Raw genomic sequence first — 58891 nt, forward strand, 5'->3', positions numbered from 1 at the left:
ATACCATGTGACACTACTTAAACACTGTGGCACCCCTAGCCACTTCCTTATGGCCTTCATAAACTGTCAATGGCCACCTAATACAAGGCAGTAAGCCAAACTGCAGACACCAAAATTTCAAATTCCCTGGCAAACACGATCTATCAATGCTATTAACAGCCTTCACCAGTTCAGCTTTTAGTCCAACAGCTGTTCGGTATTGATGGGCTCTGCACTATACAATTTATGTAAACTTCACTGGTCTCTCCAGTACTGTAGCAATCATTTCTCCTTCCATCAAAAATTTTCTAAGAATTTGTACATCCAGACATTATACCCATTTCTAATCACTGCTTTGATGTAACAAATTCCCCTGTACTAAAGCAAAACTGTATTTTCTCAAAGTATGCTTTAACTAGCCTATTAACCTTATCTGGCACCTGGAAAAATTCAAAAGCTTTCTACATGTGTTTATGTGGCACTGAGCCAAATGCATTAGCTAAATCTACTACTAAAGTTACTAGATTCACACTGTAATATACCATGAAAAATTGTTTATTGTACTATGATAATTTGTTTATTACCAGTATTGATAAAATGCAACCCAAGGGGGGATGCGACTCTCTTGCATGTTTTCCTTTCGTCATGGACTGCCTTTAAGACATGGATGGCATCACACACAGCAAAGAACATGGAAAAGAAAAGCAAGACTGATAAGACCAATCTCGATCCATGGAAAATAATTTTTTAATGTTATTTATTACTTTGGATATTACAAAAACAAACAACTTTTTGTGACTTTTCAACGACAGACAACCCCTCTTTTCACACTTTTATTTGACCTTTATGAGTCATTGTAACTGATTGCAATCTTAGTCGCAAAATACACTCATCTTCTCTCAAAACATGTTACATTAAAAATACTCATGAAGCCAGTTTAGGTAGTTAAGTAGTGTTTCACAACAGGAATTAATTATTGTTACATTTTCCCCACATCAATTTACCCTGTTTTCCCATAAGTATGTTTTATTTGTTTTCACAAAATGCAAAGGAATGTGGCTTAACCGTGGGTGGGAAGTTGCCACTAAACTAATGCTATGTGTTCTTATGTGTTCTAAAATTTCATATTGCTACATTTTGTTACCTGTTTGCACGTTGACACGTCAGTAAGGTTTTGATAGAACTGGTGGGGGTGTGTTGTAGTGTGTTGTGGGGGTTAATGGCGTTATAGGCTGTAGCTGATCTGTGATTCATATGATTTGACGTGTGTTAATCGGTGTGTTAATGTGTGAATAATTCCGAAACCTTAACTACAACAGTGTTGAACACAGTTTTACAGCCACTGGGACTGTTTAAAATAATTCCCTAAACCTTGACACAGAATTACAGTGAAAAGATGCATACAACATATTTATGCGTCATGTAAAGAGAGTATGTGAAAAAACCTGTTACGTTATGTAGGCATAAAGTGCCATGAGACCCATATTAGATGGATTGTTCAGTTTTGATAAAAGTAAAATTACACAAACCCAAATATTTTTGACTAACCAAGATGTGATACCAGTTTTAACAGAAACCTGCCAATTATTTTTCAGCTATCACCCACAAATTTAAAACTTGCCCCACTCAGAATCATGAACAAAAACTGGGAGAGTAAATGAGCAAATGTACAGAGATCAACATTCTTCCTGACAACCTTGTTGGTTGATGATGCCACACCAGAGAAAGAGAGCAGGCTTACCTCCAAAATGATGGGGAGAAAAAGAACATAGACAAGGTATTCAAGAATGGAAAATACAATCTCACTCCGGAGAAAAGTAGTAGTCAGGGAGCCGGTTCTTGTCTGTTGTGAAGAAGTCTCTTTTTTGGGAGAGTATGTAAATGTTAATTTAGATTTACTTGTGTGATATTAAGTGCAAATTTAACACTTTGGATAGTGGAATGTAATATTCAATCAATACTGTAAATGTGTTCTTCGTTTTGTCTCTCTATCTTTCTCTCTCTTTCTGTCTTCTTCTCTAACGCCTCTTCAGGTTTTAGCTGAGTGCCAAAGAGATCTCCTGTATGGATCTGAAAAAAAAAATCCTCCTTTACAACATCTCTTGATACACATATAGCCATACTAATCAAAATGTACAGTGTACAGACCAGAGACAAGATAATAATTCTTAGACAATTTGATGATCAGGTGATTATGGGTAGATGTAATTCAGTATAGTTAGACCTGGAATATCTTTATGAACAAAACTGTTAATAAAACATTGTTTGCAGATTATACTGAAAATAAATACACGATTATAAAAGGCTATACATAATTTGTAAAAATATTCATTAAATATCCAACAATGCTGGACACAAGCTCTTCAGGATCTGAGGTGAATATCCTTGGTTTACAGTAAACAGTTGTTGTTTACTTCTAGCTATTAAACAACAGAGTTGTACTGTTATTCTGTAGTTGTGCACTTAATATATGATTCTCTTCCATCTTGTAAACAACAGACACAGAAGGTCTACAGCTCTAAGGGGACTGCCACTGAATGTAAGGGAGTGTGAACCAGTATTAATAACCTGCCTGGTGAGTTTTCAGACATATTTGATAGTTTTTAGGTAGTATAAACCCACAGGACTGAATTTTGGATGACGCAAAAATGAATGATTCCTTTTATATTCCTTTAGCCTTTTAGACTTAACAACTAAATATAACTTCAAATAAATCATTTTCTGAGGCTGTCTTTGACTTAGTGTTAGGGTTATTCCACTTCCACTGTGCTAAGGCAAGAGCTGCTGTTGTTAGAACTGGGTTTGGGCCTGCAGTTGGGGAATGGGCCTGCATAGATTCTTGTTACCACTTCATTGGTCTCACAATGTACTTTCTTAACAAAGCTCCAAACACATAATGTCATTCTCAGTTTCATCGTGAATTGGTTTTCCAGATGCTGTTACATGACAACAAGTTAGGGAATTTATACTAGAAAAAATGGTCGAAACCAAAGGTAATGTAAGATACGTGGTGATATAGTAATTACATTTGTGTATATTATTTATAAACAAATAGAGTACTGTTTCTTAAAAACTTTATTTTAACCAATCTGGCAACCCAGTGCCGTCTACGCTGACTGAACAAACCCGTTTTAATAAAAGTCTTCGTCGTGGCTTGAATTAAAATTTAAAACAGGCTTTAATCGCTATTAAACAATCACAGTACTTCTGAAATTAAATGTTAATCCACAGATTGCTGAACTGCTTAGAAACCATTCAGCTATAAACTCGAAACACGGTTCTTGTTTGAATTTTCCGTTCCACCTTAAGAGCCATTGCAGTTGCGGCGTTATTTAAGGTGCAAGGGAAAATTTGATCAGAGGTGGCTGAACAATGGCTGCTGGCTACAACTGGCTCCTGGTGCTATGCTCTGTGTTTCTGTGTAATCTCGTTAAAACATGTTTACCGTCTATCTCCTCGTTTGTAAGTACAATAATTAAATGAAGGGTTTGAGGTTAAATGTCTCTCGTGAACGCTGACAGATGAAATCTGCGCGGTTCGATAGAGAAATGCTCATTCATAGCGGAGTCAATGGGTTCAGAAACCGGGCTCAGAACTGCAGGGTTCTGTTCCGCTGCAGCTGGCATTATCGCTTTATCCACAGAACCGGCTTCTTTATTCTATACATTTACACGTAAACAGACACTGACAAAAAATCAGCTAACGGCTATCTGGGGGTTCAATTACGACCTGGCTTACTATGGCAACAAAATCAAATCTGGCAACTTCTGTAGTATACGTTGTTTGGGAAAGATGTATTGACAATAGTTGCTTTGGCAAGACTGTTAGACACTGAGCCGATCAGATTCTGTGTGGTGTGTGTAGCGTGTGATGTATCTGATTTAATGTGTGAGGTTTAGGTGATTGTGTTTGTGGTGGGTGTCTGTGAGGTGTGTCTGTTTCTATGAGATGTCAGAGGGTCTTTTTGCGATTATATGTAATGTGTGAGCCGTGCTCTTAAAATCGGACAGGCTTCTTCGGAGTAGTAATATATGTATTATCTTGATGACCCTTACTTTGCTACCGCGGTCACGCCATCTGCACTTCGCGATAACGCAGCCATCTACACTAGGATTTCTTGTGCGCGTCTACATCACGGTTTACGGTAGAACGTGTGCGAGCGAGAGGGGGGACTCGCAGAAAAGAGCAGATATTGAACATTCATAAGAAATTAATTTAAAACATAATTCAATACAGTTAATATTAAAAACAGGCCTGATTGGCTAAAAGAACGGGTTTTTACCAGAAAATCTCACTGTTGTATTGAAAAACATGTCCTCAGGTACACAGGGTATAATATTTATGTGCATTTACTGTGAGAATTAGAAGTAATAGGCTTGAAAAAAAACTTCAAAAAACCCTATGGATATTAAATTCCATAAAATGGTTAAATCAAACTGTTACCAGACCACTCCACTGCATTCTTGAAGAGCATGTTCTCAGGTACTCATGTTATAATTTTCATACATTTTTACTGTAGGAATATGAAGTAATATTATTTGATGATGTTTAATTTACATATATGGACAATTCTGATTTCTATTAAAGGGTTAAATCAAACTGTTACCAAACCACTCCACAGCAGCCTTGAAGAACATGTTCTCAGGTACCCAGAGAATAATTTTTATACATTTTTACTGTAGGAATTTGGAGTAATATTATTTCAAATCTCATAAAAAAGTATGTTGAATTTACATATATGGCAAATTTTGAGTGCTATTAAAGGGTTAAATCAAACTGTTACCAGACCACTCCACTGCAGTCTTGAAGAGCATGTTCTCAGGTACCCAGGGTATAATTGTACATACATTTTTACTGTAGGAATTTGGAGTAAGAGCATTTCAAAATTCAGTAAAACATTTTAATTTGCCAATATTGCATAATTCTGAGAGCTATTGAAGAGTTAAATCAAACTGTTACCAGACCATTCCACTGCAGCCTTGAATAACATGTTCTAGAGTATCCAGATTATCATGTTCATACATTTTTACTGTAAGAATGTGGAGTAATAGCATTACAAACTTCATTAGAATAACAACACAATTCCACAAATTGCAGAATGCTGAAGGCCGTTAAATGGTTTGGTAACAGTTTGATTTAACCCTTTAATAGCTCTCAAAAATTTGCAATATTTGTAAATTAAACAGCATATTTATGAGTTTGAAATGATATTACTCCAAATTCCTACAGTAAAAATGTATGACAATTATTCTCTGGGTACTCTAGAACATGTTCTTCAAGGCTGCTGTGGAGTGGTTTGGTAACAGTTTGATTTAACCCTTTAATAGAAATCAAAATTGTCCATATATGTAAATTAAACATCATCAAATAATATTACTTCATATTCCTACAGTAAAAATGTATGAAAATTATACCATGAGTACCTGAGAACATGCTCTTCAAGAATGCAGTGGAGTGGTCTGGTAACAGTTTGATTTAACCATTTTATGGAATTTAATATCCATAGGGTTTTTTGAAGTTTTTTTTCAAGCCTATTACTTCTAATTCTCACAGTAAATGCACATAAATATTATACCCTGTGTACCTGAGGACATGTTTTTCAATACAACAGTGAGATTTTCTGGTAAAAACCCGTTCTTTTAGCCAATCAGGCCTGTTTTTAATATTAACTGTATTGAATTATGTTTTAAATTAATTTCTTATGAATGTTCAATATCTGCGCTTTTCTGCGAGTCCCCCCTCTCGCTCGCACACGTTCTACCGTAAACCGTGATGTAGACGCGCACAAGAAATCCTAGTGTAGATGGCTGCGTTTTTGCGAAGTGCAGATGGCGTGACCGCGGTTACTTTGCTTGAGTTTTAACACAAAAAGTTTCATTTCTTTAGACCTCATTATATTAGTTTGTGTAATTTATTTTATGGCAGAGAACGACTGGTAAAAATAAACTGTAATATAGCCGAGTAGGTCTGTGCCATGTCAGATTGTTTGTGATGTGAGTAGCGTGTGATGTGTCTGACAGTCTGTGAGGTATTTTGGTTTCTGTGTGAAGTGTGTAATGATAGGATATATGTGTGTGATGTTAGTAATGTGTGAGCAACACTCTTAAAATCAGGCTCCTTCAGATTAGTAATATATATAATATCTTGATCTAAATGCCCCTATATCTTCTGGTCTCTTCTGCACTTTAAAATTATTGGTGTATAATACAACAAAAACTATACACTCCATCCTCTGTACTTAATCTCCCCAACTAGTGTATCTTCAGTATCTTCTCTCACCTGCCTTTGCTACTTTGCCACTACTGCAGTATAAATGCTGCAACCTGTATGAAATAGTATTTTATTTTAATTTTTGTACTGCTGTGAAATTTTGTAAATCTATGTGCACTGTGAGCTACAGTAACCTGAACCAAATTCCTTTTATGTGTGAGCATACATGGCCAATAAAACTTGATTTTGATTAATTTGCTTGTGTTTTAGTGCATATAGTTTATGCTGATCCACCTACGTAGACGGATTGAAATGTTGCAGCAACAATTCAGCAACAATGGCCTTCACTGGAGCATCACTTGAAGCCCATTGGGATTAGTAACAGTAGAAAGTACCAACAGTACAAAGTACCAGTAGTTGAGCAAGTTTCATTTCTTTAGACCTTATTATTTTTGTTTGTGTAATTTATTCATGGCAGAGAAAGATTGGCACAATAAACTGTAATATAGCCGAGTAGGTCTGTGCAGTGTCAGATTGTTTGTGATGTGTGTCTGACAGTCTGTGAGGTGTGTCAGTGTCTGTGTGATGTGTGTACTCTCAGAGGGTCTGTGTGTGATATTAGTAATGTGTGAGCAGTGCTCTTAAATTTGGACAGGCTACTATAGAGTAGTTATATATATTCTGATCTAAATGCCCCTTAATTTGCTTGAGTTTTATCACAAATTGTTTATACAGATCCACCTACGTAGACTGATTGACATGTTGAAGGAACAATTCTGCAACATTGGCCTTCACTGTAGCATCAGTTGAGGCCCATTGGCTTAGTAATAGGAGAAAGTACCAACAATAGAAAGTAGCAATAGTAGACCAAGTTTCACTTTTAGACCTTATTTTCTGTGTACACAAATATCTTTCCTCTACTTCGCAGAAATTCGTTTTTCACGTGTGGTCTTGGAATGCATCTCCCATGAAAAACGAATTTCTGAAACGTAGAGGAAAGATTTTTTTATGTATTTAACGCGTATTTGGACTTTTAAAACCCTCCCTTTGCATTAAACAGTCATTCTATAATGTTTTTCAGTTGGAACTACGTGTGATATCCTACCAGTTTCTTTAATAGAGTAATACCTAAGCTGTGATTTAGCGTAAGTAAATTTCACTCGGATGTGGAAAGATGCTATTCATCTTTCACGGTTTTCCTAGATTTTCCCTCAATATCTGCGATATAGCGGCCCCTTGAAAAATCCCGCGAAGTAGCGAATCCGCGAAAGATGAACCCGTAAATTAGCAAGGAATCACTGTAATTCATTTTATGGCAGAGAAAGGTTAGTAAAATGAACTGTAATACATTTTGAATAATAAAATAACTTTTTTCATAAGCATGCCAAAATTATGCCCAATGGACTGGTAAGAGATCAAACAATCTTTCATATAAAAAAATTAATTAATGTTGTAGCTAATGTTGTCACAATACAAAATTATGACTTTCGATACGATACCTGCCTAAATATCTCGATACAGATACTGAAACGATACCATTGTAAAGATCCTAAAACATTAGGAAATGTAATGTACTTTATCTACAAGCTGAGGGTGGCCGGCAAAATCTCTATCTGTTAAGTGTGACGTCACACGTGACGTTTCGCCATTTCTGGGTCCAATCTCGTCTTTGGCCCCATGTCATACATTCATAAGATGCGTTTACTGTTTGAATAAAGCCGGATGCCTCAATCAATTATGTGACATCAGTTCAGCAGTTCAGAAAAAGGAATACATTTAGCATAAAAGTAAGCAAATGTGACTTTGGCAGCACTTTTTGCACATTAGTTGCACATTCGATTTGCCGTCCAGACAGACTGTGCGGTTCCGTCTCTGGAGCAGACGAGCCACTTCGAGGGAGCTGGGTCTCCAGCGGTGCTGGCACACACCGCCCCCTGTGGTACTCATTGGAAATACCACTCTAATTTAAAAAAACTCCTTCTGGTTAAAGTACGGGTACTAAATATATGGGGTATTGTACCGGTTTTAATGCAGGTAGGTGTCGCAGTCACACAGCTCCAGGGGCCTGGAGGTTGTGGGTTCGATTCCCGCTCCGGGTGACTGTCTGTGAGGAGTTGGTGTGTTCTCCCCGTGTCCGCGTGGGTTTCCTCCGGGTGCTCCGGTTTCCTCCCACAGTCCAAAAACACACGTTGCAGGTGGATTGGCGACTCGAAAGTGTCCGTAGGTGTGAATGTGTGTGTGTCTGTGTTGCCCTGTGAAGGACTGGCGTCCCCTCCAGGGTGTATTCCCGCCTTGCGCCCAATGATTCCAGGTAGGCTCTGGACCCTCCGCGACCCTAAATTGGATAAGCGGTTACAGATAATGGATGGATGGATTTCATTTGACTACAAGCGATTTAATAATTATTGCATAGTCTGCTGAACAGTTATAGGCATTCTGTTTAGAAATGCAAATTAATGTAAACCAGTATCTGTATATTCACCTAACATGAGCATATGTGGTATCATTACACTTCTAAGGACCTGAACTTTAACAATTATCAATAAAATGTTGGACTTTCATTACTGTGTGGCTACCAAACCTCTTCCAATAACGGGTGGAGCATGAATTCCACACATCACACAAATACAGCTGTAACTCAGACATGCTTTCCCCAAAAACTCCAAAGCTTCACATACATGACTAATATGAGGATCAGATGACATGATAATTTGATTAATTCAGAAAACACACTTAAAAATTAAGTGGAAAGAAGTAAAATACACCTTAAAACTAATATATATGTTAATGTCAAATATACTGTTTTTCTATTAATTGATTGTGGCAGTGGAGATAAACCGTTCTTATATAATATAAAGCACTATTATATGTTTTTGAGTAAGTGTGAACATATCTTACACCAATCGAACGGGCAGACTCTCAGGATCACAAGGATACTCTAAAATGTAGCACTAAGTAATTAAAGCTAAAATAATATATTCCAAATTTCAGGTTTCTTCCTCACCAAAAACAAAACCGTGGCGTCTCGAAACCTGAAGAGCCCACAAGCAGCTCACACACAAAGTTAACATAGCAGCGCTTACGTTAGGTTGTCACCTTCAAAAGGAGTCCAAATTTGAGTCTCTCCATCAGACCGCTCATGAGTAATTCTCATGTTTGTGTTAAGTGAACTGGGTAAAAAACAAAAAACAAAAAAAAAGTACACATTTTTTTAAAAGATACAACATGATGCCCATGGTGCTTCACATAGCGTAGACTCTTGGCTTTCCAACGACATGTCAATCAAGTCTGTAGACGAATAAGGGGCAGAGTTATGGCGATGCGCGCCCAAGGAGGAGGGACAGACATTCAGGGGAATGCATACGTTTTCAGCGAACAGACCCAGACACCGCGAGAGACAACTCAAATGGTTCTATTTGGCAGCCACAAGATCCACAAACAATAATCAGGTCAATAAACATGTTTTGAAAGCTTAGATTTGCCCACTGAGGGCATTTAAATGTAAGAGGGGGTGTGTGGAATAAACTTTTTATAAACGTTTAGCATTTACAGCGCTCCCTATATGAATTTTAGCTCCATTTTTGACGTGCTACCTCAAAATCATGTCAATAAGTAGAAAATGATATTTGAACACATTTGAGTAAAGTATTAAATTGTTATAGATGTTTAAGTAAAACATACGATAAGCCGAAGAGGTTCATTTGCATATGGTGGCCATTTTAAATAAAAATTCAACAGGTTTTTATTTTTTATAATTATTAAGCTCTCCTCCGGACTCCTGTGAACATTTTAACACTAAGCTCAAGGGAATTGGAAAAAAATCCACAGACTAGTTTGCAAAAGTAGGTTTTGCAAATCAGCTCAAAATCAAAGTGGGTGGAGCTTAATTTTGACTAATTCAGGGGAAAAAAGATTTTGTCTCTACACCTCATGGTGTAGGAGATATGGACCAAAAGGCATTTTGCTTCACTATAACGCCACTATAACGGCAGCCTTCACTGCTTGAAGGTGTTTGGAAATGTTCCCGAGGTTAGTGAAGAATTGATTACATGAGTGGCTGCGGACACAATGGACGGGGATATGGTTTGCAGTACGGTGGTAGGAATGGGATCCAGTGGACAGAATGTAGGACGGCCACCTCTAAGAAGATTTGATACCTCGTCTTCTGTGAGAGGAGTGAATGAAGGGAAGGAAGCAGTAGGTTTAGGAGGATTCGAAGGGTCAGAAAACCGGCTGCTGATTGCAACAAATTTGCTGGTGAAGAAGTCAGCAAATGCGTCAGCAGTGCGGTTGGTTGCAGGGGGTGGAGGGTTCAGTAGAGACTTGAAGGTTGAAAACAGCTTCCGGGTGTCAGTAGCGTTGTTGATTTTGTTTTGGTAGAATTTCTTTTTTGCAATGGTGACATTTGTTGAGAAGGCTGAGAGCAGGGATTGTAGTTGTGTCAGGTGTGATGGGTCTTTGGTTTTTCGTCATCTCCTCTCAGCAGCTCTAAGGTTAGTTCGCATTGATCGAAAGGAGTCAGTAAGCCACGGATGGGGCTGCATGGGTCTTGCGGGTCTGGTAGTCAGAGGGCCCAGGTGATCCAAGCAGGAGCTCAGTGTTGTGCGGAGTGACTCTGTGGCGTCATTGACCTCAAGAGATGAGAAGGTGCTGGGGGGTTGGAAAGCAGAAGTCACACGGGCAGAGAAGTGGGTGGGAGATTGTGCCGGAAGGGGACAGGGGGAGCGGACACAGTGGGTTGCTGAGGGATACAAGCATTTAGCTGAATAAAGTAATGGTCAGAGAGATGTAGAGGAGTAACATTTACAGAGTTAATTAAGCAGTGTTTGGTGAGAATGAGATCAAGTGCATTACCTGCTTTGTGAGTTGAAGGGGTGCATACCTGCTGTAGCTCAAAGGAGTGGGTCAGAGAGAAGAAATCAGCAGCGGCCAGAAAGTCTAGGTGGGTGTTCATGTCACAGAGAATGAGCATGGGACAGTCATGTTCAGGGATGGAAGAAAGCAGGGTGTCTTGTTCTTCTAGGAAATCGCCCAGTTGCTCTGGGGGACGATATACAACAACCACATACATTTTTACTGGTGCAGTCATCAGGATGGCATGGTATTTGAAGGAGCTGTACGAGACTGATGATTTGATCTGGGTATATTTCCATGTGTTGGAAATCAACAGCCCCGTACCATCACCTCGTTTACCAGGCCGTGGGGTATGTGAGAATCTGTAGTTGATGGAGAGAGCAGTGGGGGTAGCGCTGGTTTCTGGTTTGATCCAAGTCTCAGTGGATGTCAGGCTTGGATGTCTAGCGAAAGATGGTTTGCATAGGCGGAGATGAAGTCTGCTTTGTTTACCGCAGACTGACAGTTCCATAGACCTATTGAGAAGGAATTGGTAATGGGTGGGGATGTGTGATATAGAGAGCGAAGGTTATCGAGGTTGCGTTTCCGTCTGTAGAAGTAAAAGCACCTGCAAGTTCCAGAGAGAGCAGAGATGGGGTAGAGACACATTGTGCAAAGAGAAAAATTAGGCTTTGTTTGTTTGTTTGGTGGCCACGCTTGGGGGACACGATTGGGAGACAAGTTATGTCTTTACCCCAGAAAGGCTGAACACAAAGGCTGACGCTTCAGAGGGATCACTCTTTTTGTAATGGAGATCTCACACAGCTGTTCTGTGTTGGTGATTGATTGTCCCGGCTGAGACCGCCCACTGACAGTTTGGTAGAGGACAAAAGGCCTGAGGGAGTGGTCACAGCTGAAACTCCCTCGAGCTCATTGTTTCCCTAATTGAGTCAGTAGTGGTACTTAACACCTTTAGAATGGGTTTCAGTTGAGACTTACAGTCAGGTGACTGGAGCCACAACACAGGAAGTCCACAAGCTCAGTTAAGTTGGTAAATAAATACAGAATGCACAAGCATGCACTTACTCAGGTTTTTCCTTAAATCCCCTGCATTGTTGTAGTGCATGTGGTTTGTTATGCACAGGACACCATTTGTCTGGTCCATTGGTGGGTGTAGCTGTTATGTTTTGTTCACTGAGACAATTCTGCGATTATTGTGATTCTCTCCAAACCTGTCCTTTTTTCTCCATTGATGGATAGTGACTGGATATTGAAGCTTGGGTCATTGTGTGCCTTTGCTTGTGTTTGAATAAACTGCAGAAAGACAGTAAATGGGGGGGGGGGGGGGGGGGGGATTTACTTTAAATTCCTGCTTGTAGAGTAAGCCTTCCATCATCCATCTGTCCTGTAGTCCATACGGCAGCTTTTCCACTATTGGACCAATGCCCCTTGCTGTATCACGATAGGACAGTCCATGCAAGTATCCCTTTTCTTTAAAACTAATGTAGGAGCCAGAAGAAATACAGAATATATGAAGTAAAGAGGGGTTTCTTTAAAGTCATGTTAAACCAAGCATCTAGGAATTTATCAATTCATAGGATTCAGAATATAAGTCAAATGTTTTAGAGTACTGATTATTTGAAGTTGCATGGTCATATTTTTGTTCCAAGTGAGGGCACAGTTATCAGTGTTTCCTGAAGTTTTGTTCTTAATATAAGCTTTTTGAAGGATTTCTCACATGTTCCTTTTTAAACTTTTATTTGAAGTCCCAGTGTTTGGTTGTAATATCCATTCCATATTGAACGTAGTAAAAGACATTTTTAAAGTTGAAATTCCATGGTTTGACTTGATCAGTAAGACAGGCTATCTTGATAAGTCTTAGATAACAATGGTGAGTATGGTAGCCTGCAGACGCTTTGTCTCCCTCTGCTGATGAGATTATCTCAAGGTGTGAAAGAGGAGCTCTGTTTCTCTTGTCATGAATTTTAATTACAAAGGTGCTGACTGCAAGGTTGGGATAGCTAGGCCTGTTCCAAAATCTTCTTTGATTTTTAGAGAAACCGGACAGACCCGCTAACAAAGGCGTAACCAACAATCACCAAATAAAAAAAGGCGTTTTTAATTTTTTATTTATTTTTTTAAATATATATATTTTTTTATAAAAGCTGTCTAGAGTCCTCCAGAAAGACGCAGCACAGGAAATGGAGATGCGAACTGAAATCCAGAACATGAGGCTGGAATTGTCTACCATCAACATGATGGACGAGTTTGCCCGGTATGCCAGGTTGGAGCGCAAGATCAACAAAACCACAGACAAGTTAAAGACCCATGGTATGATGGAGTTTTATTGAATTCATTACACAGCAGTCTCTGAGCACATCTGAAATGGGATGATGGGGAAAATAATTCCCTAAATAAAAATTCTGCTAGGAAATTATTTGGTACCAATTTGGAATAAGACCACTTATTAAGGTATATAAATATTTTACAGTCTGTTTATTAATGGTTATTGTTATTCTCATCTTTTTATATATTTTTATTATTATCATTATTATTATTATTATTATTATTATTAGGGCGGCACGGTGGCACAGCAGGTAGTGTCACACAGCTCCAGGTGCCTGGAGGTTGTGGGTTCGATTCCCGCTCCTGGTGACTGTCTGTGAGGAGTTGGTATGTTTTCCCTGTGTCTGCGTGGGTTTCCTCCGGGTGCTCCGGTTTCCTCCCACTGTCCAAAAACACATGTTGGTAGGTGGATTGGCGAGTCAAAAGTGTCCGTAGGTGTGAGTGTGTGAGTGAATGTGTGTGTCTCTGTCTGTGTGTGTGTCTGTCTGTGTGTGTGTGTGTGTGTGTCTGTGTTGCCCTGTGAAGGACTGGCGCCCCCTCCAGGGTGTATTCCCGCCTTGCGCACAATGATTCCAGGTAGGCTCTGGACCCACCGCGACCCTGAACTGGATAAGTGGTTACAGATAATGAATGAATGAATTATTATTATTATTTATGATTATTATTATTCTCCAGGTTTCTGCAGTTAATACAGCCCGAACCGCTTAATGTATAGACTCCATTCTAACTGAGTTTCAAAGCTTTCAGCTCTGAGAGGTGTGCTGTGTATTTTTGGAGTTGATCTGATTTGTTGTATTTAATATAATTGTGTTTAAAGATAAAAAAGTCCCCCATTAAAATGAAAGGACGGAATATTCAGATTCAAATCTTAACTGCCATCTATGATGTAACAAGTCACTCTCTGACTGCCACTGAGTCTCACAAACACAGCACACATGCACGGCCCCTCTCCTCTCTCACAGACACACATTCACCTCTCCCAATACACTCACTTATCCCCCACCCCCAAACACACATACACAGGCAGAAACAATCACAGACACACATACACTGATCAACCATAACATACTGACCACCTTATCGTTTCTACACTCCCTGCCTCCTCTCTCAGCTCCACTGGCCTGACAGAAGAACTTTGTAGTTCTACAATTTCAACCCGTAGTCCATCTATTGCTCTGCAAACTTTGTTAGCCCATTTTCCCCTTGTTTTTCAATGGTCAGGACCCCCAGAGGACCACCACAGTGCAGGCATGATTTGGGTGGTGGATCATTCTCAGCGCTGAGATCATTGACATGGTGGTGTGTTAGTGTGTGTTGTGCTGGTACAAGTGAATCAGACACAAACTCTTCCAGCTCTTATCAAGCACAATTTATTTCAAATCTATGCACTAAAAACTATGGATTTTCAAATCCGATGATGTCACAGTCACTCCCAAACTGCCACTGAGTCTCATAGACACAGCACACATGCACGGCACAGCCCCTCTCCTCTCTCACTAACACACAAATCAAATCAAATCAAATTTTTTTGTATAGCGCTTTTTAGAACTGATGTTGTCACAAAGCAGCTTCACAGAATTCCAGTAAGACAAAGATTTCACATGAAATGTAAAAAACATTTCATGTCAACAAACACACTTACCTCTCTCCACACACACACACACACACACACACTCAGGCAGAAACAGACACACACACATACACTGATCATATTATGACCATCTCCTTGTTTCTACACTCACTGTCGCCTCTCTCAGCTTCACAGACTAAAAAGTAGAACTTTGTAGTTCTACAATTACAAAGTGTAGTCCATCTTTTCCAGAAACACTCACAGTTACACACACTCACACCCACAGTAACAGACACACATTGACACACACGCACATATTTTCAGCTCTTTTCTATGGTTTTACTTTTGTACCACAATTCTGCCTGCGGGCGGATATTTTGAGCGAGCAAGGAAGTTTCTGTGCGCGTGAGCGGCGGATATCTTGAGTGAGCAAGGTTTCTGCATGCATGCATGGATATCTTAAGAGAGCAAGAAGCTTTCTGCGCACTTAACCATAACCTCCCACTCGCCCCCTGATAGCAAGGAGACAGCGGACCACTGTTGGCCCACTGAGGGCAAAGTTCGAGGTCCACTAGTGTTTTACACAGCGTTTTCTGGGCGGACCGCTGGTGATTAAACAGAATTTTAGACAAAATGCCACATTTTGTAGTACTTTTCCATTCAGAGTTCGACTTACATTTTTTCCTTCATTAGTTTCTTTTGTTATCCTTTATAAATAAGATTAGTAAATAATTTTCATCCAGCACAGTGTCAACATTTTCATCATTTAATCATTTTATATCAGGCATATACCCATTATTATATCGCTCATAGTTGTTGGTAATATTCGTATTAGTTTGTTTTCCAGAATAAAAGTTTCTGTGAATGTAAAATCTGTTTGAGGAGATTAAAAATTCCTGTACAGGACAGTAATCTGAGTGGTCTGATGGTGGACCAGCAGTGGTCTACAGTCAGTGGTGTGCCAGGATTTTTGTGCCAGAAGACCTATATATGCTCGCTGACTGGGGGCTGGAGACCAGTTAATAGGTGGTTTCCGGCCCCCCAGTCAGCGAGCATATATCGTATGTCCCTCCCACTTGGCAGTCAAGCCTTCCAATCAGAAATTACATTTGTCATTTGCTGTTTCTTATTGGGTGAAACTGAGGTACTTTGTAATGGCTGTAAGTGTAGAGCGAGCGTGCAGGTCACAGACATCGCACAAGCGGCAATATCCCTGCGCAGTAGCCTTCTTACTCGCTCAAGATATCCACGAGCATGCGCAGAATTGTGGCACAAAAATAAGACCATACTTTTAAAGCATTACATATTTCATACTGTCACACCCTTGTCTCGTCAGGTTTGTTTTCTCTGTCTCAGCACATGGCCTTGTTTTGTTGTCGTTCATGCCCCGCCTTTGTTCCGCCTCCTTGTCTTTACCCTCGTTATCCATTTCAGGTGTTTCTCGTTTGTTGTTGTATTTAAGTCCCCTTCCCTCACTTCCTGGTGTCGTTCATTGTTCTTTGTATTGTTCTTGGTATGTTTTCAGCCCATGTTATTCTCGTGTTGTTTCAAGTGCTCTATTTGTTAGTATTCCTAGTCATGTTGTTTCTGGTTCTCGTTCTTTGTCTTGTTCTTTCCTCGCTTCGTGTTTGCCCTTAAGTTCATTTGTGTTTGTTTAGTATATTTCATGTAAATAAAGTCTGTGTTATTAGCGTTTGCGTCCGCCTCCGTCAGTCCGCCCCTCGTCCCTAACAGAATGAACAACCCACTTCAGGACGCAGCTAGCACAAAGACTTTGTTTGAAAGGGCAGTGGAGTGGAGTAGCCGGCTCCAGCTCATGCCTGGCGAGGTTCCTTATCCTCTACTGGAGGAGTTGACTCGTGTATCGAGTAACTGCGCCAGTGCGAGTCGAAGGAGTCGGCGAAGGAAGCGTGCTGGAGTCTCCTCCTCGCTGGTGGATTACCCCCTCAGGTCCGGGGAAATTTTTGAGTGGGGTTAAGGGTAGGGGCTGTTAGCCTCCGACCCCAGGACAGCGGAGGTGAGGCTAACAGGGGTGCACCTCTGGGGGATCTCATGAGTGCACCCGTCAAGCCCCCTAAACCCTCTACAGCTCCAGCACAAGCCCGGCGAGCAGCACAAGCCCCTGCCTCCGTGGACGTCGTCGCTGCAGGGCCTCCTGCCTCCGTGGACGTCGTCGCTGCAGGGTCTCCTGCCTCCGTGGACGTTGTCGCTGCAGGGTTCCCTGCCTCCGTGGACGACGTCGCTGCAGGGCCTCCTGCCTCCGTGGACGGCGTCGCTGCAGGGCCTCCTGCCTCCGTGGACGTCGTCGCTGCAGGGCCTCCTGCCTCCGTGGACGTCGTCGCTGCAGGGCCTCCTGCCTCCATGGACGTCGTCGCTGCAGGGTCCCCTGCCTCCGTGGACGACGTTGCTGCAGGGCCTCCTGTTTCCATGGACATCGTTGCAAGGGCCCCAGCTCCCAAGCACCTCTCTGCACTCCCTCCTGACCTCCAAGAGAAGCTTGAAAGCCTCTTGGCAAGTCCGGAGGTCTCCATGAAGGCGGCCACACAGGCCGCTCCTGTCCCCGAGAAGGCGGCTTCCACGGCCGCTCCTGTCCTTGTGAAAGCGGCGCCTCCAGCCGCTTTTGTCCTCGTGAAAGCGGCGCAGCCAGCCGCTCCTGTCCTTGTGAAAGCGGCGCAGCCAGCCGCTCCTGTCCTCGTGAAAGCGGCGCAGCCAGCCGCTCCTGTCCTCGTGAAAGCGGCTCCCCCAGCCGCTCCAGTCCCTGTGAAGGCGGCTCCCCCAGCCGCTCCAGTCCCTGTGAAGGCGGCTCCACCAGCCGCTCCAGTCCCCGAGAAGGCGGCTCCCCCAGCCGCTCCAGTCCCCGAGAAGGCGGCTTCCTCAGCCGCTCCAGCCCCAGAGAAGGCAGCTCCCCCGGCCACTCCAGCCCCAGAGAAGGCGGCTTCCTCAGCCGCACATGCCCCAGAGAGGGCGGCTTCCTCAGCCGCACATGCCCCAGAGAAGGTGGTTTCTACGGCCGTTTCTGCCCCCGTGACTGTGGCTACGGCCGTTTCTGCTCCCGTGACTGTGGCCCCGGCCGCTCTTGGTCGTGTCTATGGGACGGCCCCAAGGACTTCGGGGCCGATCCCCAGAACTGTGCCCAGGCTGGTTCCTCGGACTTCTCCTCAGACGTTTGCCAGTTCTGGGCACCCCCATGTTGTTTTGGTTCCCCTGTCTGTCCCTGTCCTAGTTCCTGTCTCTCTCCTTGTCCCTGTACCTGTGTCTGCTTTTGTTTCGATTCCTGTCCCTGTCACAGTGTTCGTGTCCGTCCCGGTAAACGTCATGGTCCTTGTTCCCCTGCCAAGTCCAGTCCAGTCCCCTGTTAGCCCTGTCCAGTCGCCACTTAAACCCTCTGTCTGGCCTCATGTCCAGTCCCCTGTTCACTCCCAGTATCCATCCTCAGTCTCAGCACCTGTCCAGTCTATGTTTCAGTCCCCTGTCTCCGCTCCTGTTCTGCAGCAGTCCCCGTTTCAACCCTCTATCCTGTCTCAAGTCCCGTCTCCTGTCCATTCTCGTCGTCTGTCCTGTCTCCCGTCCAGTCTCATGTAAACTCTCCCGTTCAGTCTAGTCCTTTCCAGTCCCAGGTCCCATCCCATTAGTTCAGTCTTCTGTCCCCGCTCAAGTTCTGTCTCCAGTCCATTCTCTTCGTTTCAGTGCTTTGCCACCCGTCTTTAGTTCTTTCGTGTCTCTGTTTCTAGATTCTTCACCGGTTTCTCCCCTTTGTCAGTCTTCTGTTCTGTCCAAATTCTAGTCTCTTGTCTCCAGCCCCACGGTTCCTTGTCTTAGTCTCTTGTTTTCCGTGCTCCATCCTGCGGCAGCTTCTGGGGGGTCTAGGTTACGCGCCCCGGGAGTTGCGCGTTCAGGAGGGGGCATCTGTCACGCCCTTGTCTCGTCAGGTTTGTTTTCTCTGTCTCAGCACATGGCCTTGTTTTGTTGTCGTTCATGCCCCGCCTTTGTTCCGCCTCTTTACCCTCGTTATCCGTTTCAGGTGTTTCTCGTTTGTTGTTGTATTTAAGTCCCCTTGCCTCACTTCCTGGTGTCATTCATTGTTCTTTGTATTGTTCTTGGTATATTTTCAGCCCATGTTATTCTCATGTTGTTTCAAGTGCTCTATTTGTTAGTATTCCTAGTCATGTTGTTTCTGGTTCTCGTTCTTTGTCTTGTTCTTTCCTCGCTTCGTGTTTGCCCTTAAGTTCGTTTGTGTTTGTTTAGTATATTTCGTGTAAATAAAGTCTGTGTTATTAGCGTTTGCGTCCGCCTCCGTCAGTCCGCCCCTCATCCCTAACACATACATAACACAGACAGGGCAAAGGTGTTCTGTTGTTTGCCAAATAGTGAACCGTCATCCATCTACAGGTAAACCTCAGATCTTGCCCAATACTGATCTTACATTGTCTTCTGCATCAGTCGACATGTTGGCTTCATCACATATTTGTTAATAGGTTTAACCATTTAATGAATTACGCATCAGCAGAGTGTCTTTATTCATTAATGAGAATGTGGTGTACCTTAACATGTGAAATGACTCCCATTCTCAGGTCTGAGCTTATTGATATATTGAGTAAGTTCTCTGACAGTTTCTGTATTACACAAAAACTACGTCACTGTCACACTTCCTATTTCTGTGTTACAAATGAATATTAATGACTTTTAAAGTGTTTACAATCTAATGTATAACTATGTAATAAACAGGCTTTTAAACCATTTATAAAACTTTGTAAGTGTAGTCTTACATTAAAGCGGTACCAATTATTCATATAAATCTGTAATAACACCAGATAACATCTAAAAATATTAAGACTGTTCAGTTTGTTGGTTGTAAATAGAAGAGTGAGTTTTGTGTTCGCTGATGTAGGTTTTTTGTAAAGCTTCAGATGAAAAACACATCAGAGTCTTGTATCAGCTCATTTTACAAATTGTCTATTGTTTATAGAAGTTTTTGTCTGAAATCTTTTGAGCCAAAGGCTGTGAGAATGAAGGAGAATCATGTCTTTGTCTTTTTCTTTGCAGTGAAGTCGAGAACTGCTCAACAGGCTAAAATGAAATGGGTTGTTAACATTGTTTTCTACATTCTTCAGGTAAGTCCTAAATGTGAATTTATTCTGTTGTTTATTCAAAATTTTGTAATAATTAATTTGGGATATGCTGTGGTCTACCACTGGGTAAATGCACGCCGCTGGATGCAGCTCAAATTTAAAGTTAGGGTAGATTATAATCAGACTGGTGTCACGCCTACATCCCAGGACTCCAATTCCCAGAATGCACCCGTCAGTCACATGACTACCGACCGGTCTCCCTCGCCTGAATTCTAATTACACACACCTGTTAGTTTCCCTATTTATACCCCTTTCATTGAACTGTTCACTGCCGAGTATTGCTTTGGTTCACCCCAACATACAACGGGTTCTTTTGTAATCAGTCTGACGATTTCTTGTTGCCTACTTCCTGCCTGTTTTCCCGGTTTACGTCTCCTGCCTTGTCCCTTTTGGTACTGTTTGTATGCTTCGGTTTTTGAACTCTGCCTGTTTTTGACTACGGTTTTCGCTTGTCCTCTGAGGTACTGTTTGCTCCCTGTTTTGAACCTTGCTTGCCTTGTGATTACTCTTTTGGATAACATCATTAAAAAACTATCTACTGTGTTCCGCGATTGTCAGCTTTCTGTTCAGTCCTGACAACTGGGTGTTTCACACAACACGACTGTTTTTGTTGATCTTTATAGAGTGTAGCGTAGTAACAGTATTTGAGTTGTTTACGTTTAATGGTGATTATCACTTATAATAATAATAATAATTATTATTATTTAATTGAATGACAAAATTATTAACAATTTAATAGAGATGGAAATACTGTCAATGTGTCACGCCCTCGTCATGTCTGTTTTGTCCGGCCATGTGCTGAGAGCGAGCACATGGCTATGTTTGTTGTTGTTTCCTGTCTCCGCCTTTGTTCCGCCTCCTCATCTGTGTCATTTGTTACCCTGCCCCCTTGTTATCTGTCTCAGGTGCGTCTCGTCTGTGATTTGTATTTAAGTCCCCTTCCTGCACTTCCTGTTTGTTGGTCATTCGTTCTTTGTACGGTGTCAAGTCTGTCGTGTTCTCAAGTCTGTCGTGTTCTCAAGTCTGTCTGTCTCTGCTAGTTCGTCCGTTATTGTTTTCCATGTTGTCGTTGTATTTCCACTGTCGTTTCGTGATTTAGTCTGTCTGTCCCGTTTGCCTGTTTAGCTCCCCGTGTCCCGTTTAGCCTGCTTGGCTCCCCGTTTCTGTTCTTTCTGTTAAAGTCTCTTTGTTTTGTTATTATTGTAAAATAAAGTTTATCGGTGCTTTAGCGTGTGCATCCGCTCCGTCAGTCCGCCCCTCATGCCTGACACAACGCTAGGTGAGTTCTCAGGATTTTCAGACTCTTAAGGAACAAACTCCACACACTGTATTATTTCAAATAATGGAAATGCTTTATTAAAAGGAATGATAACAGGTTGATAAACATAGCACAATCATCAAAATATCACGGAATCAACGCATGTGAAACCAGTTCGAATTTAATAGTTGGCTAGGCTATATGACTTGTGAATAATGTGTTGCTAAATGATTTAATTAGGGTATGATTTTATCAATTCGACATCAGCTCTGAAGATGAGGAATTTGCTTAATTTTTTTCACGATTCAACCACTCGATGGGTACAGCAGTTCTTTTGAGGTGATTGGAGAGAGGTCCAGCCTGGCTCCGGCAGTTCTTTTTTGTTGGAGCGTTGAAGCTGGGTTTCGTGGGAGGTTGAGGCGTAGGCGTTGTCACTTGCGAGTCAGGCTGCTTCAGGCGCCCTCAGAGCGTGGTGACGTCAGTTGAAGGATTTCCTCTGGCTCGCTGTCCTGAGTGAGAGTCTCCTTCCAGATGGATTGGGCTACAAACAACGAACACAAATGAGAAAAGAAAAGATTACTGACAATTAATCGACCGTTTACTCTTTTAGTTTCTGTATTGCACTGCTAACTGACACAAGGCGTCCCCTGTAAGTTGCATGAAGGTCTTTTTCTTTAAGAGTCTTTTTGGAAGAGTCGGCTTGTCAGCGTAGACGAGAAGAGAAAAAGTACAAGAGAAAATGCGAAGAAGGATAATGCGAAAAAGTCAAGAGAGTTCAAGAAGAGTATGAGACCTCCCAAATGAGTGTGACCGCGCCACCTATGAAAAAGGGAGCTGCGAAAAATTGTTCATTTTTCGCAGCTCCCTTTTTCATGGTTGGCGCGGTCACGCTCATTTGGGAGGTCTCCGTTCTCTGACTGGTTCCTGGGTCTGGAGTTCACGTGACTGTCTCCAGTTTCACCTCTCCGAAATTTCACATTTTCTGGACGGATACATAACCTTAATTGAATAAAAATGCTTCATACATACTTGAATATAGCATAATGAGTATACTGGAGTATTTTTATCAAATATATATATATAGTATATTATCAACTGTTCTAGATCTCGGAGATTAATTCATTTTTCTAAATTGAGACAGGAATTTTTCCTCGTGATTAAAACAGTAATTCACATCACTTGGTTAGTTAGTAGACAATCACCTGAGAATAACAGAGGATAACATTAATAACACATTGCATAATGCGTGTTTTAGTAACAAAGAAATATAATCGTCCGAGATGATTTGTTAGGAGGAGAGAGGGCGATTTCGCAAATGTCCACTTGGGGGCACTGTTGGTCCATGCTGTTTGTCTGGTTTGAACTCGTGTTGGAGGTCACCATTGGCAGTCCTGGGCCATCTGTTGATTTGGATAAGATAAGGGTGCCAGTCGATGCTGATGGTAATAAAGCTGGGATTCTTTAATCCTGGTCTCTAAGGCTTTGGTTGATCTTTTAGGCTTAATGGGGTCATAAACTTGGGGTTTCCACTTTACTGTCCAGAAGAAGAAGGGGGAGTAGTCATCTGGTGTCGTAAGTTTGAAGATGACCCCTCCCTGTCATCCTGGGGGTCACTGAAAAGTGTTCTGCTTAGCCTTTGCTATCAGATATAGGTGTGTGCGTGAGTTTGTGTGTGGAATGCAGTTCTTATCCACTTCTGGAGTGGAGAGGCAGAGTCTTAATTTTTCATTTCTTGATCTGGGTCCATACTCCACTACAAGAGACTGGAACACTACACGACTACACACTACACGACTGGGGATAACACACTACACAACCCCAAAATCCCCTAGGAGACACAGATAAATACGGACATTCAACGCTGCTATTTGTGTATATGCACAAAGCTATACACAAAAAAAAATGGATGGGTACCCACATAGTTCCACCTTAAATGGGGCAGAAATATTAGCGGTAGCTGGGGTGCTGCATCATTTAAGGTGGAATTTAAATTTAGAATAAAATTGGAATAAAGGCTGTAACAGTGTGCTTTGTGGGCACTATGTTCTCCTACAGGTAATACTCATTATTTGGGGAAGTGCTTCCAGCTCTATGTAATGTTTTGTAGTTTTTCATGGTTTTACAGTTTAATCTGTCCTCCACCTTCTGTGCTCTATTGTCATTGCCTGCTGAAGGGACTTGTTCAGAGTTGATTTTGTCGTGTTTACACTACGCAGCTACCTCCAAAGAAATTTTTTTTTAATTAGTCTAAAAGTCGTGTAATGTAAACCCAGCATGCCAAAGAACACTGACTGTATTCAAGCAACAAAGAAACACACTAACACATGTCAGCACTAACACATGACAAATCGTGGCAAATATCCTCATGACGGTATAAAAAGCTGTTCAGTCAGGCTTAGTAAGATTATGCCTTCCTACGTGTACTTGTTACTCCATTGTGGATATTTTTTTTGTTCATGGCTCTGAAATTAAATAAAAATATTATATCTTATTATATCTTATTAGCGATACAGAAAACTGCTTTAACAAAATAAAATATGTAGCAATATAAATATCTCAATTTATAGGCACTTATCTAGTAGTTAAGATATATAGAGTTGTCATCGGTACTCTGTATCAGCACATAATTCAACATGAAATATCGGTATCAGTATCGGAAGGGAAAAAATGGTATCGGTGCATCCCTACTCGCCACACTTTACGTGAACTTTAGTTTATTTCTTTATTGAGTGACAGTATGAAAAAAAGCAGATGAATGATAATGACCTGAGTGTGCTTTTATTTTCTATGCTGTATTACTGCAGTAAACTCTGAGTGATCTGTCTGAGCTTTACATTAATGCTGACACTTTCCCTTTCCAGGCAGCTCTTATGGTGTCTCTGATTTGGAAATATTACGCCGATCCAGTCACTGTGCTGCCTAGTAAGTGGATTTCTCCCCTGGAGAGACTGGTGGCCTTTCCTTCCGGAGTCACAGGTAAAGAGATCCCGAAGATGAATCAGAGTTCAGGTCTCACCTTGTATCTCAGCGGAGAACTGAACACATCAGCACAGATATCATACTTTAAATACACACACACACACACAAACACATAGATATAACATTTAGAAACTGAAACTAAATACTGTTAAATCTACCTGGATTAAAGTGTGTATGTGATTATAGAATTGTGTACAAGCCATATATTAACAAATGCTTGAAATTTAGTTAATCGTTTTTATAAAAATGTAAAATTCTATAGATCTCTTATTTAATACACACAGGTCAATAGGTCACAGTGCTTAATTTGTGCTTGGTCACTCAGCGCCACCACAGCTATGTTTAAATTAACATTTTATCTTATGTTATTTTATTATTGAGCCAGGGTTTGCAGCTCACTTTTTCGTGCTAGACATCAATTCTGGTATTAAGTGCTTTTCTCTGTCTATGCGTGGTTATACTGGTTTAAGTAATACCAAAGTTACAATTTATTATTGTAGTAACATGGTCTAGTGTGTGTTATGAGCGATATATATGGGTTTTATCATGTAGTCAGCATTTTATTCGATGACACATTCCTCATGCTCAACATTGAGGTAGTGTATGTGTTTATCAGCTGAAGCCTGAGAGCCGACAGATTTGAATATCCCTCCGCTCAGAAGCTGTGTGTGTGTGTGTGAGAGAGAGGGGTAGAGAAATGTGCATGTGTGTTTGTCTGCGAGAGAGAGAGACAGGGAGTGAGTGTGTTAGCAGAAGCCCCATGTGTGTGTGAGACTTCATTTCATGAAAGTACTGTAAACGTGAATTACACTCAGCAGCAGGTAGGGGCAGCTCAGGAGACAAATCCATTAGATTTTCAGTTATTAACAAATCTTTAATAAGTAGTAAAATTTTCAAGGTCATTCTTGTTGTTTCATGTACCACCAGTGGTACGCGTACCACAGTTTGAGAACCACTGTAATAAACTATCAATCATCTGCTGTGTTTTTCAGTAACTGACTGTAACTGAATGCCATTTTAAGCTGGTGTCATGTTTGTGTTTCTGTAGGTGGAGTTGGAATAACGTGTTGGCTGGTTGTCTGCAACAAAGTGGTGGCCATTGGTCTTCATTCCATCAGCTAATTCCCATTTGAAAAATGTCTGTCTCACAGAGAACGCACCTCTTTGTTTTAATGCAGTCGCTGCTCTCGGATCAGTGGAACATCTCAGGGAAGTGTGAATTGAGTTGGAAGTTATGGCACATTTCGGCATCTGTGTTTTTTCCTAAAATGTTAAACAGAAAGTGTGTGTTAAAATATTCAGAAGTTTGTTTTCATTTAGAAGATCATGATAACACAGAAAATGTGACTCGAGCAGCGATGTCTAGGCTTTAACTGATGGTCAGTAAACTGTGGGACACCAGTGAGGAGTAGAGGAGTGTTTATTCTTTTTGTTATTTGATGGGATGTAAATCTGCAGAGAGTCAATCTTGCTCTCTTTTCTCATGTAAATCAGTTTTAGTTGTTTTTGTTTGTGGTTTCATGGTGATAAATAAAATTCTGTAACAGACACTGAAAATGTTGCACTGTGCTGAGGTAGGTTGTTCACGTGTGTGTGTTTATGTGTGTGTGTGTATGTGTGTGTCGATATAATGCATGAGCTTACTGTATTTAATCAGTTGACGCCTGTTTCAGAAATATGAAATTGCTTGCTGCTTTACAAGTATATACGAGCTAATGATGTAACAGTGTGTGAGAGATGTCCAGTTCATTCTCAGTAAACACAAATGAAAGGAAAGACAGTGTGAGTATATTCAAAAATATTCCTAATAGATCAACAATAATCTCTGTAGCTGGATGTTCATGATTCTTTGACCTGGTCTCGGTCTTTGAGTCAGGATTAATACAGGACTAATACCAGTATAAACTAGCGAGGGCCCATGGTGTTACACATCACACTCTTCTTGTTTATTACTACTGGAAAATTAAATGAATGCTGTGAAAAATTTGTGTGTGTAAAATTTAAATGAAACAAAATGATGCCAGGACCACCACACCCCTACTCTGGAAATTGTGAGTGGAGAGCCCACTTGATCCTCTAATGTTGCCTTTTTGAACTGAGCCCACCTGGGTCACGTTGGCTGCCCAGCCACCAGGCGCTCGCCATCAGACACTAACCCCAGGTTTGGCTCCAGGGGTAGGTCCCGGTAACCCTCTTCCGGGCAGGGTACACTTAGTTTTAAATGTTGTAGTCATAGGGATGTTTCTTGGATCGTGTTTATCACTCCAGACCTGTTCACCATGGGAGCCCCTACAGGGAGCTAACAGCTCCTGACAACGTAGCCCTGGAAGCCATTAGAACACAAAAGCCATGACAAGGCCCAGATCTAGGAAAGGTAAACAAGATACATTTTTCATCTAATAACATACTTAAACATATCATAAGCTGCGATTGCACTACCCATAAAATAGAATGCTACAAACGGTTATACAGAACCTTTTTTGTGTTAATCATAATTTATTTGTGGTAATCATATATAAAGGCAAATAAGAACCTCAAATTAAAAATAAAAATCCAGGTATCCAATATCAATCAAGTCAAATATAAGTCAAATATAAAAACAATTTTGGTAAGTTATATTTACAAATATTTGTGATTGGCCCAGAAATGTGACATATTCTCCTTCTCATATGTATATGTGTGTGTTAAAAAAATCTATGCATAAAATTATTTTTAAACAAATATTTAAATAAAAAGATAAAATAGAGTTGTCATCATATAAATTATGGGGCGTTTCTCTTTCTCGGTCGCGTTCGATGTCACCCCTCCGGGCTTATGGACCAGTAAGATCATTGAGACGAATAGCGTATTACTGACGAAATTAGTCCCGGTTTCCAACACAGGTGCCGGGCAGAGCGATGGGGAGTGGGAGACAAATGTCAGTGGGGTCACTGTCATAAATCCGAGTGGTTTCCACTCGGTCCGCCTCGACCAGGTACCTTTAAGGTCGAGTCCCAACCCCGGATCTCGTATCATGGTGGTATTGGGACGGCCTGTGGGTCTATAGGCCACTGACCATCTGCCCACTTGTGGGGTGGGTGGAGGGTCAACTTCCCTGGGCACCGGGGGGTCGGACGTATGAGGATTTTCCCCCTTTTTGAACCCATAAATTTGCCCGTGCCTTTTTAAACCCATAAATTTGCCCGTGCGCGAGTCGACGGGGCCGCGTAACCCCCGAGGCGTTGGCCGGCGGTTATCCGCCGGTCCGTGGGATCTCCCGACCTTTCCTCTCCTTTGAGCAGGACGTGGGAGCGCACCACCGGGCCCTGGCTGGAAACGGCTGGAGGCAAAGAGCGCATTAGAGGTGACACGGATCGGTCTTCCACAGACCGCGGCTGGAAGTTCGCAGGGTCGGCCTACGGATCGACCCTTCGTCTTCTTAAACGCAGACTTTCGTAGGCTCCGGGGGCGAACCGTAAACCTATGCCGACCTCCTCGCGCTTTGAGGGGGCCAGGATTCTCTTCCATTCTCTTCCCTTAACGGCCGTCCTTTACGACCGTTTGAGCTCGGTATACGCGGAGCAGGCTTCTAAGTCGAAATACCGTGCTTAGAACGATCCTCCCTGCTCTGTGCTCCCAGCCTCCATGGCTCGTGGATGCCCGTAAGAGGCGTCCGCTTGTCCAGAATTGTTTCGAGGGGGACTTAGTTGGTCGGTCGATCCAACAGTAGGTCCGTTCAACGTCCGCGTCGGTGGTGCCTTAGAGTCGGGATCCGTTTGAGGGAAGGACCTGTCCCCTAGCCTGCACCGTCCGGGTGAGAATCATACGTTTTCCAAGTTGCGGAGCCGATTGCAGACCCCCACAGCGGGGTCGCATTCGATCCTCTTCGCTGGTGTCCCTTGAGATTACTCTCACTGGCACCATGCGCCCCCTCTCTTTCCCCAGCCAGGGTTTGAGATCCAGGGGGATCGGTCTGGTTGATTCTGCCAGTATCATATGCTTGTCTCAAAGATTAAGCCATGCAAGTCTAAGTACACACGGGGGTTGGTACAGTGAAACTGCGAATGGCTCATTAAATCAGTTATGGTTCCTTTGATCGCTCCACACGTTACTTGGTCTAACTGTGGTAATTCCAGAGCTAATACATGCAAATGAAGCGTTGGAAGGGTTCTGGGGGTCGGCGTGAAATATTCTCCCGGCCCCTGTCCCCCGGATACGTGCATCTATCAGAACCGAAAAACCCTCCCGGCTCCAGTCGGGTCGCTTTGGTGACTCTAGATAACCTTTGGCCGATCGTTAAGCCCTCCGCGGCGGCGACGTATCATTCGAGTGTCTGCCTATCAATTTTCGACGGTAGGCTACGTGCCTACCGTGGTGACCACGGGTAACGGGGAATCTGGGTTCGATTCCGGAGAGGGAGCCTGAGAAACGGCTACCACATCCAAGGAAGGCAGTAGGCGCGCAAATTACCCATTCCCGACACGGGGAGGTAGTGACGAAAAATATCGATGCGGGTCCTATGATCCTGTGGAGCGTAACCGAAATGAACTCAATCTACATCCATGAGTGAGAACCCATTGGAGGGCAAGTCTGGTGCCAGCAGCCGCGGTAATTCCAGCTCCAATAGTGTATGCTAAGATTGCTGCAGTTAAAAAGCTCGTAGTTGGATATGGGGACGGGTCTCGGATCCCCTGTACAGTCCGGATGGGTGGGAAGCTCCTTCGGGTGTGACCCCCTGTCTCTGGGTGGATGTTGAGACCCGGTCCCTACCACCGGTGTCCTCTGCTTGCCGGCCGCGGAGAAGCCCTTAGCTGGGTACTTCACTGCGGTGCACGGTGGGTTGGAGGGTCCGGAGCGTTTACTTTGAATAAAGCAGAGTGCTCAAAACAGGCCGACACGTGCCATGTCTGACTGAGCTAGGAATAATGGAATAGGGCCCTCCGCGGGGCGTCGGGGTCTCTCTTTCGGTACGGCTGGTCGTTCCGGAGTGGGGCTCCGGGGCTTTCACGGTCCTATTTTGTGGGTTTTAAGGACCGAGGGCAATGATTAAGAGGGACGGCCGGGGGCATTCGTACCACACTGACAGAGGTGAAATTCGTTGACCGGTGTGGGACGGACGAAAGCGAAGGCATTTGCCAAGAATGTTTTCATTAATCAAGAACGAAAGTCAGGGGAGCGAAGACGATCAGGTACCGTCGTAGTTCCGACCGTAAACTATGCCGACCCGCGATCCGGCGGCGTGAGGCTAGCGACCATGACCCGCCGGGCAGCGTGAGGGAAACCACGAGTCTTTGGGCTCTGGGGGGAGTATGGTTGCAAAGCTGAAACTTAAGGGAATTGACGGAAGGGAACCACAAGGAGTGGAACTTGCGGCTTAATTTGACTCAACACGGGGAAACTCACCCGGCCCGGACATGGTAAGGATTGACAGATTGATGGCTCTTTCTTGATTCTGTGGGTGGTGGTGCATGGCCGTTGGTAGTTCGTGGAGCGATTCGTCTGGTTAAATCCGATAACGGACGAGACCCTGTGCCTTAAAAAGTTACACGGCCCTCCCTTGGGTCCCTGTGGGGGCAGGCGGCCCGAGGGGTCAGCGGTCGGTGGCCGAACTTCTTAGAGCGATCCGAGGCGAGGCAAAGCCGTATGAGATTCGGGGCCATAACAGGTCTGTGATGCCCTTAGACGCCCGGGGCCGCACGTGAGTTACACTGGCTGGTTCAGCGTGTGCATCCATCCTATGCCGAAAGGCCTGGGCAATCCTATGAACGCCTTCCCCGCTGGGGATAGGGGATTGTAACTTTTCCCCTTGAACGAGGAATTCCAAGTAGTCACGGGTCACCAGCCCGCGTCGATTAAGTCCCTGCCCTTTGTACACACCGCCCGTCACTACTACCGATTGGATGGCCTGGTGAGTTCCTTGGACCGTCTCCGAGGAGCCCCTTTACCAGGGGGTTGCCTCGTTGAGGTGGGAAGTTGATCGAACCTGGGCATCTAGAGGGAGTAAAAGTCGTAACAAGGTTTTCGTAGGGGAACCTGCGAAAGGATCATTAACGGTGACCTGGCCATGGTGGGTGCCCGCCCTCCATGCCAGTAGCCACTCGGTCTTTAAGCAAGGCCAAATCCTTAAAGGTATGGACCCCAGACACCTCGTACCTTTCGTCGTAGGCTAACATGAGAACCGCCGGTTGTTAAACCAAACCATTGATTGTTAAAGGCTTTAATTCTGCATGCGCGATTCAAAGGGGCTAATGCAACCCCCAGGGCGTTGGCCGGTGTTCGCCGGCCTTGTTGGGATCTTCCGTAACCCCCAGGGGACAGGAGCACACCACGGGCGAAACTCTTTCCCTCTCGGGTTAGAGCGGAGCTTAAGAGCGCATGCAGGGATTGGGAGGTGTATATCGGCACCTCCCTGGGCTTCGCGAAAGACGGACCGTATAAATAGTCTGAGACCCGTGCGCGAGTTGAAGGGGCCTGATGGGCCCCGGATGCGGAACACAGGTGGGATCTCCACCCAGCCTCACCCTCCGTGGGGACTTGGGAGTGCACCACTGGGCCCGCTCATCCCCTCCGGGGGGAGAGCGTGGCTGGAGCGCACACCGGGTACAAACTATAGACCGGGACCCGTACGTAAGCTAAGGCAAACTTACCCCGATGGCCGTGCGCGAGTTGACGGGGCCCAGAGAAACCCCCCGAGGCGTGGACCGGCGCAACGCCGGTCTTAGTGGGATCTTTCAGATTTCCCCCTTGCTGGGGACTTGGAAGCGAACCACCGGGCCTCGCTGGAAACAGCTAGGTTAAGAGCGCACGCTAGCCATCTACACCCCCGGGTGTCTTGGTCTCCTAACACGTAAAAGGGAAGGTTGGGCACCACCGAGGCGATCCATCTGGATGCCAAGCCGGGTTTAATGACCCCCAGCCCGGGGTCACCCGACCATAAAATTCCCTTTGTTCATGAATCCCTTCCATCTCATCCAAGGGATGCGAACCTAACCTAAACCCTTAAATTCTGTTGTTCTAAAGGCTTTAACCCAAAGTCCCGTCCGTAAGGGCGGGCAAAATGATACAACTCTTAGCGGTGGATCACTTGGCTCGTGCATCGATGAAGAACACGGTAAACTGCGTTAAATAATGTGAAATGCGGAACACAGATCATCGATATTTCGAACGCACATTGCGGCCGCGGGTGTCCATCCCGCGGCCACGCCTGTCTGAGGGTCGCTTTACCCATCGATCGGTCTTCCCAGACCGTGGCTGGAAGTTTGCAGGGCCTCCACCTCGGACGGCCCTTCGCCTTCCTAAACGCAGACTCGGTTCTTAAACCACCGTGTGGCGAGAGCTCCGGACGTAGGGAGAGCCATTAGGTCCGGGTCCCATCCGTCATCATCTCTCCCCGCTGGGCTTCCCGCCGTCGGAGGGTGGGCACCGTAATACGGCGAGCGGCAGGGGGGTTCGCGCCCAGCGCCCCGCAAAACAGCCTCATAGCGCGACCTCAGATCAGACGAGACAACCCGCTGAACTTAAGCATATCAGTAAGCGGAGGAAAAGAAACTAACAAGGATTCCCTTAGTAGCAGCGAGCGAAGAGGGAAGAGCCCAGTGCTGAATCCCTCTTTCCCCTGACCGGGGTGGGCCGGGAAATGTAGCGTACGGAAGTCCGTTTAGTCTCGGTGCGGACGTGGGACCAAGTTTTGCAAGGAAGTGTCTTCCATAGATGGTGAAGGCCCGGTATCGTCCCGCATCCCGCCGGGTAGATCGGGCTTCCCGGAGTCGGGTTGCTTGTGAATGCAGCTCAAAGTGGGTGGTAAACTCCATCTAAGGCTAAATACGGGCACGAAACAGTACTTTGAAGAGAGAGTTCAAGAGAGCGTGAAACCGTTGAGAGGTAAACGGTCGGGGCACCGAGAAGACCGCCCCGAGGGATTCAGCCGGGCGGACGGCCCACGCTCGTGTGGTTCCGTGACTCGGAGGCGAGTTCATCCGGGCGAGAGAGGGGGCGAACCCACTCCCTGCTCGGCCCTGAGCTTCGCCTCCCGACTTCGGGCCTCTCGGGCGTATGAAGGCTCGACCCGTCAGGTGTATTTTCCCCGCGTGGTGGTGAGTCGCGACCGGCTCCGGTTAGGCTTGGAAGGGCCCGAGGGTGAAGGTAGGTGCGTCCGGAGATGGGGCCCACACGGCCCCGGACACGGGCGTTCCGCAACAGCCCCTCGCTCCGACTTCGCCGCTAACGCCGGGGCCGCGGAGCAATGTCCTTTCCGCGTTCTCCCCTCCTTCGGGATGGGGATGGGGCCCCCCCCGATCGTTCGGTCTAAGCGGGCCGGTTGGGCTGTCCTCAGCCCCGGGCTAGGCCCGCTACGGCGATACGGGGGGTGATCCAGGCCCACAGCACCCAAACGCCTAAGGTCAGTGGCTAAGTTCAGACCCCGACCGACCCGTCTTGAAACACGGACCAAGGAGTCTAACGCGTATGCGAGTCAAAGGGCTTGAACGGCTGAGGTGGGATCTAAGACACCCCGTCCATGGTGGGTTGACAGCGCACCACCGGCCTGCTCTCCACCGAGTGGAGAGTGGAGCAAGAGCATACGCGGTGGTACCCGAAAGATGGTGATCTATGCCTGGGCAGGGCGAAGCCAGGGGAAACCCTGTGTGGAGGCCCGTAGTGGTCCTGACGTTCAATTCGGTCGTCCGACCTGGGTATAGGGGCGAAAGACTTAACGAACCATCTAGTAGCTGGTTCCCTCCGAAGTTTCCCTCAGGATAGCTGGCACCAAACTTAGTTTTATCCGGTAAAGCAATGATCATAGGCTGCGGGGCCGAAACGGCCTCGTCCTACTCTCAAACTTTAAATGGGTAAGAGGCCCGGCTCGCAGGCTCGGAGCCGGGCATCGAATGATGGTGCCAAGTGGGCCACTTTTGGTAAGCAGAACTGGTGCTGCAGGATGAACCGAACGCGCGGGTTAAGGCGCCCGACGCGACGCTCATCAGACCCCAGGAAAGGTGTCGGTTGATATAGACAGTGGGGCGGTGGCCATGGAAGTCGGAATCCGCTAAGGAGTGTGTAACAACTCACCTGCCGAATCAACTGGCCCTGAAAATGGATGGCGCTGGAGCGTCGGGCCCATACCCGGCCGTCGCAGGTGTCACAATCCCCAATTTGAAACACGGACCGTACGCCGCGACGAGTAGGAGGGCCGCCGCGGTGGCGCTGAAGCCTCTGGCGTGAGCCTGGGTCGAGCCGCCGCGGGTGCAGATCTTGGTGGTAGTAGCAAATATTCAGATGGGATCTTTGAAGGCCGAAGTGGAGAAGGGTTTCACGCCGACAGCGCTTGGCCGTGGGTTAGTCGGTCCTAAGGGATAGGCGAACGCCGTTCGGAAATGCTGGGGCGATGGTCTCGTCTGCCTCTCGCTGACCGAAAGGGGATCGGGCCAATATCCCCGAACCTGGGAGCGCTCTCATAGAGGTAACGCAAACGAACCCGGAGACGTCGGTGGGAACCCCAGGGAGGATTCTCTCTCCTTGCTAAAGAGCTGGAGTGCCCTGGAATGGGATTGTCCGGAGAAAGGGGCTCAACGCTCTGAAAGGCGTCGCATGCATCTGTGAGGCAGCCGGGACGTTCCCCATCGGCCCTTGAAAATCCGGGGGAGGTATAGTGAATTTCCCCCCAGGCCGTACCAATATCCGCATCAGGTCTCCAAGGTGAACAGCCTCTGGCGTGTTGGAACAATGTAGGTAAGGGAAGTCGGCAAAACAGATCCGTAACTTCGGGATAAGGATTGGCTCTAATGGCTGGGCTCGGTCGGGCCCTTTAGCTGAAGCGTAGGCCGAGGGCCCGGAGCGGCCTAGCAGGTTGTAGCGCGGGTACCCGAGTGCTGGTCCCCAGGGGCGGGGACCACCACTATGGCAAGCCCCCTAGGGTGCAACGTCCCTAGCTGGTGTCCGATTATGAAAGTTGCTTAGGTCTCGAAGGGCATCCCATAGGCTCCGGATGGCGTTCCAAAACCCTATAGGTTCCGAGGACATAGATGGCGCTTGGCTAGGAGGAGATGTCTCTTCTGGGGCATCTCTTTCATGGATTGTGGTATGATCTATCCTCGACAGATCCCAGGTGTTGGTCACCTATTCCCGGAAGGCTGTTGGCTGACTTTGGGCGGGGGTCTCCGACCCACACGTTGTTAGGTAGGGTGATAACCCATCCTCATGGGCGAAGGACGAGTTGATTCTCCTTGGTGTGCGCTGGTGACGGTCGATCTATGAGGCTAGAGGCAGAGGCATGAATAGGTCAAGCTTCCTAGCTGAATGGACGAACTGTGCCGGTAGCATATCGGGGGTGATCGCCGACCCTTAGGCCCAGGAGGTAACGGCAAAACGGCCGTCCCTAGTGGCGTGTGGATGAGTATATAACCTACCAGTCCTGTGTCGATCGATGGCACGATGGGATGGCTTAAAGACTCTAACGCAGTGACTACACTGGGAAGGAGCGCCAGCCTGGTTTCGAATGAGGTAGACGTGCCGGCCCAGTCAGGCGCCATACAGAACAGGGTACAAAACAAAAATAGTGACCTGGTGATGGGGAACTTCTTCCCGTGATGGGTTCTACGTCCCCGACCACACGGTTGGCCCCCTGCTAGGGTTTGACCGTAAGAGCAACGCATGACAGTCTGGTTGGTTGGCCCAATGCGGACCCAACATGTGTGGTCTAGCCGGTCAGACTCCCTTACGAGGGAGGGGTGGTGGTTAAGCTGGTTCCGTCACGGTCCGTTCTCTTCTGTGAGTGGGAAGGTATTGAGGTAAACAGTATTGAGACAGGTTCCGGTGTTGCGTGCGGACTTCCCCGGCCTCCCGACTGCGCTGATACCGCCGGTAGGCCCTGGTCGGGCCTAGTCTGACTCGGTCCTCCATGTGGTCACCGAATGACAAATAAAACGGCCGGATTTAACCTGTGACATTCCCCTTGTGTTTACAGGTGATCCACCGCAGACAAGGAACGGTGTCGAATCCGTTGAGAGGAGCGGACAAGGACCCGAAAGAGAAGATTTATATTGAGCGGACAAGGATATCTATCTGCGGAGATAGCTCCACTTCAACGGGGCTGCAGGGGGCAGCGTTAAAACCTCCGAAACAGGCTATGCCAGTCTGCTGACCTAACGAAATGCCTCGTCATCTAATTAGTGACCTGCATGAATGGATTAACGAGATTCCCACTGTCCCTACCTACTATCTAGCAAAACCACAGCCAAGGGAACGGGCTTGGCAGAATCAGCGGGGAAAGAAGACCCTGTTGAGCTTGACTCTAGTCTGTCACTGAGAGGCTACATAGGGGGTGTAGAATAAATGGGAGGCCCGCTGAAGGCCAGCACCGGGGCGGGCTGTCCGTGAAATACCACTACCCTTACTGTTACCTCTCTAACCCGGTGAAGGTGTCGGTGGGAACCCTTTCCTTGCTGGGGGTTCCTTGTTCGAAGGTGCTAAGCCCTGGGTGGGTCGCTTGGCAGTGAGTCCAGGTACACTCATGTTGCGGGCTTCCCTGCCCGGGGCGAGTCCCTCCGGGGACAGTGACAGGTGGGGAGTTTGACTGGGGCGGTACACCTGTCAAAGAGTAACGCAGGTGTCCTAAGGCGGGCTCAGGGAAGGACAGAAACCTCCCGTAGAGCATAAGGGCAAAAGCCGGCTTGATCCTGATTTTCAGTATGAATACGGACCGTGAAAGCGGGGCCTAACGATCCTTCCGTCTGCTTTTTGGGTTTTAAGCGGGAGGTGTCAGAAAAGTTACCACAGGGATAACTGGCTTGTGGCGGCCAAGCGTTCATAGCGACGTCGCCATTTGATCCTTCGATGTCGGCTCTTCCTATCATTGCGAAGCAGAATTCGCAAAGCGTTGGATTGTTCACTCACTAACAGGGAACGTGAGCTGGGTTTAGACCGTCGTGAGACAGGTTAGTTTTACCCTACAGATGTTGACCGTTGCTCCGATAGTAATCCAGCCCAGTACGAGAGGAACCGCAGGTTCGGATACATGGTACCTGGGCTGTGCAGCCACTGGTGCAAGGCTATCATCCGAGGGCTTACGACTGAACGCCTCTAAGTCGGAATCCCGCCTAGAAGGAGCGATACATCCGTGCCCAGCATCGGTGAGCTTGGTCTTGGATAGCCGCGGTGGGAGGCGGTTTCCTCCCCACCGCCGGTGACGAGAGCCGCATGACACTGGAACCGGACCGGGGCTAATGAACGCCTCGGTCCACCTCCCTCCTGAAAGCAAATGTCTCTTGATCCGGGTGTGAAATGACTCGTAAACGACCTGATTCGCAGTGCGGGTGTCGTAAGTGGCAGAGCGGGTGAATAAACTGCGATCTATTGAAAGTCATCCCGTCCACTCAAACATTTGTCGGGGGAAGGCGAATGCCTAACACCCCCCCCCCGGCCCTCCGGAGCAGTCCAGGTCTCGCAGTGGGTGAAATTGGACTTGGTGCAATTTCTGAACCTCTGGTTCTCTGGGGTGCGGGCCCCGAGAGTCCATACACCGGTTAGAGAGAGCCGGTGGCGGGCATAGGGGAGGAGGGTACTCCCCTATATAATCCTGGATGCGATTTAGGGGAATACTGCAGGAGCCAGGGGGGCCTCACCCCGGAGGTCCCATGGCCGATAAAAGTGCTGGGCGGAATGAGACTTAAAGTAATGTTGACGGAGCCAAGAAGGGCCTCCCTTGGAGGTCCCATGGCTGAAAAAAGTGCTCCGAGCCCGGGGTGATAGAGAACCGTAATTCACGCGGTTTAAAAACTGAGGTCTCGCAGTGGACGGAATGAGACTTAAAGGAATGTTGACGGAGCCAAGAAGGGCCTCCCTTGGAGGTCACATGGCCGAAAAAAGTGCTCAGAGCCCGGAGCGATAGAGAACCATAATTCACGCGGTTTAAAAACTGAGGTCTCGCAGTGGGCGGAATGAGACTTAAAGGAATGTTGACGGAGCCAAGAAGGGCCTCCCTTGGAGGTCCCATGGCCGAAAAAAGTGCTCCGAGCCCGGAGCGATAGAGAACCGTAATTCATGCGGTTTTAAGACTCAGGTCTCGCAGTGGGCAGAATGAGACTAAGTTAACGGTGAAGTCGAATAAGGCAGGTCTCCCAGTGGTTAACCCTAGGTTGTTGTTAAGGTAGGACTCATAAAATTTTTTGACCCTCTCCGTCCTAGTTTCAAGCCCGAAAAGGAGCACCTTCGAGAATCCCAAATTCGAAGGGCACGGGCGTTTCCAGTGTGGCGCCGTCAGGACATTAGGGTTACTTTTAAAACGATGAAAGTTTGGGTACACCCTATGTTACTATGACAAGCTCAAAGCTCTGGTTCGTCTCTGGGCATGAATTTTGTGAGTTTTACGCCTAATCTCACTGGAAGTGACCCAAAAACTAAGTCGAGACATCCGTAGGACCCCGGTGATGCGAATTTAAAGCCCGAGGAGTGACTCACCTCTGGGCTAGGGTGGTGGTAAGCCCGACCCCCCCCCCCCTCTGGAAGTGTTCAAAACCTAAGTCGAGACATCCGTAGACCCCGGTGATGCGAATTTCAAGCCAGAGGAGTGACTCACCTCAGGGCTAGGGTGGTGGTAAGCCCGACCCCCCCCCCCTGAAAGTGTTCAAAACCGTCCTAGTTTCAAGCCTGAAAAGGAGCACCTTCGAGAATCCCAAATTCGAAGGGCACGGGCGTTTCCAGTGTGGCGCCGTCAGGACATTAGGGTTACTTTTAAAACGATGAAAGTTTGGGTACACCCTATGTAACTATGACAAGCTCAAAGCTCTGGTTCGTCTCTGGGCATGAATTTTGTGAGTTTTACGCCTAATCTCACTGGAAGTGACCCAAAAACTAAGTCGAGACATCCGTAGACCCCGGTGATGTGAATTTCAAGCCTGAGGAGTGATGACCTCTGGGCTAAGGGTAGTGGTATGCCCGGCCCCCCCTCTGGAAGTGTTCAAAACCTAAGTCGAGACATCCGTAGACCCCGGTGATGCGAAGTGACATGCCCGAAGAGTGGTGCCTTCTGGGCTAGGGTGGTGATAAGCCCGGCCTCTCCTCTGGAGGTCTATGGTTTTTAAGTGAAAATTTTCTAAGTTCTGCAACTGAGATTTTAAGAAAATTCATGACCCCCTCAAGCCTTGTAGTGAGTCCGAGGGAGGTTCATCGTTGTCGGCCATACGACCGAGGTTCCGATGCCTTGAATTCTGTGGGCATATGGTTTTCCAGCCTGGTCCCGTCAGGATTATAGGAAGGCATAACATAAGTTTGGGTAACAACGATTCGAAATGCTATGCCCAAGGGAGTGGTGACCCAATGGGCTTGAAAAAATGGGAATGTCCGCTCAACTTCCCTGGATGTTTTCAAAACCTAAGTCGAGACATCGGTAGACCCCGGTGATGCGAATTTAAAGCCTGAGGAGTGGCACACCTCTGGGCTAAGGGGATGGCTTGGGTTGCCTCCCCTCTGGAGGTCTAAAATGACTTCCATGGACCCCGGTGATGATAATTTAAAGCCCGAGGAGTGGCACACCTCTGGGCTAAGGGGATGGCTTGGGTTGCCTCCCCTCTGGAGGTCTAAAATGACTTCCATAGACCCCGGTGTTGTGAATTTAAAGTCCGAGGAGTGGCACACCTCTGGGCTAAGGGGATGGTTTGGGTTGCCTCCCCTCTGGAGGTCTAAAATGACTTCCATGGACCCCGGTGATGTGAATACACAAGCCCAAGGAGTGACAACGGCAAATGCCAAAGCTTTAACACTGGTAGAACTGACTTGACTATCTGCCCTTAGCCCCCGATGGTTCGTTCGATATATGCCTGGAGAGGTGGCTGTTCTCTGGGGCCAAAAAAGCCGAATGGTCTCCTACATCCATCCGACGGGTGCCTATATGTAGTTTACCCACCCCGGGGACTGCTTAAGGTCGATAGGCCTTGGACCACTGCCCACTTGCGGGGCGGTGGAACGGGCCGCCCGCCAGCAAAGTTAACTGTTAAACCCATTTAATTTCAATGACCTTAGCTCCAACCCCTCCCGGGGGGGGATTGGTTCTATATATGCCCGGAGAAGTGGCTGGTTTTCGGGGCCAAAAAAGCCGAATGGTCTTCTACTGCAGAAGGTGGATGGTGCGAAGGCGACGAGCGGCAGAAAGTGCGATCCAAAGGGCAAGGCCATTGAGGGAATGCGCCGAGCCCAGGTGATCAGCCGGCGAAGAGAGAGGGCACAGAGGGCAGTCGAGCTGTGATGAATTCTCCCCGCTTCGGTCCAGTTCTCGGAGGAAGGCTACGTCGTCCGGTCCGAGTTGATGGAAGACGGCAAGGTGAAAAGTCAGATCCGTGGCAATGGCTTGTTCGCAAAGCGGGCAGCTATCCATCGTGACAGAATGACGGCTCTTGGGAGAAGTCGACCCCCTTATATACCCCGGTTCGTCCATAATAAAAAAAATGCTGAACTGTATTAATAAGTGTAAAGACTGTTTACTGTGTCTAAACTGAATAAATGAGTTGTTCATGGTATTTAAATCTTTAGTTAATAACTCTCTACTGTTTTAAAACAGCTTTTCAGCATCAGACGTTACAGTGTCACTCTTGTTCATGAGATCAAGGCAAACTGACAGCAATTACTTACACACTGTAATTTTTAAAAAATAGTCTATTTAACAACTTTGTTAATCTGATAGAGAGAAATCTCTAGTCTACATGAGTCACTCAGTCATCGGAACACATCTTGGAGTATGATGATCTACTCTCTCTGACTTTACATCTACAAGGTGGACCACTGTGTTCGGTGTGTCTAACAGAGTGGACAAAGAGTGGACACAGTGTTTAAAAACTCAGTCTATTTAGGGGTGGAGCGTCTGTGGCTGAGTCTACATTCAAGTGTAAAGTTGATAGAAGTTAAAGTGTAAAGTGAAAGGCTTCACCTGTTGGGTCACCAGAGACCAGCTTGAGGTCATTATCCACGCACATGCCCATCAAACACACTGCCACTGATGAGAGTGACTCCACTCTTCAATAAAATGAATCCACACTGAACCCTGCTCACTCTCTCTTTACTGTAGATCAGCACAAAGGAGAGGGGGACACTTCTGGTCCCAAGTGTACACTCTTAACAAAAATGGTGCTACAAATGGTTCTTTGAGTGACGTCATAGGAGAAGCACTTTGGGTTCCACAAAGAACCATGTTTGTTTAAGAGATGTGTGAGTGTGAAGAACCTTTTAAAGGTTAAAAAAATCCATCAGTCAATCTTAAATTTCTTTACCCATGTAAAGTTATTAGCAAAAAAGTTTTTTTTTTATGGAAACAACAGTGGTTGGTGAGTATGTAGCTCTGTACTGGATCTTTTTGGTCCACGTTCCTACAGGAGGGTTCCAGGGGTCAGTCCTAATCTTCTTGTACATTACCTATATTCTATTCTGATCACTCATTACGTTTATGAGATTATTTTTAAGTTGCAAGAGCTTTTTCAATATTTTTTGCTGCTGACCCAGGTTTAACTGGAAAGTCAGCAAGATTAAAAATTAAATCTGATCATTTATTTCTTGCCACCTTTGGACCCAAAAGCAGGACTTCTGTTTTGTTGCTGTTTAGAAGGAGGAAGTTCTGCAACATCTAGCCTTTCACGTCTTTTACACAGTCCTCTATTTTCTTTAATCTGTGTTTCTCAGTGGGCTTGTCTGAAATATACAATTGCATGTTTTCTGTTCACAGTTGCCTGGACCTGGCTCTGGATTGTCTGCAGCTGTTTACAGTACTCTGCTGACTAACTACAAAATTATGTGTTAGGCTGCAAGAAAGTAAGGCAGCACCCTCCCACGTGGGATGGATAATCTATAAGACCAGGCTTGCCCTCAAAATGTAACCAATTGTCTATAAAACCCACTTGATTTTCAGAACAACACTTGGACATCCAGCAGTTTAATGCCTTAGTCTGCTGTAAGCTTCAGTGCCGCGCCCCATTGGGATGGGACCAGAGCAGATTATGGCATCGAACGTTGTCTGGGCCAGTTTAATCACCTCTCTAATATTACCCTTACTTACCTCAGACTGCCGCAGACGAATATCATTGGCTCCTACATAAATGACTATCCTCGAATATCTCCTATTAGCTAATAGTCTAAGGTTGCCACTAATGTCCGGTGCTCTGGCTCCCTGTAAACAGCTAACTGTTACTGCTGGTGCCCCTAACGGACTCGAAATTAGCTACTCCTCAGCAGTAGAGACACTCGGCGCATGTGGCAGGGCATCCAGAGCATCACCAGCTACAAGACTACACTACCTGCTTGTGACAGAGATGCTTCCCTACCAGACGTGCTGAACCATTTCTACGCACGGTTTGAGGCACAGAACAACGGAACGGCGAGAAAGTCAACCCCTTGTCCCAGCGACCAGGTGCTGTCTTTTACTGCAGCCGACGTGAGGACAACTCTATGCAGAGTCGAACCACGGAAAGCTGCTGGACCAGACAACATTCCTGGCAGAGTGCTCAGAGAATATGCAGACCAGCTTGCTGATGTTTTCACTGATATCTTCAACATCTCTCTTAGCAGCGCCGTTGTTCCAACATGCTTCAAGAACACCACCATCATCCCGGTGCCTAAGAATTCTTCTGTGTCCTGCCTCAATGACTATCGTCCCATTGCACTCACACCTGTCATCACAAAGTGCTTCGAGAGGCTCGTCATGAGGCACATCAAAACCCTACTTCCCCCCACACTGGACCCTCTACAGTTCGCGTATCCTCCTAATCGTTCAACGGATGATGCCATATCCACCACGCTCCACCTGGCACTCACCCACCTGGACAAGAAAGACACTTATGCCCGAATGCTGTTCATAGACTTCAGCTCAGCATTCAACACCATCGTTCCTCAGCACCTGATGGGGAAGCTGAATTTACTGGGCCTCAACACTTCTCTCTGCAACTGGATCCTGGACTTCCTGACTGGGAGACCTCAGTCAGTCCGGATCGGTAGGAACACCTCCAGCACCATCACACTGAACACTGGAGCCCCCCAGGGCTGTGTGCTCAGTCCACTGCTGTTCACACTGCTGACCCATGACTGTGCAGCGATGCACAGTTCAAATCATATCATTAAGTTTGCTGATGACACGACTGTGGTGGGTCTCATCAGTAAGAACGACGAGTCAGCATACAGAGAGGAGGTGCTGCGGCTAACTGACTGGTGTGAAGTCAACAACCTGTCTCTGAACGTGGACAAAACCAAAGAGATGGTTGTAGACTTCAGAAAAACAAAGGGTGAGCACTCGTCGCTGAACATCGACAACTCTGCTGTGGAGATTGTCAAGAATACCAAATTCCTTGGTGTTCACCTAGAGGATGATCTCACCTGGTCCACCAATACCAGTAACATCAGAAAGAAAGCCCAGCAAAGCCTCTACTTTCTGCGTAGGCTGAGGAAGGCGCATCTCCCCCCTCCAGTCCTCACCACTTTCTACAGAGGAGTCATCGAGAGCATCATGACCAGCTGCATCCCTGTCTGGTTTGGAAACTTCACGGTGGCAGATCGCAAGTCCCTCCAGCGGATCGTGAGGACAGCTGAGAAGATTATCGGTGCGTCTCTTCCCTCCATCACAGACATCTACACCACTCGCTGCACCCGCAAAGCACTCTGCATTGTGGGAGATCACACACACCCTTCACACACACTCCTCAACCTACTGCTGTCTGGAAAAAGGTATCGAAGCATTCGAGCCCTCACATCCAGACTCCGTAACAGCTTCTTCCCACATGCTATCAGTCTCCTGAACACCTAGAGACTGAGACTGGACTGAAGAAGCGCGCACACACACACACACACACACACACACACACACTTCTTCAAGCAAACACTGGTCTGTTGGACTGAAAATGAGTGTACTGTTTACACATATCCGGTTTACATCATGTTTACATCCAGTTACCGTTTACAGCACAAATACACCTTAAATTGCAGTGTCTCTCCCCCCGTACTATGGTTTTGTATTGCCTTGTATTGTATGGACATTGTTTTGTATTTTCTTAGCCATATCTTTTGCCCTTTAATGTGTATGCACTCTTTTATGTTGCACTAGCTTTGCACTAGTTGCACTTTAATGTTGTGTATTGTTTTATGTTCTATGTCTTTTGCACTTTAATGTGTGTGCACTGTTTTATGTTTGCACTAGCTTTGCACTAGTTGCACTTTAATGTTGTGTATTGTTTTATGTAGCACCTTGGTCCTGGAGGAAGGCTATTTTGTTTCACTGTGTACTGTAAACACTGTAGACTGCTGAAATGACAATAAATTCAAACCAAACACTCCACATACCAACTGTGAGTCTTGTCACAGAACCATGTGCCCTCCTGCTTCTTCCTTTGTTCCAGGGGCAGGTGAGGGGCATAAGGCAGAGTCTTGCTTGAATTTCTACATGTTTTTGTTGCCTTTTAACTGGAATTTGAATGATTTACACAAAATGATTCTACAATAATTACTAAATATTACAGAGAGAACACATGACTCTGCCTAAACTAAATGTTTTAAACACAGTTATAAATTTATGAGAAAAAATGTGAAATAAGCATTTTGAATAATTCAAAAACAAGGAGAGGTCAATTTAAAATCAGTTGTGAGTTTTAAAGGCTATAGGTGAAAACAGCACAGTTCTTGGGGCAGGTGTTCACAGTGGCTCTCGGGGCTCGTATCAGAAGATCAAGGAGGAGCGGTGCCTGTGTTAAACTGTGTTTAAGATTCTTGATGGGAAACAGACAATGTTTTCCTTCAGCTGAATATATTATTTTATTTTGTCTTAACGTGTACAGAGGTCTCACTTTGTTTCCCTCTGTTTTTGTCCTTCAGTGTTTCTCAGGTTTGGTTTCTCAGCCTTTTTTTAGGGTTCAAGCACTCAGTGCATAGTTTTCTCTTGTTTTCACTTTGCCCTTTTTGTAATGAAGTCCAAAAAACCTCCAACCACTGGGCTGTGGAGCAGTGGAACAGTGTTCTCTGGAGTGTAATACATGTGGGAGTGAGATTAATCATCCAACATCAGTAGCTGCTCTCCCTATGAGGAGGGTACTAATGATACATATCATTATAGAAATAATTTTAATGATCTTTATTAATATTGTAGCTTTGATAATCTTAATGAAGCATTGCAGTGGATGACAGGACATGAGAAACATAAATAAATAAATAAATAAAACAAACAAATATCAATAACTTGGTGAAAATAAACCTGAAAATAAAACAGCTAATAAAATAATAAACAATATTATTTGAAAATAAAAGTGCAGTGGTCTGAGGGTTGGGGCTTTAACAGAGAGATGTCCGGTGATGCCTCAGATGTCCGAGGCTGGAAGTCCAAGAGAACACTACTGGCCTCTGGGTGGGTAGGATGACCCTTTATTTTCCCCCAGCTCCTAGCATAATGCTAATCAATGTGGGTGACACAACAGCTGATATAAATGATCTGGATATTTAGCATTCTCCTCCAAGTGTGTTGATGTGCTCAGTTCAGCTGTGTTTGCAGCAGTTTGAAAAGAAGCAGTGGTTGTCCTTAAGTGTCTCAAAGGAAGGCTGTCCTCCTCTTTCTCCCAGATTAGAGCCAGTGTGAGACTGAGGAAATCTGAACGAACAGGAGGAATTATCTAATCTGAGGTGAAATATTACACAGTTATTTAAAAATACATTAAAGCAGGAGTAACTTTCTGTTTATTTTGGACGATCAGATTAAATCTTCTGTTACTGTTGTGACACCAACAAGTCCTTTATGATATTTAAATCCACTGTGTGTGTGTGCGTGTGGCTGTGTGTGTGTGTGTGAGTGTGTGAGAGAGAGAACAGAGGAAGTGCTGAACTCAGACCATTAGTTCTTCAGACAGTCAGTAATTACTGGGACAGTATGGAGCTCAGTTCGCTCTCTAGGACTAGAGAAGGGTCGATCAGTTTGAGTTAAAAATAATAAAATATTGATGTTGTTTCTGTATTTTATTCATTCACAGTGTATTTTTTGTTTTTGTTTTTTTTTCACCTTGTGTAAAATCTTGCCCTAAATTTAACTCATTAATAAATCGGTATTGAAACGGTGTTTTACATTAACACATTTTATAGAACATGAAATTATTAATGTACAGTTTTTTAAAAAGCAAAAGGAAGTTTGAAATAAATGTGTTAAAAAGGAACTACTCCCACAGTCAAACATCACACACACACAAACACACACACACACACACACACACACACACACACAAATATATACATACACACACACACACACACACGTACAAATATCCAATGTTATTGGTTTCTGAATGACTATGTTCTGGTCTGTGGCAACACTGTTATCTTTCTCAAAAATTGACTCCAACCTGTAGAACCAGCTAAACTTAGTTTTGGAGTTCAGATGCCCTCTGGTGGTCCAAACGCCCTCTAGAGCCTGTTATTGGCAGTTTATCTGCAGCTGGTTCACAGAGGCTCCGATGTGCACTTTCTCTGATTTCACTTTATATTTGATGGAGAAACCTGGACAAACGTGTAACGATTTATTTCTGCACCAGCCACAACATTATGACATCCTTGTTTCTACACCGTGTCCATTTTATCAGCTCCACTGACCACACAAGAGCACTTAGTAGTTCAATAATCACAGGTTGTAGTCCATCTATTGCTCTACATACTTAGTTACGTTATCTTATTCTCCAGCGGTCAGGCCCACCACAGAGCAGGTATGATTTGAGTGGAGGAAGAAACAAATGAGGTCTTGGGGTCGTAGGTGTACTTCAGTTAAATACGGATTAGACATGTATTAGCGGTTTTAAAGTGTTTTCTTCATGTGGTCGTGTGTGTGTGTGTGCAGCATATAATCTTAATTCAAAGTTTAATCATTCTCCTGCTCCTTAGTAATATTTTTCAACAAAAATTGAGTAGATTGAAAATGGTGAGCGAGAAGAATTCATCACTGAATTCAGGAGTGTTTGAATTTTGAATTACACATTAAACAAAGGTGTACAAAGAAGTTTGAAAGCATTTAATACTTTCCTTAGCTCTTGAAAAAATGTTGTTGTTCAAAGAAAAACTGAAATACTTTATGAAAAATTAAAGAAACTGAGTGAGAGCTATTTCTTGCTTCACTCAGATGTTCACAACTAAGCCATTTTCTATTCTTTGTCTCACAGCTAAATGGTAAACACTGATCCTGGGTCTGTGTGTGCTCAGTCTGGAGAGTATGGCTGTTGTGATTTCTGCAAACCACCAGATGTCACTGTTTTAAGCCTTTAAATCTTCTGGCCAATCAGGATGAAGCTTCAAAACAGCCTCCACCTGTCTGGGACTTGAATGATTACTAATTGGAGTCAGCTGTGTTGTCTCGGTTCGGTTCAGTTCAGAAGCTTTCCCAGCAGTCTTGTTGCTTTCTGAAAATAGGACCGTATTTTGTTGATATTTTGGCTGTTGTCTTTAGATGAGGCTGAATTTGGGTTCTCTTGGGTAAATGCGTTTCAGAGACATCTGTTTTTTTTATTGCTTGATTGATTTACAGTTTTGACACAATGAATGCTGTAAACAAGGGTTGTTTGTAGATTGTAAAGTTCATCAGCTCTTTATGAATTATTTTTACTTTTATTGGAGATTTGTAGTTTTCTGTTATGACGAAATGTGCTGTTTTTGTTAGGTTTTATTCTGTGGAATCTGTTGGGTTCTGTTTGGACACTTTCAGGTCTTTGTTGTTTGAAAGGGCTTTTATTTTACCCCAGGTCCATTCAGTAAGGGGCAATAACTGAATCCGTCTGAAGTTAAAAAAGAGACTTTCCATTCAATCCACTCACATCTGAAAGGGCTTGGTTCCAGTATATGGCCTGTGTGATCCTCATGAAGAGATTTTGAGCAAGGTGTATGAGGTAAGTCAGAATCTTTTTTTTCTCTCTTGTGTGTTTTTCACCTCTCATATGAAGAGCCATGGTCCTGGTTTATGGAGGCCACCTGTTTGTTTGGGGCAGGATTAGGAGCTGGATGGTTGCTTTTAAAGTCTTGTTTCAGGTCTGTGGAGCTAATGGGATCTTTCTAGAATATTGAATTCCATTCCATTAGACCCTGTTTCTCTGTTGTAAAAGAGGGCCAGTTTGGTCCCATTCCCCCAAACCCCCCACAAAAAATCCAAGGTTACTGGATTCTGAAGGGCTATGTTCTGGTCTATGGCAACACTGGGATCTTTCTCAAAGATGGATTCCGACCTGTAGAACCAGCTGAACCCAGTTTTGGAGTACAGATGCCCTCTGGTGTAAAAAAAGGCCCAATTTGACCTCAATCCCTGTCCCATTTCTCTCTCTCTCTCTCTCTCTCTCTCTCTCTCTCTCTCTCTCTCTCTCTCTCACACACACACACACAGGTTTATAGTGTTTATCAGGACTCCCTGTAACCACCATGGTTTATGAGGACACACCTTTCCTGACACCCTAACAATTAAATATATGTGCCAAAAAATGTAGTTTGGTTTCATTAAGATACATCACACTTTAAATTTGGATTTGGATCCTAAAATCATGGCAAAGTATCATCTGACTTTTTACAGGTTTGAGGGGACTCAACAAAACATGGTTTGTAGGGGCACACAGGTTTATAAGGACTGTTTATGTAAAACACACATACACAAACCCGAATGTGGTTTACAAGGACTGGCATGGTTTACTAGGACTATGTCAAAAAAGTGTTTATGGGTCAGTGACAGATAAGGTTTGGGAAGATGATCAATTAAAAAATATGTTTAAAACTTTTAAACCAAACATGCCTGAGGTTTGTGAAAGTGTATATTTTGTAATTCTGTTGTATTCATATTATTTAATATGATATTTATACTATTTTTTAAGAACACGGACAGCCTTTTAAATTGTCAAATGGTGTAACCACAAAAAATGACAAATATGTAATATTTCACACCTCCTAGAGTTCATGCAATTGCTCATAAAATTAGTCATTTATTTTATAATATCCCATAAGAATGTTTTATTATATTTTTTCTAAATTTAGATTTTATGGGATTTTGTGAGACCATGTGCCGTTAACATCTTCTTTTACGTGTATTCTTTGACCATGGTAAAAATGGTTTAAACACCCATTATTATAGTGTAGTAGAGTATTAAATTATAATCCATATTAACTTTTTTGTACAATATTAGTATTTTAGACAAGATACTGGTTACACCAACTGACCACAAACCTTCTACAGCAAAAGAACAAGATTAACTTGTGTTCGATTCTGATTTCAGTTCAGTTCTCATACAATTTCAGTTCGTAAAATGACAGCCATTGTTTTCAAAGAGAGTGAGTGAATGAAGGAGAGAGAGATTGTTATTGAGAGCATATCAGACATATTTTTTTCATTTCTTTCGTCACTAAACTGTTTTGATTAAATTTTAAAAACTGACAACCATCAGTGTGAGTTCCTGTCATCTGATGAGATCTGAACCAAGTGTTTCACATTAACATAATAATATAAAGGAAACAGCGTGTCAGAAACTTAAAACTTGAGTTATTAAAGGGGTTGAGGATGCCTGTGGTACCTCTACATTTGGCTGCACATAGTCATGATCATGAGGGTTAACTATGGGTTACTGGACAATATGCTGGTCATCTCCTGAAGTGTTAATCGATAGAGGAGTAAGGTTTAAAACATCAGTACCATTTTATTCTCTATATACTGTCTTTGGTACTGCTTCCAACTTTCCCTCATCTTTTGTTGTATGTGCACCTTTCCCGTCTTTTGGCCAGGTAATTGGCCCTTGCAGCAAGATCTGCGTTCACTCGCGTTCTGTGGCCAGCCACTTGTAAGTGACAAAATAAAACTTTGACATTTCAAAAATTGATAAATAACAATCTAAATATAACCCTATTAAAACTGTTCATGCTAAACAGTTAGTCACAATTTAAGTAATAAAAATAATATAATTGGCACCATAAATTACACTTGACCCTGAATATGATCAAAGTGGTCTCAAACAGAAAAATGTCAAATGGTGTAACCAGTTACACTATTTGACATTTCTAATTAATTATCTTAATACATTCTCAAAATGGAATAAATCCAAAACTTTAAGATTAGGGCGCCCCCTCCAGGGTGTATTCCTGCCTTGCGCCCAATGATTCCAGGTAGGCTCTGGACCCACCGCGACCCTGAATTGGATAAGCGGTTACAGATAATGAATGAATGAATAATTAAATTCCTACAATTCATGTACAGACTATTTTAATGTTATTTTTAATCAAGTTTATATTGGTTTAATTAATAAAAAAACAACCTCTATGCACTTTAATATTGTTTACCTCCTAAGTATTTGAAACACATGGAATTAAAACATACTATAGCTGGAACTATAACATACTAAAACATACTATAGCTGGAAATCGCCTTGTTCGAGACAGTTGCATGATTATCATTACAGAGTCATGGCTACATGCTCAGATCCCCGATGCTTTAGTGCAGCTAGCAGGCCGCAAGCTACACAGATGGGACAGGAACAGCAACTCTGGAAAGAACAGAGGCGGGGGGCTCTGCATCTGTGTGCATGAAGGTTGGTGCAATAGTAGCACTGTACTGGTTAGACACTGTTCTCCTGACTTAGAGTTTGTCGGTGAGATGCAGACCATTTTACCTGCCCAGGGAGCTAACTGTAGTTATCATTAAAGCAGTCTACATTCCACCAGATGCTAACACAAAAATAGCTCTTAATCTGCTGCTAAATGCCATTAATAACCATCAGCGTGCCTATCCAAATGGCATTCACATCATTGCGGGGGACTTTAACAAGGCAAATCTCAAAACTGTTCTACCAAAATTCTGCCAACATGTAAAATGCTCAACAAGAGGGGCAAACACTCTGGACCATGTATATTGACCACTTGGGCCAGTCAAACCACCTCTCTCTGTTTCTCATCCCCACATACACCCCCCTCATCCGACAAACAAAGCCCAAAAGGATCACCATTAACACCTGGCCTGACAACGCCCTAGCCACACTACAGGACTGCTTTGAGCAAACACAGTGGGAAGTCTTCCACCATGAAGACCTGGCAACATTCACAGACACTGTACTGTCTTACATCAGACACTGCATGGATACGGTCACTGTGGAAAATCAATCCGGGTATATCCTAACCAAAAACCATGGATGACTAACCAAGTCCGCATGCTCCTCCAAGCCTGTGACGCGGCCTTCAGACCGGGTGACAGAGCACTATGTGGTACCACTCGTGCTAACCTGAGGAGAGGCATTAGAATCGCCAAAGCAGAGCACAAGAGGACAATAGAGGAGCAGCTAAACAACCCTCGTCAGGTTTAGCAGAGCATTCAGTCCATCACCAATTACAAAGGCTGTGCTACAACATCTGGTGACTCAGATGTGGCACTGGCGGAGGAACTGAACTGTTTCTATGCCAGCTTTGAGACCCAGGCACAGCTCTTAACTACAACACCACCCACCCTCCCACTACAACCCACAGCTGAGGATGTGAGACGGGTCATCACCAAGTGCTTTGAGAAAATGGTTCTAAAACACAACAGAGCCTGTCTCTCCCCTACTGTAGACCCGCATCAGTTTGCATACCGGATTAACAGATCTACAGAAGATGCAATAGCCATCGCTCTCCATTCAGCGCTGAGTCACCTGGAGAAACGGGGGAGCTATGTCAGGATACTCTTCATTGACTACAGCTCTGCCTTTAATACAATAATTCCGGACTTTTTGATCCCCAAGTTAGTCAATCTGGGGCTCCCACCATTAACCTGCAACTGGATCAAAGACTTTCTGACCAACCGACCCCAGTAGGTGAAACTGGGTTGTCACTTCTCTTCCGTCCGTACCATCAGCACCGGCTTCCCCCAAGGATGTGTGTTGAGCCCACTTCTCTATTCACTCTTCACATCCGACTGCAGTCCTGCCCACCCAGAGAACATCATAGTGAAATTTGCTGATGACACAAGTGCGACTGATAACAGGGGGAGAAGAGACAGCCTAGACCATAGAGAGCCTACTGACCTATGCTGTGTGAGTGTGGCACTCCAGCTGCACAGAGGCTGACAGAAAGAGGCTGGAGAGGGTGACTAATACTGCAGGAAAAATCACTGGCTGCTCTTTGCCTTCCATAAACTCCATCTTGGCTTCCACCTCCTTAACCTGTTGCCTTCTGGTATGCGCTACAGGTCCATACCGGCCAAAACAAACAGACTCAGGGACAGCTTCTTTCCCAAAGCCATCACATTGCTAAATGAGAATCTGCACTAACTGACATTTACAGTGTGTCATCTTTTCTGTCTGTCCTATTTTTATATAGGGTACTTATGTTTCTATAGTTTTTGTTAGATAGTTCTAACTTTTCTATTTAAATATTGCACTGTGGGCACTTTAAGGAGCAGCTTCCAACTTCATTGTACTATGTATACTGTGTATGCTGTGTATAATGGCAATAAAGGCTTTCTATTCTATTCTATTTTTATTTGAGAAGACAACGTTTATTTTAGGGCAGCACGGTGTTGCAGCAGGTAGTGTCTCTGTCACAGCTCCAGGGACCTGTAGGTTGTGGGTTCTAGTCCTACATTTTTAATTAAAATAGGTTGTGCTATGAAACTGTACATTTCCATGGAAAAAAGGCTGAAATCTGCTAAAATCACCATCATCCTATATGTATTACGCAATATGTATACACTGTATTTTGTTTCAAATTTGTATGGCCTTGACGTCAGTATAGCTCCACCCTCTTGCAAGACGCTGGTTGCTAAAACTTTGGCAAAAACGTTTTCAGATGTGTTGGATAGTGCAGTGCGCATCGTAAACTTTGTAAAGGCAAGACCACGGAAAAGCTTCCTTTTTGCAGTACTATGTGAAGAGATGGGGCAGACCATCAAACTTTGCTGTTGCATACAGACGTCAGATGGCTATCTCATGGAAAACTTCTGTCACGTGTTTATGAACTATGAGAGGAACTGAAGACATTACTAACTATGGAGAAATCTGAATATGCAGATCTGCTAGGAGATGAGGAATGGTGCCCAAAGGCAGACATTTTTCATCAACTCAGCGAAGGGACAAATGAAAACCTTCTTACTTTCACAAATTGCATATTCAGCCATTAAGAAATGCTGTGATGAAACAAAATTCATAATAAATATATAATGCAAATACAATTAAAGAAGAGTGAACATAAAAATCATACCTTTATTCTCAGCAACAAAAGCCTTACTGGTGCCTGCACCAATGTTTTTATCTAATCAGTATATTTCATAAATTAATTTTGCAATTGTTTGATTTTTATGTGCACTACACTAACGATATGAAGAGTTATAATTCACCCTATTTGTTCTACAGCCCTTAAATTAAATCCGTAGAACATTCATGGCTGAAAGTGTTGACACCCCTATAATTTTTCCCCCAGAAAACAGAAATTCCCCCAGAAATTTATTGCAATTACAAATGCTTTGTTATGCATGTTTATTTGCTTTTCCTTCAAAAAACAGAGGAAAAATCAATCAAAATGTATATAATTTCAGGCAAAACTTGAAAACTTGACCAAATTAATGGCACCTTTTAAAAATCATGGGCAAATTATTAGTTTCAAGCATGTGTTGCTTATTTAAACTCACTTGTGGCAAGTAATAGGTGTGGGCAAAAAAAAAAAAAAAAAAGTTTACAACAAATGGCACTGTAGCTAATCTCTCTGGACGTGGGCGGAATAAAAAAATTGATGAAAGGTTGCAACTCAGGATAGTTCGGATGATGGATAAGCAGCCCCAATCAAGTTCCAAAGAAATTCATGCTCAGGGTGCATCTGTGTCAGCACGAGCTATCCATCGACATTTGAATGAAATTAAACAGCATGGAAGAAGACCCAAGGGGACACCACTCCTGATAGAGACATCAAAACCTTAGGCTGCAGTTAGCCAAAATAAATGTAAGCAAGCCAAAATCCTTCTGGGAACACAACTTGTGGACAGATGAGAATAAGATGGAGCTTTTTGGTAAAGCACATTATTCTAATGTTTAACGAAAACCGAATGGAACATAGTACCTATGGTCAAATATGGGGGCGGTTCAAAGATATTTTGAGGTTGTTTTGCTGCCTCTGGCACTGGGTGCCTTGACTGTGTGCAAGGCATCATGAAATCTAAAGGAGGATTTTGGGTTGCAATGTAGGGCCCAGTGTCAGAAAGGGTCTTCCAGCAGGACAATGACCCCGAACATGCTTCAAAAAGCAAAACAATGGAGAGTTTTGAAGTGTCCAGCAATGAGGCCTAATCTAAATCCCATTGAACACCTGTGGAATGATCTTAAAATTGCTGGTCCAAAATTCAAGTTGAGAGGTGTAAGAAGCTTGTTGATGGTTATAGGTTTTAGTTGAGGTGACCTTAACTAAAATAGGTGTGCACCCTATTTTTTAAATTTTGCATGAAATTATATCAATTTTGGCTTTTTTTTTTGTGTTGTTCCAATACCCACAAAAGAAATAAGCATGTGTATAACAAAACATGTTTAATTGTAAATATGACAATTATTTAATTATTGTATATATGACAGTCACAAACAAATACTAAGACACTAAATACGTATATCCTGACATAGGAAATGACCCTCTAAACCAGTGGTCACCAACCTTTTTGCATACAAGATCACCTTTTGAAACCTGAATGAATTAAACAATAACATAAGATGAAACTTTTACTTACTTCATTAATGTACAGCTGAGTGATGGATGTAGTGGTCCATGAGGCTGTCTGTAAGAACTAAACAGGTGTTCTGACAAGTTGTTACCTATATATATTCCTATCCTACAGCAGCTCTGAACATGCTCAGTCAAAATATTTTTTATTTTTTCATGGGAAATCTGTTGTCCTTAGGTTCATTATACAGTCTTAGCTTACTGTTATTTGCTTCAGCATTCCAAAAACATACATGCTTAATCAAATTAACAAAATCAAAATTATACATTTATACACAATGCATTATTAATGAAATTCCCTTTAATTACCTTATTTTTGCCCTTTTACAGGGATTTTTTTTTATACTGTGCATATCTCTTTCTTTTGGGAGTATTCTCTGATAAACTTCTTTTAGCCTATCAAAATATCTTACCTTTTATTTAGGCAGCTGCACATAAAGTACACTGCGATCGCACATTTCCACAAGTAACACAAGACGACAGAACACCAGAAAGCAGTGTGTAATTTGTAATCTGCATGAAATATTTCTGTAATGTCTTAGATCTTGAAACTGAAACTGCCAGCTCTGCCATCATGTTGGCTCAGAGAGGGCAGAGACAGAGCAGTAGAACTTTTTGTCAGCTTTATTTGTTCCTGTTAACCAAGAACAAACTTGCGGAATGAAGAAACTATATTAACTGAAAGTCCATAACTGAATCAGCCATGATTTATTGCGATCAACTTGTAGATCGACCTATCGATTGACATTGACTGGTTGGTGACCACTACTCTAAACCATAACTAAATGTACACTGATAGGACATAAAGTGAACTAATACCAAGACACTAAATAAGTATGTCCTGACATACCAAACCATGTCCCTCTAAACCATAACTGAATATACACAGATATGAGAGTCACAAAACAATACAAAGACACTAAATATGTATGTACTGACATAGTGAATCATGTCCCTCTAAACCATAACTGAATATACAGAGATAGGACATACACGAAACAATACCAAGACACGAAATACATATGTCCTGACATACCGAATCATGTTCCTCTAAACCATAACTGAATATACACAGATATGGCAGTCACGAAACAATACCAAGACACTAAATACATAGGTCCTAACATACCAAACCATGTCCCTCTAAACCAGAACCGAATATACACAGATATGACAGTCAAGAACCAGTACCAAGACACTAAATACGTATGTCCTGACATACCGAATCATGTCTCTCTGAACCATAACTGAATATACACAGATATGCCAGTCACGAGCAAATAACAAGACACTAGATACATTTGTCCTGACATAAAAAATCATGTCCCTATAAACCTTAACTGAATATACATATATGACAGTCACAAACAAATAGCAAGACACTAAATCCGTATCTCCTGACAGAGGAAATCATGTCCCTATAAAACATAACTGAATGTACACAGACATGACAGTCACGAACAAATACCAAAATACTAAATACGTATGTCCTGACATAGCGAATCATGCCCCTCTAAACCATAACTGAATATAAAAGGCATGACAATCATGAAACAATGCCAAGACACTAAATATGTATGTCCTGACATACCGAATCATGTCCCTCTAAACCATACCTGAATATACACAGATATGACAATCACAAAACAATACCAAGTCACTAAATACGAATGTACTGACATAGCGAATCATGTCCTTCTAAACCATAACTGAATATACACAGATATGACAGTCACTAAACAATACCAAGACACTAAATACATATGTCCTGACATAGCCAATCATGTCTCTCTAAACCATCACTAAATATACACAGATATTACAATCACAAAACAACACCAAGACACTAAATACGTATGTCCAGACATAGCGAATCATGTCCCTATAAACCATAACTGAATGTAAACAGATATGAGAGTCATGACAAAATACCAAGACATTAAATATGTATGTATTGACATAGCCACACATGTCCCTCTAAACCATAACTGATTGTACACAGATATGACAGTTACGAACAAATTCCAAAACACTAAATACATATGTACTGACAGAGCGAATCAGGTCCCTCTAAACCATAACTGAATATACACAGATATGACAATCACAAAACAATACTAAGACACCAAATACGTATGTCCTGACGTACCGAATCATGTCCCTCTAAACCATAACTGAATGTACACAGATAGGACAGTCATGAAGCAATACCAAGACACTAATTACGTATCTCCTGACATAGCGAATCATATCCCTCTAAACCATAACTGAATATACACAGATATGAGAGTCACGAAACAATGCCAAGACATTGAATACGTATGTTCTGACATAGCGAATCATGTCCCTCTAAACCATAACTGAATGTACACAGATGTGACAGTCCCGATCAAATACAAAGACACTGTTTACGTATGTATTGACATAGCGAATCATGTCCTTCTAAACCATAACTGAATGTACACAGATATGACAGTCCCGATCAAATACAAAGACACTATTTACGTATGTATTGACATAGCGAATCATGTCCTTCTAAACCATAACTGAATATACACAGATATGAGAGTGACGAAACAATACCAAGACACTAAATACATATGTCCTGACATACCGAATCATGTCCCTCTAAACCAAAACTGAAAATACACAGACATAACAGTCACGAACAATTACCAAGACACTAAATACATATGTCCTGACATAGCCAATCATGTCCCTCTAAACCATAACTGAATATACACAGATATGACAGTCCCGATCAAATACAAAGACACTATTTACGTATGTATTGACATGGCGAATCATGTCCTTGTAAACCATAACTGAATGTATACAGATATGAGAGTGACGAAACAATAACAAGACACTAAATACGTATGTCTTGAAATAGCCAATCATGTCCCTCTAAACCATAACTGAATATACACAGATATGAAAGTCATGGAACAATACCAAGACACTAAATACGTATGTCCTGACATACCGAATCATGTCCCTCTAAACCATAACTGAATGTACACAGATATGAGAGTGACGAAACAATACCAAGACAATAAATACGTATCTCCTGAAATAGCCAATCATGTCCCTCTAAACCATAACTGAATATACACAGATATGAAAGTCATGGAACAATACCAAGACACTAAATACGTATGTCCTGACATACCGAATCATGTCCCTCTAAACCATAACTGAATGTACACAGATATGAGAGTGACGAAACAATACCAAGACAATAAATACGTATCTCCTGAAATAGCCAATCATGTCTCTCTAAACCATAACTGAATGTACACAGATATGACAGTCCCTATCAAATAGAAAGACACTATTGATGTATGTATTGACAAAGCGAATCATGTCCTTCTAAACCATAACTGAATATACACAGATATGAGAGTGATGACACAATACCAAGACACTAAATAAGTATGTCCTGAAATAGCCAATCATGTCCCTCTAAACCATAACTGAATATGCAGAGATATGACAGTCAGGGGAACAATACCAAGACACTAAATACATATGTCCTGACATACCGAATCATGTCCCTCTAAACCATAACTGAAAATACACAGACATAACAGTCATGAACAATTACCAAGACACTAAATACGTATGTCCTGATAAAGCGAATCATGTCCCTCTAAACCATAACTGAATGTACACAGATATGACAGTCCTGATCAAATACAAAGACACTAAATACGTATGTCCTGACATACCGAATCATGTCCCTCTAAACCATAACTGAAAATACACAGACATAACAGTCACAAACAATTACCAAGACACTAAATACGTATGTATTGACATAGCGAATCATGTCTCTCTAAACCATAACTGAATGTACACAGATATGAGAGTGACGAAACAATACCAAAACAATAAATACGTATGTCCTGAAATAGCCAATCATGTCCCTCTAAACCATAACTGAATATACACAGGTATGAGAGTCACGAAACAATGCCAAGACATTGAATACATATGTCCTGACATGGCGAATCATGTCCTTCTAAACCATAACCGAATATACACAGATATGAGAGCGACGAAACAATAACAAGACACTAAATATGTATGTCCTGATATAGCGAATCAAGTCCCTGTAAACCATAACTGAATATACACAGATATGACAGTCAGGGGAACAATACCAAGACACTAAATACATATGTCCTGACATACCGAATCATGTCCCTCTAAACCATAACTGAATATACACAGATATGAGAGTCACGGAACAATGCCAAGACACTGAATACATATGTCCTGACATAGCGAATCATGTCCCTCTAAACCATAACTAAATAAACACAGATATGACAGTCCCGAACAAATACCTAGACACTACATACATATGTCCTGACATATCGAATCATGTCGCTCTAAACCATAACTGAATATACACAGATATGAGAGTCACGAAACAATGCCAAGACACTGAATACATATGTCCTGACATAGCGAATCATGTCCCTCTAAACCATAACTAAATAAACACAGATATGACAGTCCCGAACAAATACAAAGACACTATTTACATATGTATTGACATGGCGAATCATGTCCTTGTAAACCATAACTGAATGTATACAGATATGAGAGTGACGAAACAATAACAAGACACTAAATACGTATGTCTTGAAATAGCCAATCATGTCCCTCTAAACCATAACTGAATATACACAGATATGAAAGTCATGGAACAATACCAAGACACTAAATACGTATGTCCTGACATACCGAATCATGTCCCTCTAAACCATAACTGAATGTACACAGATATGAGAGTGACGAAACAATACCAAGACAATAAATACGTATCTCCTGAAATAGCCAATATATGTATATAAATAGCCAATATAAATAAACACTGATATGACAGTCCCGAACAAATACCTAGACACTACATACATATGTCCTGAC

General features: G+C 43.8%; 1 protein-coding gene, 1 non-coding gene and 1 pseudogene across 2 annotated transcripts; all 3 read left to right on the forward strand.

The window, feature by feature from the left end:
• Positions 1–3305: 3305 nt before the first annotated feature.
• On the forward strand, positions 3306–25890 carry LOC136675781 (guided entry of tail-anchored proteins factor 1). The gene is made up of 5 exons (XM_066652530.1): positions 3306–3441; positions 13188–13353; positions 19982–20049; positions 24187–24301; positions 25353–25890. Exons 1-5 carry the CDS (start codon positions 3352–3354, stop codon positions 25424–25426), a joined length of 513 nt encoding a protein of 170 aa, XP_066508627.1. The 5' UTR covers positions 3306–3351; the 3' UTR covers positions 25427–25890.
• Positions 25891–31347: 5457 nt separating this feature from the next.
• LOC136676141 (5.8S ribosomal RNA) lies at positions 31348–31501 on the forward strand. The gene has a single exon (XR_010796244.1). It is a non-coding gene; the product is annotated as a 5.8S ribosomal RNA (ribosomal RNA).
• Positions 31502–31767: 266 nt separating this feature from the next.
• Positions 31768–36663, forward strand: LOC136676149 (28S ribosomal RNA; annotated as a pseudogene).
• Positions 36664–58891: the final 22228 nt, after the last annotated feature.

Source organism: Hoplias malabaricus, chromosome X1 (assembly GCF_029633855.1).
Source record: "Hoplias malabaricus isolate fHopMal1 chromosome X1, fHopMal1.hap1, whole genome shotgun sequence".
Classification (NCBI taxonomy): Eukaryota; Metazoa; Chordata; class Actinopteri; order Characiformes; family Erythrinidae; genus Hoplias; species Hoplias malabaricus.

Bases quoted from the DNA above. Each gene is read 5' to 3' on its own strand.
- LOC136675781 (XM_066652530.1), top strand. From the start codon at position 3,352: ATGGCTGCTGGCTACAACTGGCTCCTGGTGCTATGCTCTGTGTTTCTG. The intron at 3,442-13,187 runs GTAAGTACAATA...TTTTTATAAAAG, and splicing joins TACCGTCTATCTCCTCGTTT to CTGTCTAGAGTCCTCCAGAA. The intron at 20,050-24,186 runs GTAAGTCCTAAA...TTCCCTTTCCAG, and splicing joins TTGTTTTCTACATTCTTCAG to GCAGCTCTTATGGTGTCTCT.